This window comes from Zingiber officinale, chromosome 6A (genome assembly GCF_018446385.1).
Source record: "Zingiber officinale cultivar Zhangliang chromosome 6A, Zo_v1.1, whole genome shotgun sequence".
Lineage (NCBI taxonomy): Eukaryota > Viridiplantae > Streptophyta > Magnoliopsida > Zingiberales > Zingiberaceae > Zingiber > Zingiber officinale.
In genome coordinates, this window is record NC_055997.1 from 27076155 (window position 1) to 27148243 (window position 72089).

Consider the following 72089-nt stretch of genomic DNA (forward strand, 5'->3'; position numbering starts at 1 on the left):
AATGGGTGCAATCGGAGCTCCCTAGGTCCATCAGTGGATTTCGGTCAAAACCCACTGATGGACTTAGAGAGCTCCGATTGCACCCATTTCAGTTCCTATGGATTTCTAATGTTGCAAGGAGTTCAAATATGGTGTCCATTATTTATTTCAACTTTTAATAGATATAAATATATATTAATATATATCAGGCCCAACGTGGGCTTGATATGAAATCATAAACCAAGGCCTAGAAATGTCAGGCAAATAAGAAAAGCATCTCATGCAATATGCATGGTGATGACACTTTTATCATACAGATAGAAATATCATACAGGTACTAGACTCATAAAATGGTACTGATCATGTCAATCAAGCACACTGAAGGGTTCCTTTATTCATTAGCATAGACCTAAATTTGTCATTACCAAGCTTCGGTTGAGTTTAATATGATTGTGCATCATAATCTTCTCATAGAGTATTTGTAAGCTTAACCACATAGACTTTTGAGAAACCTATATTCATGCCAAATTAAATGTCTCGGTGGAACACATTATCTAGACTAGTAATTAAGCTTTCATAAATCAGAAATATCATAACAAGATTAATCAAAGATGTTTTTGTCATAAGTGTCATATACAAAATGCAGCTTTTATAACCAGACAAGATAGCTTACCAAGAAAATAATTAAGATGAATCAAAATGCATAGATGATAATCTGACTAAATGATTTAAAGAGAATATTAATGAACAAAAATCATTTTACATCACATATTGAGCCATCAAGCTCTCTGCTTGATGTGGAAATCAAACTTCTTGAGAAAGCAACTTCTTCTACAATGATCTGTGTTCTACTCAGCCAAATGCACCTGAACTGAGATTTCACTATCTAAAATGACAAGACTCAGCATTATGGTCTTTCATGAACTTCATATCATCTGGCATGGATCCGTATGCATAACCTAATGGTTTCTTTAATCATTGGATATGAATTTTAAAAAATACTTAAAATAAACATTTTTAGCCGACAGTTGACATTTGCTGCATTTCATCTGCATAATAGTAACCTTCTCTCTTATTTCATTCATACAACTGTTCTATTTAGTTTCAAGTACTCAAACCTATTAACCTCAAACAAGCTATTTAATTGTTTATGGATTCAGGTGCTGCTTTGGTTCAGTAGACAATGGTCTTCAAATTTAAGTTTTCATCCAAGATATCTTACAAGAAGTAGATCCTACAGTCATATACAAAAAATGATGTATGACAACCACAACATGTACCTTAAGACTTGAGTTTTATAATGAGAATGAGAGGATTGGGTGACACGGATATGTTGACAGATTTGTTTTAGCATAAGCAGGTTACAATGGAGTCATCACACAACAGTGACCCATAACAAGTAATTACCACAATCAATTCATTAATTTCATAGGAACTCAAAAAATATGCTCAATGGGGAAAAAAAGAAAAGGCAACAAGAAAGAGGATGTATCAGCAGCCACCTAGCACCTGAATATTATGAACTTGAATAGTCTCACCTCCCAAGCTAAAAAAAAAGGTACAATTCTAGCAAACAAATTGAACAAACAAGGCAGTTAACATGGGATTGAAGACAACTTATAATTTCATAGTTCAACATGAGAGGAAAGTTGTTGAGTGGACTCTGCAACCTGATGTTAGCTCACCAGGTGTGTGAGGGGCAATTAGACCATGCCAAGATCACAAGCTTCCAGAGCAATAAATCTATAGGAACTAAAATGATTTCGTATCATATCAGGCCTGATGTGATTTCATATCAGATCCAAGTTGGACCTGATATGATTTCATATTAGTCCATATCAAGCCCAACGTGGGCTTTTTTGCCGATTATTTGATTTTATATATTAGCATCTATGAAAAGTCGAAATAAATAATGGGCACCATATTTGAACTCCTTGCAACATCAGAAATTCATAGTAACTGAAATGGATGCAATCAGAGCTCTTTAGGTCCATCAGTGGGTTTTGGTCGAAACCCACTAATGGACCTAGAGAACTCCGATTGCATCCATTTCAATTCCTATGGATTTCTGATGTTGCAAGGAGTACAAATATGGTGTCCATTATTTATTTCTACTTTTCATAGATGCTAATATATAAAATCAAAGAATTGGCAAAAAAAGCCCACGTTGGGCCTGATATGGACTCATATCAGGCCCAACGTGGGCCTAATATGAAATCATATTAGGCCCAACTTGGGCATGATATGGAATGATATCAGGCCCACGTTGGGCCTGATATGAGTCCATATCAGGCCCAACGTGAGTTTTTTACCGATTCTTTGATTTTATATATTAACATCTATGAAAAGTTAAAATAAATAATGGACACCATATTTGAACTCCTTGCAACATCAGAAATCCATAGGAATTGAAATGGATGCAATCGGAGATCTCTAGGTCTATCAGTGGATTTCGGTCAAAACCCACTGATGAACCTAGGGAGCTCCGATTGCACCCATTTAAGTTCCTATGGATTTCTGATGTTGCAAGGAGCTCAAATATGGTGTCCATTATTTATTTCAGCTTTTCGTAGATGTTAATATATAAAATCAAAGAATCGGTAAAAAAAGATATGTTGGGCCTGATATGGACTCATATCAGGCCCAACGTGGGCCTGATATGATTCCATATCAGGCCCAACGTGGGCATTTTTGATGATTCTTTCATTTTACATGCTAACATCTATCAAAAGTCAAAATCAATAATGGATACCATATTTGAACTCCTTACACTTTCAGAAATTCATAGAAACTGAAATGGATGCAATCGGAGCTCTCTAGGTCCATAAGTGGGTTTTGACTAAAACTCACTGATCGACCTAGAGAACTCCGATTACACTCATTTTAGTTCCAGTGGATTTCTAAAATTGCAAGGAGTTCAAATATGTTATTCATTATTTATTTTTGCTTCTTCAAATGTATTAAAATATTATTCAAAAATTGACTAATGTTATTCATTTTTTTCTACATGCTGATAAAAAAAATAGAAGAGAGAGAAACATAATGGAGAAAAGAAAAACGGTATAAAAAGTCAAATTGTCAGAAGGGTAAAATAGGAAGTGTAGTTAAAAAGGTGCGTTCTTTGGTAAATATCAAAGTAAGGTACGCGTTTTGGTAAATTCAGATCTCTACATGCGCCCTTTGGTAAATTGCCAAAAATTTAAAGGTCCGTGGTTTCTTTTCATGTTTTTTTTTCAATTTTCTCATTCTCGTCAGCATGTAGGATAATTACTTTCTTACTCGACGTTAGTTGGTATTAGAGTTAGTAAGTTTTGATTGAAGAAGTCGAGCATAAGATCTAATAGAAGGTCATCGTGATTGTGATCGTGGTTGTTCTAGGAGGAAATCTCGCATTGTGATCGTAGCATTTAAGATGAGATTGAAGATTTACAGAGTAAATAACAATTTTAACCTAGGATCTAGTGGCGTGAATCTTGATGATTGTGAGGTACGTGGTTGAGAGAATCGATATGAAGATTTCGGATTTCGAGGTAATTTACTTGAATTTTCTGGTACGCCTAAGTAGAGAATTTTATTCATTGGATCAATAAGGTGTAGTGAATCTTTAACTATAAATAAGTTCGAGATCGGGTAATAGTGAAACTGATTGCCATTAGATTCAAGGGTCGAGTATCAGCGTGGTGGGAGCACTTGCGGTACTCATGAGATAGATAGGGTAAAACAAAGATCAAGGATTGAGAGAAGAAGAAAAAGATGAAGGATCACTTTCTTCTTTTTGGATACACTCGAACTTAGTTCCAAGGACGATTATGTTTTGCCATGGAGGATGATAATTTCAACGCTTAAAATGATCTTGATGGATTTAAAGATGATTTGGAGGAAAAAATTGACGAGGTACTTTCCGATGATGACCATAAGATTTTAATCGTTTATGAGAATTTGTTAATTTTCAAAGATTCACTGATAGAATTAGATAAATATATTAATGACAGAATATTAATTGTCCTATGAAAGACTTCGTTTCAAACTCGGACTTATCATGTGTTAAAGAATGAGGATGTTCATTGCAAAAATAAATTGTTTGACGGTGCATAACAACAAGGCAATCACCCATATCTTGATGAATCAAAATTTGTTTTGGAAGATAGTCAAGTTGAAGAGGAAGAACTTTATTCTTGGGTTCTGTTCAAGCCAAGGAGGCTGTTGAAGAAGCCATTGCTGCCTTCAAGCATGCAGTGAAGTAGGAGGTCGCCGGCGGCCGAGCACCAATGGATCCTTGGGTTCGGCGAAGGATAACCTCTCGGCCATCATGCCTGGGTGGTGCTTCGCGATCATCCCCATGTGGCCAGGAGAAGCTTGTTGTAAAACTGATTACGCAAATACAGTAATCTATTTGCACCAAAATAGCAAGCATGCAATAAACTTGTAAATGAAAAGAGTAAAGTTGAGAAATCGTGTATCTCTGGTTGAAGCGCCGGTGTGTCGACTGTCTTTAGAGAATTTATTGTTGGTTGCTACTCGGAAAACCTAGAGGTTCCACTGTACAAAAATTTTGTACAAAGGTCTGAACCTTTTCCTAGCTACCATGTGTTCTTTTAAATTAAATTTTGGATCGCCTGCGGAACTTAACACGTTTGATCCAAAACTTAATTTATTCGTTCTTTTAGGTTTTGACTTGAGTCTCCTGCGGAACTTAACACGTTCGACCCAAATCACCTTAAGTTATTAATTCCATTAAATATTAATTTCCATAATTGGTTCCCAGTACTGACGTGGCGAGGCACATGACCTTCTTGGATATGGGAGCAACCACCACCGACTAGACAAAACCTTTTATGGAAAGCTAATATTTAATTTCCTAAAATAACTTTAGGTTAACCGAAAAGAACAATCAAATCACAAGGGAAAGAAAAACAAAAGAACACTATATCGAAAACAAATTCGAAACTCTAGAATCGTATGCCTCTTGTATTTAGTATTATTTCCAAAAATAACTAGTATGATGCGGAAACAAAAATTACTAGTTATACCTTTTAGAAAGACCTCTTGATCTTCTACCGTATTCCTCTTCTAACCTCGGACGTTGTGTGGGCAACGATCTTCCGAGATGAGAACCACCAAGCACCTTCTTCTTCCTTACAAGTTTCGGCCATCAAAACTTCTCCTAGGATGAAGAGGTTCGGCCATCACCACCATGCTCCAAGGGATGCTAGAAAAGAGGCTTCTTTTCTCTCCTTCTTCTCCTTCTTAGATCCGACCACCAAAGCTATCTCCACCATGAGAAGGTTTCGGCCACACAAAGGAGAGGAGAGGAAAGAAAGGGCCGGCCACACCCAAGGAGAAAAGAGAGGAAAAATAGAATAGAGTCGTTAGCATTGAAGCCTCCTCTACCCCCTCTTTTATAATCCTTGATCTTGAAAAATAAGGAAAATTTAATAAAAACTTCTTTAATTCTTTTGCCATTTTAAAGGAAAATTTATTTAATTAAAATAATTTTCTCTTTTCAAATTAATGGCCGACCACTCTTCTCCCCAAAACAAGGAGAGTTTTAATTAAAACAAAAATTAAAACTTCCTAATTTGTTTCTAGAAATTTATAAAAATTTCTCCAATAATTTTAATCCCTTCATGATTGGTTAATAAAAAGAAATTTTATAAATTAAAATCTTTCTTTTAAACATGTGGATAATTTCCAAAAAGGAAAGTTATCTCTAAAAATTAAAATCTCCTTTCAATCTACAAATAAAGAAAGATATTAAATCTTTTCTTAATCTTTTGTAGAAACTAATAAAACAGAATTTTTTATTTTTAAACTTTCTTTTAAATCATGAATATAATTAAAAGGAAAGTTTTTACCAAAATTAAAATCAACCTTTTAATCTACAAATAAGGAAAGAGATTTTAACTCATCTCTTAATCTTTTCTAGAATCTTATAAAAGGAATGATTTAAATTTTTAAACTCTCTTTTAAATTATATTATCCACATAAGAAAAATTTTAAAATTAAAATTCCTTTTTATTTTAATAGGGCCGGCCACATGAATTCACCCATGAACATACCCATGGTCGGCCCTAGCTTGGTCTCCAAGCTAGCTTGGCCGGCCCCAATAGGATGGGTAAGAAGGTGGGTATAGGTGGGTATAGTACTCTATAATTAAGAGGCTATGATAGGGACCGAGAGGAGGAATTAGTTTTGGTCTCCCGATGAAATTAAGCATCCCGTGTTCGCCCCGAACACACAACTTAATTTCATCAATAATAATTCATTCCACTAAAGAACTATTATTGAACTACCGCACCAATCCCAAATTACATTTTGGGCTCCTTCTTATTATGAGTGTGTTAGTCTCCCTGTGTTTAAGATAACAAATGTCCACTAATTAAGTAAGTTACTGACAACTCACTTAATTAATATCTAGCTCCAAGAGTAGTACCACTCAACTTCATCGTCATGTTGGACTAAGTCCACCTGCAGGGTTTAACATGACAATCCTTATGAGCTCCTGTTGGGGACATTCTCAACCTAGATCACTAGGACACAGTTTCCTTCTATAATCAACAACACACACTATAAGTGATATCATTTCCCAACTTATCGGGCTTATTGATTCATCGAACTAAATCTCACCCATTGATAAATTAAAGAAATAAATATCAAATATATGTACTTGTTATTATATTAGGATTAAGAGCACACACTTCCATAATAACTGAGGTCTTTTTTTCTTTATAAAGTCAGTATAAAAGAAACGACCTCTAATGGTCCTACTCAATACACTCTAAGTGTACTAGTGTAATTATATAGTTAAGATAAACTAATACCTAATTACACTACGACCTTCCAATGGTTTGTTCCTTTCCATTATGGTCGTGAGCTACTGTTTATAATTTATAGGGTACTGATAACATGATCCTCTGTGTGTGACACCACACACCATGTTATCTACAATATAAATTAATTGAACAACTACATTTATCATAAATGTAGATATTTGACCAATGTGATTCTTATTTCTAGATAAATGTTTATACCAAAAGCTAGGCTTTTAGTATACACTCTAACAATCTCCCACTTATACTAAAAGACTAAGCTGCCATATCTGCTGCCATACATCTGATTCCCATGCCTTTCAAAAAGCTCTTGCCTTAAGGACCTTAGGTTATCATCTGAAGCAATCTAGGCGGCAACAACTTCTCCTCGTTATACAATTTCTCGTATTGGGTAGTACTTGCGCTCTATTGTGTTTACTTGCCTTATAGACTCATGGTTTCTTCGAGTTTGTTACTGCATCATTATTATTACAATAAATTGTAATAATCTTTGGACAAACTAGAAATCATATCTAAGTCTATCTTGAGGTAATTAAGTCATTCATCTTTTATGGCTACCTCTGAGACTTGCCATATACTTAGCTTCTATGGTGGAGTCCAGAAAAACACCTATGCTTATCACTCTTCCATAGTTATGACTTTTCCTCCTAAAGTAAACACAAAACCCCGAGGTCGACTTATTATTGTCCCTATCCGATTGAAAGTCAAAATCCGTGTAACTCACAGGGACCAAATTAACTGCCTTGTAAGCTAGCATATAATCTCTAGCGCCTCTAAGGTACTTTAATATATGCTTTACTGCAGTCCAATGTCCTTGTCTAGGGTTACTTTGATATCTGCTAACTATGCCCTTGGCAAAACAGATTTCTGATCTCGTGCATAGCATACATTAGGTTGTCTAACTGCCGAAGCATAAAGAACTGCCTACATGTCCTCAATCTCCTTTGATGTCATCGGAGACATCTCTTTAGATAAAGACACTCCATGCTCAAAAGGTAAGAAACCTTTCGAGGAGTTTTGCATGCTTAAAACGAGCAAGGATTTTCCGATGTATGAAGCTTGGGATAAGTAAAATATTCTTTTCTTGCGATCCCTTATTACTTTGATCTCAAAAATATATATACATTCTCCCAAGTCCTTTATATCGAATTATTTGGACAACCATACCCTTACTTCTGACAACATTTTGATATTGTTTCCAACTACCAAAAATGTTATCTACGTATAGTACAAGAAATACCACCACGTTTCCATCACATCTTTTGTATACACAAGACTTATCCGTTTACTCAATAAATCCATAGGTCTGGATTACTTTGATAAACTAGATGTTCCAAGACCTTGAAGCTTTGTATCAGTCCATAGACTGATTGAACTTGCACACAAGATGCTCTTAGCCCTTTGCAATGAACCCTTCTGGTTGCTTTATATGGATGCTTTCTTCAAGACTTCCATTAAGGAATGCTGTCTTGACATCCACTTACCAAATAGATAAAAGAATCCAGATAGACTTAAGCATGACTACCAGTGAAAAAGTTTCCTTTTTCATCTAGCCTTGCTTTGAAAGTTTCTACCTTCCTGTCTATCTCTCTTTTCCTATTATAGACCTTTTTACACCCAACGGCTTTTACACCATTTGGTGATTCTACAAGCTTCCATATTTTATTAGAATACATATATTCTAATTCTGTTATTCATTACTCTTTGCCAAGATGCTTGCATCTTTATCTTGGAGTACTTCATCATATGACCGGAGATCAGGTTCATGTCCTCCAGGGATCGAATCCAAAAACTCTCCCAAAACATGAACCTATTTAGGTTGCCTAACAATCCTCCTACTACGACAAGGCACTTTCTGCAATTGTGTATCATTTGTGATACGTGTTGCAGTTTTCTTGTGGTATCTCATCTTGTACAGTTGGTACTAGGTTAGACATGTCCTTTATTATTTCCTTAAGAACAAATTTACTTATGAGCACGTGGTTCATTATATAGTCCTTTTCTAAAAATCAGTCATTGATGCTAACAATGACCTTCTGATTTTAAAGACTATAAACCTACTTTTGTTTATCTAGGATAACTTACAAACAAGTGAACTCCTATTCAACTTATCATTGTCTCTCTTTAACATATGTGCTGGATTACCCGAATCCGAATATGCTTCAAAATAGGTTTTCACCTATTCAGTAATTCTATATGAGTAGAGAGTTCTAACTTGGAAGGTACTATGTTCACTTTCGTTTTCAGAGTTTATTCTTAAAACAAATTTGGTAATTTTCTGAATAACTCATCATCTATCTAATTATTCCATAAGAGTCTTTTACCTTCTTTCTACTACACCATTCTGTTGGGGTGTACCAGATGCAGTTAGTTGGGATTGAAATCCAACTTCTGATAAGTGACTCCTAAAATCTCTCAAGAGGTACTTGCCACTATGATCTTCCATAGTGACTTTTTACTTTAACATTTCTCCGCATCAACCTTGTACTCTTTGAACTAATCAAAGTACTTAGTCTTGCGGTACATTAAGTAAATTTATTTGTATCTCGAATAGTTGTCTATAAAATAGACAAAATATTCAATACTACCTCTTGTCTGGATAGTCATAGGATCACACAAATCAGAATGAACCGATTTCAACATATCTTTGACTCCATACCCCTTGGTCTTAAAAGCTTCTTGGTTATTTTCCTTCCAAGTAAGACTCACAGATTGGAAAGATTTCCACTACCAATGAACCCAAAAGTTCATCAGCTACCAATGAATCCTACTCAAGTATAACCTAGCTTTAGATGCCAAAGATATAATTGGTTCATTTCCGAAGGTTGCTTTCTCTTAAAATTAGAAGATGTGTTACTAATTTCCATTTGTTGCATCGTGGGAGTTATTGGATTATAAATTGTCAACCATCATACCAGAATAGATAACTTCCCTATTTTTATTGATAACAACTCTGTTATCAAAATAGACACAATATCTATAATAGTTTAGAAACTGAAATCAGGTTCTTTCTAAACTTGGTACGTAAAGACAATTACTTAAAATCCATATTTTATTCTTATCAAAGGATAAACATCTCCCACTGCAACACCACTTTTACAGTAGTGCCCATGTGGACGGTGATTTACCTTTCATTTAGTTGTCGGGTTTCCTGGAACCCTGCAATGAATTGCAGACATGATTAATGGCATCTTGTATCTACACTCCAGGTTCTGGTAGATAACACCACTAGACATGTTTCAACTAATGAATTAAATACACCTAAATTGTTCTTAGTTCTAAGAAGACAGTCTACCTTAATGTCCAAGTCCTATTTCCAATCATTATAATTGGGACTACTAAGTCTTTTTCTATAGTATGACTACTAGGGATTGACAAACATCCTAAGAATCACAAAAATATTTGGTCAAGATCAACTCCTTAAAATCTCCATGAATTTTGTGTATACAAAATCGAAGAGGAGATTTTATTCATTAATTTTATTATCTCGTCAACTTTACTTTATGACGAATAAAATTAATAGTTGATCTATCTTTGATCAAATATTTGGTCAAAACTCTTTGAATTTAAAATAACATTGATTCCTCAAACACCGTGAATTTTACATGCCACGTTAGTGTGGACGTATACAAATTCATCATTTGTAAGAGGAGGGTTTTACCCATTGACTATCTTGTCAATATAACTTTTTGACAAATAAAATTACCTCAAAAACCATGAATCTTGTATGCCACGTTAGTGTGGACGTATACAAATTCAAACATTTGTAAGAGGGGTTTATTAATTTTATTATATTGCCAATCTAGTTTTATGACAAATCAATAGTTGGTTTTCCTTTGGTCACACAAGTGATAGTAGTGACTCCGTTGTGGAGGATACTATTAAATGTGTCTAAGTGTATACCATTACTTGACACTAAGTCCATTAATAAGATTATGCCCCTTCCGTTGGGGAAGATCACACGCTCTTAATTAACTTCCTATAGTCATCCAAAAATGGAAGTCTGTTCTAGTGATCCACAAACAAGCTCATCCGTTATGGAGGAAGGCACTCAGAGCCAACGCGCAAGCTTGTTTGCATCACTTACAAACCAGTAATGGAGACCATGGGATTTACTTAAAAATCCCTCTCCCACTTAGTTATTTATAAATGAGGAATTTTAACTATGCTAGCTTACTAAATATGTAAACCAACATGCACACACAGCACAATATAAAAGGAATAAATAGAAAATCTAATTTTCAACTATTATGGCTTTTATCTCTAGTTGTCCTCCGTGTGTTGTCATCCCAAGCTGCTGCCATATTTGGCTACCGGGTCTAGCTGTCGTATCCATCTTGCTCCTAGTTCCACTGCGCCTCTGGTCCTTAGAAGGTTCCACGCTTTGCAAGATTCGATCCGCGACATAAATAAATTTTACATTTTGATCCTATATTCCATAAAAGGAATGTACATGTATCTAGACCAAAATAAAATCCTAATAAAACTAAATACAGCTCCTCTGTATTTTATAATACAATCATGCACACATAATAAAATACCCTTGACATGTCCAAGGGTCCAATCACACATAATAACTATAAGCCATAATAGTTGGATCCTGCATCCACAAAGTTAGCACATCCTACTATTAATCTGCCTAAATTATGTATGACATGTGCATAATTAAACTAATACCAAATACACAGAGGCAAAACCCTAGCTCTGATACCAATTGTTGGTTGCTACTCGGAAAACCTAGAGGTTCCACTGTACAAAAATTTCGTACAAAGGTTTGAACCTTTTCCTAGCTACCATGTGTTCTTTTAAATTAAATTTTTGATCGCCTGCGGAACTTAACACGTTTGATCCAAAACTTAATCTATTCGTTCTTTTAGGTTTTGACTTGGGTCTCCTGCGGAACTTAACACGTTCGACCCAAATCACCTTAAGTTATTAATTCCATTAAATATTAATTTCCATAATTGGTTCCCGATGGCGTGGCGAGGCACATGACCTTCTTGGATATGGGAGCAACCACCACCGACTAGACAAAACCTTTTATGGAAAGCTAATATTTAATTTCCTAAAATAACTTTAGGTTAACCGAAAAGAACAATCAAATCACAAGGGAAAGAAAAACAAAAGAACACTATATCGAAAACAAATTCGAAACTCTAGAATCGTATGCCTCTTGTATTTAGTATTATTTCCAAAAATAACTAGTATGATGCGGAAACAAAAATTACTAGTTATACCTTTTAGAAAGACCTCTTGATCTTCTACCGTATTCCTCTTCTAACCTCGGACGTTGTGTGGGCAACGATCTTCCGAGATGAGAACCACCAAGCACCTTCTTCTTCCTTACAAGTTTCGGCCATCAAAACTTCTCCTAGGATGAAGAGGTTCGGCCATCACCACCATGCTCCAAGAGATGCTAGAAAAGAGGCTTCTTTTCTCTCCTTCTTCTCCTTCTTAGATCCGACCACCAAAGCTATCTCCACCATGAGAAGGTTTCGGCCACACAAAGGAGAGGAGAGGAAAGAAAGGGCCGGCCACACCCAAGGAGAAAAGAGAGGAAAAATAGAATAGAGTCGTTAGCATTGAAGCCTCCTCTACCCCCTCTTTTATAATCCTTGATCTTGGCAAATAAGGAAAATTTAATAAAAACTTCCTTAATTCTTTTGCCATTTTAAAGGAAAATTTATTTAATTAAAATAATTTTCTCTTTTCAAATTAATGGCCGGCCACTCTTCTCCCCAAAACAAGGAGAGTTTTAATTAAAACAAAAATTAAAACTTCCTAATTTGTTTCTAGAAATTTATAAAAATTTCTCCAATAATTTTAATCCCTTCATGATTGGTTAATAAAAAGAAATTTTATAAATTAAAATCTTTCTTTTAAACATGTGGATAATTTCCAAAAAGGAAAGTTATCTCTAAAAATTAAAATCTCCTTTCAATCTATAAATAAGGAAAGATATTAAATCTTTTCTTAATCTTTTGTAGAAACTAATAAAAGAGAATTTTTTTATTTTTAAACTTTCTTTTAAATCATGAATATAATTAAAAGGAAAGTTTTTACCAAAATTAAAATCAACCTTTTAAGAGATTTTAACTCTTCTCTTAATCTTTTCTAGAATCTTATAAAAGGAATGATTTAAATTTTTAAACTCTCTTTTAAATTATATTATCCACATAAGAAAAATTTTAAAATTAAAATTCCTTTTTATTTTAATAGGGCCGGCCACATGAATTCACCCATGAACATACCCATGGTCGGCCCTAGCTTGGTCTCCAAGCTAGCTTGGCCGGCCCCTATAGGATGGGTAAGAAGGTGGGTATAGGTGGGTATAGTACTCTATAATTAAGAGGCTACGATAGGGACCGAGAGGAGGAATTAGTTTTGGTCTCCCGATGAAATTAAGCATCCCGTGTTCGCCCCGAACACACAACTTAATTTCATCAATAATAATTCATTCCACTAAAGAACTATTATTGAACTACCGCACCAATCCCAAATTATATTTTGGGCTCCTTCTTATTATGAGTGTGTTAGTCTCCCTGTGTTTAAGAAAACAAATGTCCACTAATTAAGTAAGTTACTGACAACTCACTTAATTAATATGTAGATCCAAGAGTAGTACCACTCAACTTCATCATCATGTCGGACTAAGTCCACCTGCAGGGTTTAACATGACAATCCTTATGAGCTCCTCTTGAGGACATTCTCAACCTAGATCACTAGGACACAGTTTCCTTCTATAATCAACAATACACTCTATAAGTGATATCATTTCCCAACTTATCGGGCTTATTGATTCATCGAACTAAATCTCACCCATTGATAAATTAAAGAAATAAATATCAAATATATGTACTTGTTATTATATTAGGATTAAGAGCACACACTTCCATAATAACTGAGGTCTTTTTTTCTTTATAAAGTCAGTATAAAAGAAACGACCTCTAATGGTCCTACTCAATACACTCTAAGTGTACTAGTGTAATTATATAGTTAAGATAAACTAATACCTAATTACACTACGACCTTCCAATGGTTTGTTCCTTTCCATTATGGTCGTGAGCTACTGTTTATAATTTATAGGGTACTGATAACATGATCCTCTGTGTGTGACACCACACACCATGTTATCTACAATATAAATTAATTGAACAACTACATTTATCATAAATGTAGATATTTGACCAATGTGATTCTTATTTCTAGATAAATGTTTATACCAAAAGCTAGGCTTTTAGTATACACTCTAACATTTATTACCGCCCACGGTGCAGAGGCTCTTCGGCAAAATTCTCCCAAGATCCGACAACCACTCGCGTCGTCCGTAGGTGCACTCCAAAATGAACGCCGCACTCCAAAACGAAAGAAAGAAAGCAGAATGCTCTGTTTTCTGGAGTGAGTTGAGAAGGAACAGAGGAAGTGTATTTATACACTCCGAAGCAGTGCACGCACCAAAGCGTACGTCGCTTCGCTTCCTCACGCGGACAGAACCACGTCTCTTTTTTACGAGGACAGAACCAAACCCAAGTGTGCGTGGGTCAGAACCTAGAACCAGACCAAACCGCCTGCAAGCGCGAGGCCCACGAGCTAGGGATTTGCACCCCCCTGCGCGTGATGATTGCGTGCGTCGCGCCCGATTTATGGATTTCCGGCTCGAAGCCCCTGAAGCCACCTGATTTGGGCTCGGCCCGCACATGCGTGTAGGCCCCCCTTTACTTTGCTAAGCAAGGATGGAAGGGCTCCATATATAAGGCCTTCTCACCTTCTTTTCTTAGCAATGTGGGACTAAATGCATACACACATGCATTGCCAAAACAACTAAACCAAAAAAAAAATAGTTTGAATTAAAATACCAAACTCAACAAAGCTCATTCCTCGAAAGTGGAAAAGGTATTGTTTCCAGAGAAGTCTGATTACCCAGACGTGATGGTATTTTAGTCCTCCACGGATGGCATGGTTCTTGTCTTGGATGGAGTCATTTACAGAGAGGGATGGGTGTTCTTTCCAAGAAATGATTACTCATCTTCCTCTTTACTTTATTCCAAACCCTAAAATGGTTCTAGTAGTTGGAGGAGGTGATAGTGGTGTTCTGCGAAAAGTATCACGTTATTCTTTAATGGAGCAAATCGATATATGTGAAATCGATAAAATGATTATTGATGTCCAAGGAGTTCTTTACCAAAATGGCTATTGGATATGAAGATCCTCGTGTGAATCTTTATGTTGGTGATGATGTTGAGTTTGCTTCTGAAGTTGTTTATAATGCAATCATTGTCGTTTCTTCTGACCAGATAGGTCCAACACAAGAGGTTTCTGAGAAATCTTTCTTTCGATTAGTTGCTAAATCTCTCTGTCGTGATGGGGTCGTGTGTCCTCGGGCCGAGAGATAGGGCTTCATATACACATCATCGAAGGAGAGCAGATCCTCTAGTCCGTAAATTGTGGACCAGAGGATGGTCCATTACATGAGGATTCTTGATTTGAATGGACCCCATCTTTAAATAGATAGGGCCCATCCAAATCAAGGGTCCATATCAATGGACCACCCCTGATCCGTAATTTACGGACTAAAGGATCCCTACTGTCATCGAAGATATTGTCTTAAATTGTCGCCAGATTTTTCAAGGGCTTTGTCAATTATGCTTGGACTTCAGTGCCTACATATCCAAGCAGAGTGATTGACTTCGTGATATGCTCAACCGAAGGGCCACTCGTTAATTTCCGACACCCTATATGATAAAAAGATGAGGAAGAATTTAAATCAGGGGCGGAGCCACATTGATGATTGGTGGGGCAACTGCCCCACCTCAATATTTTGTAAATGTGTCCATAGATATTATAAAATTACAATTTTGCCCCAGTAAAAAAGAAAAATAAAACTAGGGCTCGCAAATTGCAACCTGCAACCCTCGCTGCCCTCTCCCTGCGCGGCTGTGCGCCGCCTGCACAGACAATGACGACCCCTAATCCCTATCCATCTTCATCGATGGCGACTCTGAGATTTTCTCCGCCCTCCTTTTCTTCCTCCGCTCCGATTCTCTACTAATCTCTAGTCTCTACCCTTTGCCGCCTCTGTAGCTTCTCCAAGTAGAACCTCATCGACGACTCGATGAGGCTCTCTTTTACGGTGTCGACAGCCGGCTTCCCTCTGCCTTGTCCCCGCCGCCACTCGTTGGATTCGACGACGCTACTGTGCTTGCCGGTGGCGGTGGAGTCCACTGTCCACAGTCCACCCCGTGTTGGACGTCATTCCCTAATTTCCACAATTCCACTGCTTTGTCTGCCGGATTCAAGACTTCGAGGACAGCTGGTAAGCCTGGTATCTTCCCCAATTTCACTTATTACTGCTTGCAAGTTGGAATCCATTCCCTGATTTCTCTTATTATTTAGTAATTTTGGTTGATTAAATATTATTGGCCTTACATAAGTTACATTACTAATTTACTAGTTAACTCACAATGCAGTAAAATAACACATTTTTAAGACTAAGAAAGTGAACTTCTCGACTGATTAGATTCTCGATTATGCAAATTGAGAAAAAAAGTTAACATTTTAATCTTGTAGAGGAACTTCCTTATCATATAGACTTACGGTGTTGCATTTACTAGACAGTTGAGGACGTGAGCCGTGAGGTGAATAAATAAGCGGAAAAAATAAGTGGTGGACGATTAGTGTCAGCTGTTGTTGCAATTTTTCAGTTGCCATTAAGCTGTTATTGAAGCTTCTTTTGTTGTAGGGTTACATTTAAGTTAAGTAAATTATATTAAAATTTACAAATAATTGTTCATATGACATTTTCTTTTTCTTCTTAACATTAACAGGAGTGGATAAATTTCTTAAAAGAAAGTAAATGGTAAATGAAGAAACAACTCAAAGAGAAAAAAGTAATCTAGAGTTACAATATGTTCCCTTAAAAAAATCTTGAGTTGAAATCAATTTGGATGATCTTCAATCAGATCCTGAGTTACGGTTAAAGATTTCAAACTATGATCCTAATGATCGGGAAAAAGTGAGAAGAGCTTACCTGCAGCAGCCTCGCAATCATAATTTTCCACAAAGAAAAATCGGTAAAGCATTAAGAAGATTTTGTCCATCTTGGTTTAATGAATTTGGAAATTGGTTTGAATATATCATAAGTAAAGATGCTGCATTCTGTTTGTGTTGCTACTTAAACAGACCAAATTTTGGAAAACAAGTAGGTGGAGATTCATTTACTTCAGTTGGGTTTACTAATTGGAAAAAAAAGAGATTTTTGTTAAACATGTTGGAAGTTCAAATAGCGCACATAATCAATCTTGGCAGAAATGTGTAGATTTGATGAAAGAAAGTCAACACATTGAAGTTGCTCTTACCAGGCAAATAGAGCAAGCTCGCAATCTTTATAGAGTCAGGTTAACTGCTTCAGTTGATTGCATACGATTTTTGTTACACCAGGGGTTAGCTTTTCGGGGGCATAATGAATCTGAAAGTTCATTTAATCAAGGTAATTTTCTTGAACTTTTGAAATTCGTTGCAGATCATAATGAAGATATAAAGAATGCAGTTTTACAAAATGCTCCAGAAAATAATCAATTAACTTCTCCTGAAATTCAAAAAGATATTGTAAATGCTGCTTGTCTTGAGATTACAAATGCCATATTGAATGAACTTGGAGATGAAGTGTTTGCCATATTAGTTGATGAATCACGCAATATATCAGATAAAGAACAAATGACTATTGCTTTACGTTATGTAAATTTGAGAGGCATTGTTGTTGAACGTTTTATTGGGATTGTTCATGTTGGTGATACTTCTTCCCTGTCACTAAAAAAAGCTATAGAATCACTACTTTCATATTATGGATTGATTATAACTAGAATTAGAGGACAAGGATATGATGGTGTAAGTAATATGCGAGGAGAGTTTAACGGGCTCAAAAGTTTGATTTTGAAAGATAATCCTTTTGCATATTATGTTCATTGTTTTGCACATCAACTACAACTTACTATTGTTGTAGTAGCAAAAAATCATCTCCAAGTTGCTTCTCTCTTTAATTTGGTTGCTATTATAGTTAAAGTAGTTGGAGGTTCATGTAAAAGACAAGATATCTTTCGAGAGAAACGAATGGCTGAAGTTAAAAAAGCACTTAGAAATGGAGAAATTTTCAATGGTCGTGGCTTAAATCAAGAATCTGGGCTTAAAAAAGTTGGTGATACTCGTTGGGGTTCACATTATGGCACATTGATGAGTTTAATTGTGCATTTTTCCATTGTTCTTGATGTTTTAGAATATGTAGTGGAAGATGGTGCTCATTCAGAACAAAAGGCTGAAGCTGCTGGTCTTTTGGATTCTTTAGAAACATTTGATTTTGCTTTCACTTTGCATTTACTGAAGAGCATTTTGGGTGTTACAAATGAACTTTCCCAGATTTTGCAGAGAAAGAATCAAGATATTGTTAATGCCATGATACAAGTTAAAATCTCAAAAAAGAGATTGCAATTGATGAGAGATAATGGTTGGGATGATTTATTGAATGAAGTAATGATGTTTTGTAATTGCCATGATATTGTAATTCCAGACATGAATGAAGTTCGTGTTCTCAAGGGTAGATCAAGACGTAAAGCTCCAGTTGTTACCAATTTACACTACTACAAGGTTAGTTTATTTTATGAAGTCTTGGATATGCAACTTCAAGAGCTTAATGATCGATTTACAGAAGTAAATACTGAATTGCTTCTTTGTATGGAATGTCTTAGCCCAGAAAATTTTTTTTCTGATTTTGACAAGGAAAAGTTGCTTTAATTTGCTAAGTTTTATCCCGTAGATTTTTCATCAGTTGAGATTCTGGCATTAGGTAATCAGCTTGATAATTATTTTATGGATATGAACTCCAGTAAAGAGTTTGCAAATTTGAAAGGAATAGGAAGTCTTGCGAGAGAATTAATTGAAACAAGAAGAGATATTGTATATCCATTGGTGTATAAGCTTATTAAACTTGCACTTGTGTTACCGGTGGCTACAACAACTGTGGAAAAGGCATTTTCTGCTATGAAGATTGTGAAAAATCGACTTCGAAATCGAATGGAAGATCGGTGCCTAAATGATTGTTTGGTTACTTTTATTGAAAAAGAAGTTTTTTATACAATTGACAATGAATTAATATTACGTCGTTTTCAAAATATGTGTACTCGTAGGGAATTCTTGTAAAATATTTTGTTATGTAATTTTTGTATAATATATTGTGCTTTAAATATTTTGCTCCACTTGATATAAGGGGGCTAGCTTCGCAATTCTGGATAGAGAAAAATTCCGTGTATTGTGTATGTTAAGTCATCCAAATTTCAGATATGACTACAAGCTTATTGTAAGGCCTTTTAATCCTACAAAAACTTTTATATTGTGGTTGCTGTTAAATACAGGAACTTAACCCTTTACTTAATTTTCCAGCTGATTTTCTTTGATCTATGCAAGAAAACAACAATTGAGAGTTGTCATTTATACTAATTATGTTATATTGTTATTAAGGTGCTTCCTTCTTTTCTTTAACTTACCTTCTGTATCTAATAGAATCACATACAAAACTATTTATCTTCGGTTATATGCAAATTCTTGCAAAAGATGTTCAAGGTCAGAAATTTCCCAACTAGCTTATTTACTTAGTTTTTACCACTATATAACTAGCTTACTTTGTCCAATTCTTTCCCAATTGAATTTATTAGATTCATATCCATCACCAAATTAGTTAACAAATTCTATTTTGAGGTTCAGAATTGCTATTTTACATTGTGTGATACAAAGAACCAAATCTTCATGTGGGTTTAGTTGCTTAATCAATTAAGTTGCAGAATTGTACTATGACCTGGTGAATGATGCTTCATCTTTTTTGAGTAACTGTCTTTTATGATACTGTACAAATTTATCAAAATTTTCTATGCTCATTAGTGTAACTTCTGTTTATATTTGTATCAGATCATTGAGGATCAAAATCTCACCAACTTCATAATCAACAATGACATTCATTGCCCCCACCTGTTATAAGGGGCCTAGCTATGCCCCTGATTTAAATATGTGCTTTTCAACATACTAATGCAAAAATCCAGCACTTTCGATGAATGTTATCGATTTAGTACTAGATAATATTTCATTTGGCTATCATTTAAAATTATTTTAAATTCGAGGATAAATTTTTTTAATCCGGGATGATCGTATCATTTAAAATTATTTTAAATTCAAGGATAAATTTTTTTAATCCGGGATGATTGATATAGGAAAATTGAAAGATTATTATTATTATTATTATTATTATTATTTAATAATTTTTTTTTTGTATTTTAGATATTTTGCCATTTTATATATTTTTGATAGTTTCTATTTATCATATATATTTTTTGAATTTTAAGCACATTTAGAAATTTTAGTATTGTGAATTTATTAATAATTTTTTATTTCTTTATCAGATATAATTGTGATATATATATATATATATATATATCTTAAGATTTTTTTTATTTGAGTCTTAAAGTTTGAGTTTATATAAATATATAATTAATTATTTAAAAAATTATCTTTATTATTAAATCATATATATATATATATTTTAAACATAGAGGACTATTGCCATCCAATCCGACATAAATCACTCGGAGCTCTGCCGCATCGACCTACACTCCTATATCACTCGGCCTGTAATATCCATATATATATATATACATTTTTATATTTTTAAACGTAGAGGACTATTGCCATCCTATCCGACATAAATCACTCGGAGCTCTGCCGCATCGACCTACACTCCTATATCACTCGGCCTGTAATATATATATATATACATTTTTATATTTTTAAACATAGAGGACTATTGCCATCCTATCCGACATAAATCACTCCGAGCACTGCCGCATCGACCTAACTCCTATATCACTCGGCCGGTAATATCCAATACTCTTCAGATTCGACACTCAAGAATTTGAAGACGCAACAGAAGAAGTGGCAGAAGAAAAAAACAGAAGTGGCAGTGGAGGATTGTTCTATTGAATAGTTCTCTTCTTCAATATCGGTAAAGCTGCAGCAGAGTATGCCCTTATGCATCGATGGGTGAAGCCAACGTAAGTTAAGCTTAGTATGGACAGTTGTTCACACTGGGTGTATAATATCCTGATTTTGAGATTCTGATTAAGTATGACTTAAAAGGTTAAATGATACTATCCATATCATTAAAGTGCATCTGCTTTTTCGAAAGTCTAAACTTAAGAACTCCAAAGTTAAGCGTGCTTGACTTGGAGAAATCTGAGGATGGGTGACCTCCTGAGAAGTTTTCCATGGTGCGTGTGAGTAAGGACAAAGCATGCTGAACGGACCTCCAATGGTCTGTGGAGCTAGTCGTCAACCCGATGGACAATTCTGATGGTGTTCTCGGTTCGGTCCGGGTGGGGCCCGCCCAGGCCAGGACGTTACAGATGGTATCAGAGCGACTTTGCGACCGTGAGTGCGCCTGTGGCAGGAGCACCCAGGGCACCACCTAGCGAGTGAGATTCTGGGATTTATTTGTGGTGAGATTCATGGTAACACAACGAGTAAGTTGTGTCTTTAAGTGGGGGTGATTCTGGTGGCATTTTTCCAGGGTACGTGCGAGTAAGGACAAAGCACGCTGAAAGGACCTCCGGTGGTCTGTGGAGATAGTCGTCAACCCAATGGGCAATTCTGGTGGCGTTCCCGGTTCGGTCCGGGTGGGGCCCGCCCGGGCCGAGGCGTTACAGATGATATCAGAGCGACCTTACGACCGTGAGTGCGCCTGTGGCAGGAGCACCCAGGGCACCACCTAGTGAGGGAGATTCTGGGATTTGTTTGTGGTGTGATTCGTAGTTACACAACGAGGACGTTATGTCTTTAAGTGGGGGTGATTGTAATACCTCGGTTCTGAGATTCTGATTAAGTATGAATTAAAAGGTTAGATGGTACGATCCATATCACCAAGGTGCAACTTCCTTTTTGGAAGGCCAAACTTAAGAACTTCAAAGTTAAGCATGCTTGGCTTGGAGAAATCTGAGGATGGGTGACCTCTTGGGAAATTTTCTAGGGTGCGTGCGAGTGAGGACAAAGCACGCTGAAAGGACTTCCGGTGGTCTATGGAGCTAATCGTCAACCCGATGAACAATTCTAGTGACATTCCCGGTTCGATCCGAGTGAAGCTCACCCAGGCCGGGACATTACAGGATGACAAACTAGAAATAATAATTACATGAATTTTCTCCTATTGTCTAAATTATTCGTCTCCTTTACCTCTTTGTAGCAAAGGATGGTTTTTATAATAAACTTATGATACGTCAGAATAAAACTCATAACAAATTCATCACACATAACAAATTATAACATAACAAATTCACTACCCATCACAAATTACATTCAAACAATCTATATGAACTAAAATGCACAATAAATACATAATATTAAATCTAAACACATGTCCAAATATAATAAATAAAAATCCAGAGTAGAACATCCAATACAAGATAAAGTTTATGTTATCCTAATCAACATAAGAAACAAGATAAAATTATCATATACAATACGTGCTAATCAAAATCATGAACAAAATCATCTCTAGATCCTACATGAAATTTAATTGAGATTAGTTATGAATAAAAAATGCGATGTTAAAATACAAAAGATATAACTACTTATCTTAAACTAATAAATAAAAGTTAGTATACATTTTTTAAAAATACATACCTATACCTCTGGGTAAAAATATGCAAATTTTAAAAATAATCATGGAAATATATAATATAATCAGAGATGCATATAATTATTTAAAGAAATAGTATTATTTTTGATTGAAATTAAAAGTTAAGATAAATGATAACATACCTCAAAATGATCTACTTCGTAGGAGAATGGTCAGGATCCTACGTCTCTTAGGACTCTATGTAAAATACCGGAAAATAGGCGAATATTAATAAGGAAATTTTCCGGAATTTTTGGAAATTTTTCGGGAATTTTTCGGAGCTCGTATGGACGAGTTAACGGGGACAAAAACGGGGCTCGGAAAAGCCTGTTTCGGATACCCTGTTTTAATGAGGAAAAATTTTAATTTTCCTTTTCCTTTTCTTTTTCTTTTATTTTTCTTTTCCTCTGGTTTTTTTTTCCCCGACGCCGAACTCGTGCCATTTCCCTTTCCTCTCCCGCGCGTGCCGAAGCCCGACGCCGAGCCCTAACCGCCGGAGCTCTAACCGGCAACCCCGGCCCTTTTCTTCTTCTCCCTCGTGATCGCCTCACCCCGCGACACCGAAGTCACCACCGCCGGCTCCTCTTTTCCTGCGCGCCGACGCAGATCGCCGGCTACTGCCGATTCTAACGCCTTACCCCGACGCACGGAGCCAGTCGTGGTCGTGCCCTAGCAGAGACTTGCCGACGCCATTGCCGCCAGCGACGCCGAGCGCCTCTGCACAGCGCCGTCGCCGTCCGGAATTTGTTGCCGGCTTCTCCTCCACCACCTTCTGCTCTTCTCTGTGCCGAGGTCTTTACCTCTGCCTGTCGCCACTTTGCCCTAGATTCCTTCACACAGTAACCATAGTGCTCTGCTCACTTTGGTGCCCTAATTGTGATCTGGAAGGTAAGGTTTGGTTTCAGAAATTAGGTTGTTTAAATTCGGAATGCTTGGTTTTGTGATCTTCTCATCTTGGTCTGATCCAGGAAGGGAGGTTTTGGGATTGTGAAGATGCTCTTTGGTTCCAGTAGTGCAGATTCTTGATTGTGGATCGAAGGATAAGGACTGTGAGGTGAAATTTAGTGCTGTAGATCAACAAATGCGGTTGTGAGATTCTGTTCTGTTCTCTTCTGTGGTGTTCTTGATTTCAGCTCACTTTGTTCAAGCAACACTCCTTTCCGCCAGTTCCTCTTTGGCTGCTGATTAAGAACAGAAATCTGTGATTTGAGGTAAAGTGTATAATTTGTTCCGATCTTATGAGCCTACTTAGGAGAAATCAAGTTTATTTAGGTTTAGACCTAAAGCAAGTTGATTATGTGATGTTGATTAGGGTTTTGTCCTAATTTAGGGTTAGAGATTTCATTTAGCTATTTATGGGAAATTGTAGCTAAATAAAATATATTTACATTGGTACCACAGGTCTTTGACGCGAGACGGGTATCTCGATTATTGGATTGGAAAGCTATTTTGGAGGCGGGTACTTTTGACTTATTGTCTTTGATATGCTTAGTAATTAAATTAACAAAATGCATTAATTGTGTTTCTTACTTGTTTCGGTTAATCACTGCCCAATACATGCTACCTGTTGATTGATTGTTTGTTTACATCTTGTATGGATATGTACCTGATTCCACATGCTCATGGGTAGTGATATAACCATATTTTACCATGTCAGGACCTAGGTGTGATACCTTACATGATCAGATACCTTGATATGATTCATTCGCTTTGGTGCACATTATGATATGCCCAGAGATTGGTTTAGTATATTACCATGTTTAGTGACATGCACCATTCGCATGATTGCATGCTGAGTGATTGATTGCTCCTTTATTGTCGAGCACTTTGCCAGTTTCATCACTGTTCGGTGCTCCGTTGTGACGCTCATGGGTAGCATGACACAGCGTGGAAGCACGTCAGTTTGACTCTTCTGGTGCTCCGTTGATCCGCTCATGGGTAGTGTGACGCAGCGTGTAGCATGTTAGAGATTCCTCTCCGTCATAGTGTACCGGGAGATGAGAGCATTGCGCTCCCCCATTTATGATTTGGGGTAGGAGTACGTATGTACTCCGACAGCATCCCGTCCACTCGATCACTCATCAGGAGTAGTGTTGCTGAGTGCACGGTTGTCACAGCCCTACCCACTCGGTCCCACTGTTGTTGTGAGTCGGCTGACTGGCGTCAGGGGTGACCATGACATTGGCATCATATGCATGATGCATTTATTGTTTGTGTTTGTGTTTGTTGCACTTATATGCTGCACATTGCTTGAATACCTTGATTGACATGCATACAGGTCTTCTATACCTTTCGGACTGTTTGTCCTTTTACCGGGTCCTGGTTAGTACAGATTCTCTCCTGTCTTCTTCGGTTTGTAGTTACCTTTATCTTTATCAGGAGACTGTACGCATGATTAGTGCTAGGTGTTATTTCTTTACTTTGCATATCAACTGTACCTGCTGAGTGTTGGACTCACCCCGCCTCCATTGTTGATATTTTCAGGTTGATGCTGTCAGGAGGGAGTTCCAGTCGCTAGTCCTCACTGCACGTAGTGCTGGTCCTGCAGACCTCCAGGATATGTTTGGTTTTCTTTGGTTCTTTCTGTTCTAGACTGTTTGAACTCGTTATGTTCTAGATTTATTTGCTTATGGACATGATATAGATTTTATTATATTGATGGATTCGGATTTGGTTTTTTTTATTCTACTACATGCCTGTCTGGATGGCAGAAGAGGTGAGTTCGTCGGTTTTGAGCTTTACGAGTGTAGTTGAGTAGGGTGGTTTTTGAGTCAGAGTATTATTACTGCGTGGTTGTGTCAGCCAGAGGCTGAATATATATATAAACTGCGTGGTGATTGATTTTTTATTATTGTTATGATTCTAGCCGCATGTGGCTGAGTATTTAGTGCTTGTAGAAATTTTTGATTGTCCGCCGTACAGGGGAGATGCTGCCGAAATTTTCTCGGACAGGGTCTCCTCTGGGGGCGTGACAATTTAGTGGTATCAGAGCAAAGTTTTACGATCTTTTGTTTCGTATTTTTGGATTTTCGGAATTTATCTGATACCAATTTATTTGGTATCAGAGCGGGTTATGATACCTGCTTTTGGTGTTCTGGAGATTTATCGGATACCTGTTGTTGGTATTCTGGGTATTTGGTTAGCCAGGTTTGCGAGTCAAACTGGGCATTTATTTTGGAATTATCAGATTTTCGATATGGTTATGTTTCGGATTTCCGTTTCGAATTTATTTGGATTTTCGGCGATATGTACGTTCGGAATTTTGAGGTCAAATTGGGGACTGGACAGCGACGGAACATCTCCAGACAGCAAATAGGTATGTTGTTATTTTATGTTGGTTATATTGGTATTGATATCTGTAATTTAATTTAACAGATATGAGACGATCTACTCGTATTGCTGCGAGACGTGGTGCTGGACGACCACGTGCGAGGACCACGGGATCTCTGGATATGCCAGAGATACCCACTGTTAGTGAGCCTGTCAGTCAGGGACAGACTCAGGATGCAGCGGGAGCATCGGGCTCTCAAATCCCGATAGCTCCTGTAGAGATACCTACTTTGGCCACACCGACGGTATCCACTCCTACCGTATTTACGGTACCATCAGGGGTACCATTGGTGTACCCGACATCTGCTCCAGCGCAGTCTACGGCGTATTCAGTGCCACCACCACTTGGATCTACAGTGTATCCTATACCAGTGGCACCAGTGCCCCCAGTGCCTACAGTAGCAGCAGCTGCACCATATCCGGTACCATTACCTACCGTACCTCCAGCTGCCACCACTTTTGTTCCCCAGTCAGTACCACCGACGGCTTATGCTCCGGTATATACAGCAGCATCGGGAGTTCCTCCTCTGGTTTATTCCGCAGTACCACCTGTAGTATCAGCTCCAGTGTTTCCGCCAGTTCCTGCAGCCGTCCCGACACAGCTCACTGATATTGCCTTGAGTCGATGAAGACTCGTTTCACTCTTTTCCGCGGAGATCTCGATCCGAGTATGGCTCTGTCATGGATAGAGACTATGGAGTAGACTTTCTTCTATATGGCTTGCTCCGAGTGGGAGCTGGCTGCTTACCATTTACGGGATGAAGCTAATGCCGGTGGGTTACTCAGCGTTCTATTATTGGTGAGCGCACATGGACCGGGTTCGAGAGGCTTTTGAGAGCCGTTTCTTTCCACCGTCCCTATCGGATGGCTCATGAAGCGAGTTTTATGAGTCGAGGCGGAATAATCGCTCGACCGAGTATAATCAATTCCTCCGGTTGGCTCGTTTTGTCCGAGTTAGTTGCGGAGGCGAACTCGCATGATGCGCTTTATACAGGATTGGATGGTTATCTGCATATACGGCTGCCGGATTAGGGGTTACATCTTACTCGATGCATTGAATCGAGCTTTGATGATAGAGTTAGCTCGGCAGATAGCATATCCGGACAGGAAAAGAAAGCATCTGGGTCGAGACTTGAGGCAGTCCAGCGATGCGGCCTCGGGCGATCCTGAGCGGTCGGTCGGTACCAGGGCGTCTGTAGGCTTCAAATCGTAGGCGGTCTTCTTGGGGCGTTCCGGTTTTCTCAAGCAACCACCTTCGGTGATACTCGGTGTTTTCGATGTGGTTCGAGACCACATCACTTCACACTGGAGCAGTCGGTTTGCTTTTATTGCAACCGCACTGGCACTGAGCCGAGATTGTCGGTGAAGGCTCAGCACATGGCTTCCTGGAGGGTCGGGCGAGAGGGCAATCTAGTCGATCGGTGTCTCGACGAGGAGGGGAGATTCACACCTCACGGCGTCGGCGAGCAGACTCCCTCTGCGGCATTTGGCATGCATGGGCGGAGTACTCCGGCTTACAGAGCACCCCGCAGTTTTGTTCGGATCTTATTATCGACTCGGGCGACAGACTCGATCGGCCGGTACGATATCGAGTCACCATCCTCTCAGTCTTCTCTGGCTCATTATCCAGCACCGCCTCAGTGGCAGGTTTCTGCCCAGCCGCAGCAGCCGCTGGCAGCGTTACCTCCTCCTCCGCCAGAGACTGGACGTGTTCATGCGATTACCAGGGAGGATGCGCAGCGAGCCGACGGATCTGTTTTCCGCGGTATGATTTCCATTTATGCATTCTCCGCTGATATTTTGATTGATACTGGTAGTTCGCATTCTTTTATATCCCGTACTTTTATGCGGGAGATTGGTAGATTACCTACTGTTAGGTTGCGGCGATTGACTGTCTCGCTACCGTCTGGTGATACTTTAGACGTCACCCAAGAGATCAGAGGTTGCCCGTTAGACTTTGGCAACATGATACTTACGGTAGATCTTCTAGTATTGGAGATGGTCGAGTTTGATATCATTCTTGGTATGGATTGGCTATCAGTATATCATGCTACCGTTGATTGCCAGACGAGGGTGGTCACCTTCCAGCCTCCGAACCAACCCTCGTGGAGTTTCACTGGCATCAGAGACGACGGTATCTCAATTATTTCGGCGATTCAGGCGCAAAAGCTGCTGTCTCACGGCTGTCATGGTTTTCTGTTGTCGTTGATCAGTACTGAGGACAGTAGTAGTTCGCAGCTCTCCGACGTTCCTGTTGTCCGGGAATACCCAGATGTATTTCCAGAGGAGCTGCCAGGTTTGCCTCCCAGAAGACCAGTGGAGTTCGCTATTGAGTTGATTCCGGGAATCGCGCCGACATCGAAAGCTCCGTATCGTATGACACCGAAAGAGTTGAACGAGCTGAAGGTTCAACTCTAGGAGCTTTTAGACAAGGGATTTATTCGCCCTAGTGTTTCACCATGGGGTTCTCCAGTTCTGTTTGTTAAGAAAAAGGATGGTACGATGAGGTTGTGTATTGACTACAGGCAGCTGAATTCAGTGACCGTCAGAAATAAATATCCATTACCACGGATTGAGGATTTGTTTGATCAGCTCAGAGGTACATCAGTGTATTCTAAGATTGATCTGCGATCCGGATATCATCAGTTGAGAGTCAGAGATTCTGATATCCAGAAGACAGCTTTCCGTACCAGATACGGTCATTATGAGTTTTTGGTAATGCCATTTGGGCTTACCAATGCTCCAGCGGTGTTTATGGACTTGATGAACCGCATCTTTCTGGAGTATCTGGATCAGTTTGTTATCGTTTTCATTGATGACATATTGGTCTACTCTCGTTCCGAGGAGGAGCATGCACAGCATCTTCGCACAGTCTTGGAGATTCTTCGACGACATCAGCTGTACGCGAAGTTCAGCAAGTGTGCATTCTGGCTATCCTCAGTCGGTTTTCTGGGACACGTGGTTTCTAGCAGAGGTATTTCAGTTGATCCTCAGAAGATCGAGGCTGTCACCGGTTGGGAGCAGCCGAAGTCAGTTCAGGAGATCCGCAGTTTTCTGGGATTGGCCGGATATTACCGACGTTTTGTCGAGGGCTTCTCGCGTATTGCTATGCCACTGACACGCCTTACCAGGAAGGGTGTGAGGATTGCGAGACCAGCTTTCAGGAGCTGAAGCGGAGATTAGTGTCGGCTCCAGTTTTGGTTTTACCTTCTGGAGAGGATGGATTTGTACTTTACACCGACGCGTCTCTACAGGGTTTGGGTGCTGTTCTGATGCAGCACGGCAGAGTAGTCTCTTATGCTTCTCGACAGCTGAAGGAGCATGAGAAGAACTACCCAGTTCATGACTTGGAGTTAGCTGCCATCATCTTTGCTCTGAAGCTTTGGCGTCATCATTTATATGGTATCACATTTGAGATTCTCACTGATCATAAGAGTCTCAAATACATTTTTACTCAGAAGGAGCTTAATCTCCGACAGAGGAGATGGATGGAGTTCCTGAAGGACTACGATTGTACCATTAGCTACCACCCGGGGAAAGCTAATGTGGTTGCCGATGCGCTCAGCAGGAAGTCAAGAGGGACTTTGGCTTGCCACCGAGTTTCAGACACAGACTTGGTTCAGGGTTTTTCCGAGTTAGACCTTGAGGAGCAGGGATCTACAGAGCAGGGTATTCTGGTTACCATGGTTGCTCAGTCGTCGATCAGGACGAAGATCCGAGAGGCTCAGGCTGGTGATCAGCATTGTCAGTTCATTGGCAGTCAGATAGCTTCCGGGCAGCAGACCGAGTTTACACGAGACGAGGAGGGTATCATATACTTCCGAGGCAGATTATGCGTACCTCAGTCTCATCCGGTCTTACAGGAGCTACTTCAGGAGGCACACCATTCTCGATTTACGATCCATCCAGGCGGAACCCGTATGTATCGAGATTTGAGACGTTCCTATTGGTGGAACGGTATGAAGAAAGACATCGCGGATTTCGTAGCTAGATGTCTTGTCTGTCAGCAGGTGAAGGCTGAACACCAGAGACCTGCAGGATTACTTCAGCGGATTCCTATTCCTGAGTGGAAGTGGGATCACATTACCATGGACTTTGTGGTAGGGTTGCCGAGGACACGACGAGGCCATGACGCGATTTGGGTAATCGTTGATCGATTAACCAAATCAGCGCACTTCTTAGCAATTCGGAGGACTGATTCCCTGGATCGATTGGCAGATCTGTATTGCCGAGAGATTATCAGACTACATGGTGTTCCGTTGAGTATCATTTCGGATAGAGATCCACGGTTTATGTCTCGTTTCTGGCAGAGTCTGCAGCAGGCCTTGGGCACACAGCTCCGTTTCAGTACAGCCTTCCATCCACAGACAGATGGACAGTCAGAGCGGACTATTCAGACTTTAGAGGACATGCTGAGGTCATGTGTTATGGATTTCGGAGGCAGTTGGGAGGACCATCTGCCGTTGGTAGAGTTTGCCTACAACAACAGCTTCCATTCGGCTATCCAGATGGCACCGTTTGAGGCGTTGTATGGTAGACCTTGTCGGACACCCGTCCTTTGGGATGAGGTTGGAGAGGCTCAGTTGTTGGGACCTCATAGAGTTCAGCAGGATGCAGAGTTGGTCCGTACTATCAGACGGAGGATGTCAGAGGCGCAGGACCGCCAGAAGAGTTATGCTGATCGGAGATGCAGACCACTAGAGTTCTCTGTGGGTGACCATGTATTTCTGCGAGTTTCAAACGAAAGGGGTGAAGAGATTTGGCCTCAGGGGTAAGCTAGCTCCGCGGTATATTGGTCCTTTCGAGATATTGGAGAGGATCGGAGTAGTAGCTTACCGACTAGCACTACCACCGTCCCTGTCAGGCGTTCATGATGTATTCCACGTATCGATGCTGAGGAGATACGTACCTGATCCGACACATGTGCTGGCAGATATTCCAGTTCCAGTTCAGCCTGACATTTCATATGAGGAGGTTCCGGTACGGATTCTCGACCGGAAAGAGCGTCAATTGCGGAACAAGACTATCCGGCAGGTTAAAGTCGGATGGCAGCATCATTCAGACGAGGAGGCTACTTGGGAGCTCGAGGATACGATCCGAACTCGATATCCCCATCTTTTCACTTGAGGTATGTGATTTATTTACCGTTCAGCATTTATACTTTCTATATCTGTTGTAATACTTGCTGATGGTAGATAACGAAATTTGGGGGACCAAATTTTTATTAGTGGGGGAGAATGTAAAATAACGGAAAATAGGCGAATATTAATAAGGAAATTTTCCGGAATTTTTGGAAATTTTTCGGGAATTTTTCGGAGCTCGTATGGACGAGTTAACGGGGACAAAAACGGGGCTCGGAAAAGCCTGTTTCGGATACCCTGTTTTAATGAGGAAAAGTTTTAATTTTCCTTTTCCTTTTCTTTTTCTTTTATTTTTCTTTTCCTCTGGTTTTTTTTTCCCCGACGCCGAACTCGTGCCATTTCCCTTTCCTCTCCCGCGCGTGCCGAAGCCCGACGCCGAGCCCTAACCGCCGGCCCGGCGGTTCCTTCCTCTTCTCCGAAGCCGAAGCCTTAAACCCCTCGGCTCCTCCTTTTCTTCTTCTCCTCATCTTCTTTGCGCCGATCGCCTCACCCCGCGACACCGAAGTCACCACCGCCGGCTCCTCTTTTCCTGCGCGCCGACGCAGATCGCCGGCTACTGCCGACTCTAACGCCTTACCCCGACGCACGGAGCCAGTCGTGGTCGTGCCCTAGCAGAGACTTGCCGACGCCATTGCCGCCAGCGACGCCGAGCGCCTCTGCACAGCGCCGTCACCGTCCGGAATTTGTTGCCGGCTTCTCCTCTACCCCACCACCTCTGTGCCCTAGCTTGAAGACGACGACCACGGTTTAATCTCTCCGGCGACCATTTTTGGTTGCTGTCCTTGCTATTTCCTAGTGCCGGCAGCCGACCACTTTGCCCTAGATTCCTTCACACAGTAACCATAGTGCTCTGCTCACTTTGGTGCCCTAATTGTGATCTGGAAGGTAAGGTTTGGTTTCAGAAATTAGGTTGTTTAAATTCGGAATGCTTGGTTTTGTGATCTTCTCATCTTGGTCTGATCCAGGAAGGGAGGTTTTGGGATTGTGAAGATGCTCTTTGGTTCCAGTAGTGCAGATTCTTGATTGTGGATCGAAGGATAAGGACTGTGAGGTGAAATTTAGTGTTGTAGATCAACAAGTGCGGTTGTGAGATTCTGTTCTGTTCTCTTCTGTGGTGTTCTTGATTTCAGCTCACTTTGTTCAAGCAACACTCCTTTCCGCCAGTTCCTCTTTGGCTGCTGATTAAGAACAGAAATCTGTGATTTGAGGTAAAGTGTATAATTTGTTCCGATCTTATGAGCCTACTTAGGAGAAATCAAGTTTATTTAGGTTTAGACCTAAAGCAAGTTGATTATGTGATGTTGATTAGGGTTTTGTCCTAATTTAGGGTTAGAGATTTCATTTAGCTATTTATGGGAAATTGTAGCTAAATAAAATATATTTACATTGGTACCACAGGTCTTTGACGCGAGACGGGTATCTCGATTATTGGATTGGAAAGCTATTTTGGAGGCGGGTACTTTTGACTTATTGTCTTTGATATGCTTAGTAATTAAATTAACAAAATGCATTAATTGTGTTTCTTACTTGTTTCGGTTAATCACTGCCCAATACATGCTACCTGTTGATTGATTGTTTGTTTACATCTTGTATGGATATGTACCTAATTCCACATGCTCATGGGTAGTGATATAACCATATTTTACCATGTCAGGACCTAGGTGTGATACCTTACATGATCAGATACCTTGATATGATTCATTCGCTTTGGTGCACATTATGATATGCCCAGAGATTGGTTTAGTATATTACCATGTTTAGTGACATGCACCATTCGCATGATTGCATGCTGAGTGATTGATTGCTCCTTTATTGTCGAGCACTTTGCCGCCATCACCGCTCGGTGCTCCGCCAGACGCCACGGTAGCATGACACGGTGGAAGCACGCCACTTGACTCTTCCGTGCTCGTTGATCCGCTCATGGGTAGTGTGACGCTGTAGCACGTTAGAGATTCCTCTCCGTCATAGTGTACGGGAGATGAGAGCATTGCGCCCCCATTTATGATTTGGGGTAGAGTACGTATGTACTCCGACAAGATCCCGCCCACTCGATCACTCATCGGGAGTAGTGTTGTTGAGTGCACGGTTGTCACACCTACCCACTCGGTCCCACCGTTGTTGTGAGTCGGGCGTCGGGTGACCATGACATTGGCATCATATGCATGATGCATTTATTGTTTGTTTTGTGTTTGTTGCACTTATATGTTGCACATTGCTTGGATACCTTGATTGACATGCATACAGGTCTTCTATACCTTTCGGACTGTTTGTCCTTTTACCGGGTCCTGGTTAGTACAGATTCTCTCCTGTCTTCTTCGGTTTGTAGTTACCTTTATCTTTATCAGGAGACTGTACGCATGATTAGTGCTAGGTGTTATTTCTTTACTTTGCATATCAACTGTACCTGCTGAGTGTTGGACTCACCCCGCCTCCATTGTTGATATTTTCAGGTTGATGCTGTCAGGAGGGAGTTCCAGTCGCTAGTCCTCACTGCACGTAGTGCTGGTCCTGCAGACCTCCAGGATATGTTTGGTTTTCTTTGGTTCTTTCTGTTCTAGACTGTTTGAACTCGTTATGTTCTAGATTTATTTGCTTATGGACATGATATAGATTTTATTATATTGATGGATTCGGATTTGGTTTTTTTTATTCTACTACATGCCTGCCTGGATGGCAGAAGAGGTGAGTTCGTCGGTTTTGAGCTTTACGAGTGTAGTTGAGTAGGGTGGTTTTTGAGTCAGAGTATTATTACTGCGTGGTTGTGTCAGCCAGAGGCTGAATATATATATAAACTGCGTGGTGATTGATTTTTTATTATTGTTATGATTCCAGCCGCATGTGGCTGAGTATTTAGTGCTTGTAGAAATTTTTGATTGTCCGCCGTACAGGGGAGATGCTGCCGAAATTTTCTCGGACAGGGTCTCCTCTGGGGGCGTGACACTCTAAATGATGTAGGTAGTACATATGTGAATCTAGAGACAACGTCGCTATAAATGCTTGCATATGACAAACTATCTCCTCAGTTTTAGCATGTCGCTATCGCATCTCCTGTATCTTTGTGTCCCTCCTGACCATTGTATTCTCCAATGATGATAGTTGAGTCCGCAAGTTCTCATTTCCCTTATACAATTCTCATACCTCACTAGATGAGGAGGAGAAACTAGGACAACCCTTGATCCTTGGAGCTCTCATCCGCTCATATATAACTTTGGCTTGAGAGCCAAGCCCGTAGAGGGAGGTCTTCTTCCTTCCACCGACAATATCATAATAAATGTCATTAACTTCATCGATGGAAGGAGGCTGTAACCCCTCTCCCTCTGCCCCAGGCTGAAACGCCTTAGCAACTCTAGTGGACATTATTTACTGTGTCAAAATAATAATTTTATTAACCTCCACATAAATTCTACAAATATATTCAAAAAAATTTAATATTCTTACAATAATTATTGAAGAACTCTGATCAACAAATGACCCATTTTTTATTTATGATTTTTGTTAAATATCTGTAAACAAGTGGGAGGTTTTACAATTCAGCAGCCTGTATATAGAAAATGCAAGTATATTAAAACTAATAAAAATATATGTAAGAAATTTTTATATAACTTAATTTTAAACTTACCAAGTCAGAGACATGCTCCATAATCGAACGGGATTCAGCAGTATACTTTGTGAATCTGGTGCTTGGCCCAGTAGACTCTGAATTGCGATTGCTTCGAGCAATCGATGAATTGTCCTACTAATACTAGGCAATCCAAATGGCTCTCCAAGACTTCCAAACTACATCAAGGATGTTGGATGGCTTGTGCTCCTCTGCCTCTACTTGTACAACATGTCCTTGTATAGTTTAGAGCAGTAGACATTCCAATTTTTTTTTAAAACATTTCCTCTTGGCCCTCCTCTGAAACATATCTCTTTTACAACAATAAATTTTGATAATTAGTATCATGTTAACTACAAATACATTTTCTATTCAAAATACTTATAAAAAATTCACCATAATAAAAATTTTTCATGTCGTGGTCTACGAGCCGCCATATAGTACTAGCGGGGGATAATCATTCTCTAAACTTTTTTGATATTGATGTGGTGATAAGGGGCCCATCAAGTGAGGATCAAGGACAGAGGTAGTGGATGTCGTGGAGGTTAAAGTCAAGGCGGTCAACTCCAGGGAATCAATAGGCTCACCAAAGGTGGGTCGAGCGGATGTCTGTGACAATGGCCGATCGTGTTAGAACTTTCGAGCCGCAAAAACCGCCTTTTGCGTTGCGGAAAACCTCAAAGTTCTTGCCACGGATCCGTGCGAAGATAAAAATTTACATATACATAGTTTTCTCCTAGATCTACACTAGATCTATATGGTAGAGATTATACCTTTGTAGCGAAGCCCATCGCTTATACCGCTCATCCAAAAGTTATCGGGTCTCGTAGAGTGTCAAGTGAACACTCCTCTACAAGTATCCACACGGACAAAAGGTGGAGAAAAACCACTTAGAGTGTGCTAGCACTCACAAGGGGTTTCGGAAATGGAGGAGAGGGAGAGAAGAAGAAGAAGAAGAAGAAGAAAGGAAGAAGAAGATGCCTTGAATGAGCACACAAAATGCATTCACTCACCCACACAATGTGGCCGACCACTTTTAGAGGCTTTTAAATCTCCATGTAATACCAAGAGTCATGACTCTTGGTCTCCCTCATGAGGTGGCACACACTTGATGTAGCCTTGATGATGTGGACCATCATCATTGGCCGGCCCCATGCCAAGTCATAATGAGGTGACATTTGGTCAAGTCAAACTTGACCCTTCATCTTCCCTCTCAAGTCAAGTCAAACTTGACCTCTTATCTCCCATGGTTGATCAAATCCAACCTTTGATTCAAGTCAACTTAATTTAATGAATCTCTATTCATTGATTTAAATTGACTTAATGAATCATAATCTAAATTAGACTCATTGGACACATGAATCAAATTGAGTCCAACTCAATTAGTCTATTTTGGATTACTCTTAATCCAATTTGGTTCATCACATGAATCTAATCCTCTTAGTCCATTATATGAACTTCTTCTCCATCTAATTGCCCTTTGTGTGTGACCCTATAGGTTCTTGTAACGTTGACAATGCTCCTAAACCCATTTAGAAACATAAGTAATGAGCGGTATCTAACAACACATCATTACTACCCAAGTTAATTGAATGTTGAGATCTAACATCACCTTTGTGACTACTAATTGTGACTCTCACAATATGTGACAATGTCCTTCTATCCTTGACATCTAGACTGATCAAATGAGGCATAGACCGTGTCATCCTCTAATAAATATATATCTTAAACTCCAAGTAGATTCACTCTATTCAAATTAGCTCTATATCTCATATTGACTCATTTGGGCATGACAATGCACTTAGTGGTTTCACTCTATCAAGAATCATAATGTCACTCCCGTCATATAGGACGGATAGATCTCATCTACATCACTCACATCCCTCCGCATAATTTGTTACATACCCAGTAATCGCCTTTATAGTCCACCCAGTTACAGGTGACGTTTGACGAAACCAAAGTATGCAACTCCTTATGTAGGGAACCATGGTGACTTCAGGTCCAAGGACTGATAGTCATACTAATAGTCACATTAGAAAGTATATGACACTCATATAACGATCCATGATACTTTCTCATGGTGAGTCATTCAGTATATATTCTTCAATGCATACCCATGTGTCAACTTGATATCTCTATATCCATGACTTGTAAGATCAAGTTATTGAGTTGACCTACATGGTAGTCTCATCGCATTAACATTGTCCCTGAATGTTAATACTTGACTAGGAATGATTAAGAGTAGTGTTCTCTATATCATCTCACTATCAATTCAACTAATCGATTGATATAGATAAGAACCTTTTATTTAAGGATACTATTATACTTAGTTATTTGGCACCAATACAAGTAAGTATAATAACCATAAAGAAATGTCTTTATAAATATATAGGAATATGATACATTGAGTCCATACAATAATCATGCTATAATTGGCTCTAGAGCTCTAACCAATAATCTCCCACTAGCACTAGTGTCAATCAGTGTAGGCTCTAAGGCCCAATGACCTAGTGTGACCATCATGCTTTCTCTGTGCCAAAGCCTTGGTCAAGAGATCAGTGACGTTAGCCTCTGTGGGTACTCTGCAAATCTTCACATCTTCTTTATCGATAATCTCTCGAATGAGATGGAAGCGCCGTAGTATGTGTTAGGTCCGCTGGTGTGAGCGAGGTTTCTTAGCCTACTCAATTGCTCAATTGTTGTCACAATAGAGCTCTATAGGATCGGCTATGCTAGGAACCACCCTAAGCTCAGTAATGAACTTACGGATCCAAACTGCCTCCTTTGCTGCTTCTGATGCAGCAATATAGTCGGCCTCTGTTGTAGAATCAGCAACTGTGTCCTGCTTCGAACTCTTCCATCTCACAACACCACCATTCAAGCAAAACACGAACCCAGACTGCGATCTATAATCATCATGGTCAGTTTGGAAGCTGGCATCACTGTAACCCTTTACAGCTAGCTCGTCATCGCTTCCAAATATCAAGAAATAGTCTTTAGTCCTTCTCAGGTACTTAAGAATATTCTTAACCGCTATCCAGTGACACTCACCTGGATCTGACTGGTATCTGCTCATCATGCTCAAAGCATACGAAACATCAGGACGAGTACATAGCATGGCGTACATGATAGATCCTATGGCTGAAGCATAAGGGATCTTATCCATGCGGTCTCTCTCCTCTCTAGAAGAAGGACTTTGAGTCTTCGAAAGGCTCACACCATGTGACATCGGCAGAAATCCTTTCTTGAAATTCTGCATGGCAAACCGTAGTAATACCATGTCAATATATGTACTTTGACTTAGGCCAAGCAATCTCTTAGATTTATCTCTATAGATCTTTATTCCTAGAATATAGGCTACTTCACCTAAGTCCTTCATTGAGAAACAATTCCCTATCCAAGTCTTTACAGACTACAGCAAAGGGATGTCATTTCCAATGAGTAGTATGTCATCCACATACAATACAAGGAAGATAACTGTGTTCCCAACAACCTTCTTGTAGACACAGGGTTCATCTTCATTCTTGATGAAACCAAACTGTTTGATCGCATCATCAAATTGAAGATTCCAACTCCGAGAAGGTTGCTTTAGTCCATAAATGGACTTATGCAGCTTGCATACTCTGCCAGTATGCAATGGATCTACAAAACCCTTAGGTTGTGTCATGTACACATCCTTGAGCAAGTTTTCATTCAGAAATGCGGTTTTGACATCCATCTACCAGATCTCATAATCGTGGTATGCTGCAATAGCAAGCATGATCCGAATGGACTTAAACATCGCTATTGGAGAAAAAGTTTCATCATAGTAAATACCATGAATTTGCTTGAAACCTTTAGCTACCAAATAACTCTTATAGGTAATAAGTCCATCCATGTCAGTCTTTCTCTTAAAGACTCACTTACACCCAATGGGTTTGACGCCTTCAGGTGGATCAACCAAAGTCCATACTTGGTTGGTGTACATGGATTTCATCTCAGATCTCATGGCCTCTAGCCATGACTTAGAATCTGGGCTCATCGCAGCTTCCTGATAGGAGGTAGGCTCATTCTCAATGAGCATAACGTCATCATGGTCAGACAAGAGAAATGAGTATCTCTTAGGCTGACGACGTACCCTATCAGACCTGCGAAGAGGTAGGTCTACTTGAACTGATTGTTGTTCCTCAACTCCTTGTGGAACAATCTCATCATTCACAACATTTTGTGGTTCCAGTTCAACTTCCATCAAGGCTTCAGTGCTATGGTCCATATCTTGAACTTCTTCAAGATCGAACATACTCCCACTAGTTTTTCTAGAAACAAAGTCCTTTTCTAGAAATATCTCAGTCTTAGCCACAAACACTTTGTGCTGTCTGGGAATGTAGAAGTAATATCCCTTCGTTTCCTTGGGATATCCAATAAAATAACACTTATCGGATATGGGTCCCAGTTTGTTCGAGACTTGACGTCGAACGTAAGCCTCACAACCCCAAATCCTCATAAAAGACATCTGGACATCTTTCCCAGTCCATATCTTATATGGTGTCTTTATCACAGCTTTGGATGGAACACGGTTAAGTCTGAAGGATACTTTGTCTAGAGCATATCCCCAAAAAGATATAGGAAGATCTGTGTGACTCATCATAGACCGTACCATATCTAATAGGGTACGATTCCTCCTTTCAGATACACCATTCCATTGTGGTGCTCCAAGGAGAGTGAGTTGGGATAGAATCCCACACTCAACTAGATAGTCACGAAACTTATGGCTAAGGTATTCACCACCTCGATTTGATCGAAGTATCTTAATACTCTTGCCTAGCTAGTTTTGTACTTCATTCTTGAATTCTTTGAACTTTTCAATGGATTGTGACTTATGTGGCATCAAATACACATAACCATATCTACTGAAGTCATCAGTAAATGTAATGAAGTACCTATAACCACCTCTGGCAGTGACATTGAAAGGGCCACATACATCACTATGTGTAAGTCCTAACAACTCAGTTGCTCTTTCGCTGTGTCCATTAAAGGGAGTCTTGGTCATCTTGCCTAGTAGGCATGACTCGCATGTCTCATATGATTCAAAATCAAATGAGTCCAGCAAACCATCTTTATGGAGTTGGGATAAGCGATTCTGATTTATATGACCTAAGCAACAATGATAGAGATAGGTTCGGTTCATATCATTTGACTTGAACCTTTTGGTACTTATGTTATAGATGGGGTTCTCTAAGTTTAGAATGTAGAGTCCATTCATCATAGGTGCACTACAATAGAACATATCGTTTAAATAAATGGAACAATATTTGTTCTTTATTATAAACGAAAAGCCTTTCTTGTCTAAACAAGAAACTGAAATGATGTTCTTTGTAAGAGCAGGCACATAACAACATTCATCTAATTCTAGTATAAGCCCAGAGGGCAGAGATAGAAAGTAAGTTCCTACAGCAACAGCAGTATCCCGTGCTCCATTGCCTACTTGTAGGTCCACCTCGCCCTTCGTCAATGTCCTGCTATTTCTCAGCGCCTGCACATTAGTACAAATGTGAGAAGCACATCCGGTATCCAATACCCACGATGCAGAAATAGATAGATTGACTTCTATAACATATATACCTGAAGTAGAAGTTTCACTTCTCTTCTTCTTAAGATCTTCTAGGTATCCTTTGCAGTTCCTCTTCCAGTACCCAGTCTGACCGCAGTGGAAGCAGGTAGCATCCTTGGAAACCCCTCCTTTTGGTTTCATTATCTTGCCTTTTCCCTTGTCTTGGGACTTTCCCTTACCTTTAGGCTTGCCCTTGCCTTTATGCTTTTGCACCATCAAAATGGAGTTGGGCTTTACCTTCTTAAGGTTGAGCTCAACAGCTCTCAACATGCTTAGTAGCTCAGGTAGTGGCTTGTCAATTTTATTCATGTTGTAATTCATGATAAATTAACTGTAGCTCTCTGGCAAGGATTGCAAGATCAAGTCAGTGGCCAGTTCTTGGTCAAGTGGGAATCCCAACCTCTGTAGGTTCTCTATGTACCCAATCATCTTGAGTACATATGGACCTACGGGAGTCCCATCTTGCATCTTGCACTGAAACAGTGCCTTGGAAATCTCGAATCTCTCGTGCCTCGCTTGTCCTTGATATAGTTGACGAAGATGTTCAACTATATCATAAGCAGACATCAACTCGTGTTGCTTCAAAAGTTTAGAGTTCATGGTCGCGAGCATGAGGCATGACACATCTAATGCATCATCTTGATGCTTCTTATAAGCATCTCGGTCGGCTCGCGTGGCAGTGGCAGGAGGTGCCTCCGGAATGGGTTGCTCCAGGACGTACAGTTTTCTTTCTTGTGTGAAAACAATTCTCAGATTCCTGTACCAGTCCAGGAAATTAGCTCCATTGAGCTTGTCCTTGTCAAGGACAAAACGCAAGGAGAAGGTGTTCGTGTTTGTTGACATGACAATCTACAACAGAAATAATGCAGAAAGTAAATATCATATTCCATTTATCATTTAATTAGACCTTTAACTAAATGATGCTCCCACTGAATTATAGGACTTTTTTAGAATCAAGTCATGGATGTGGTCAAACCACACTACTAGATTCATACCAATTAGCTATAATTCTTGTGGGACAAGATCCACATCATACTATGCCTTGAGTTAGCTTTGGCTAAATCACCCAAGACTTAGTATGATCGGTAGATAACGAATTATCAATTACATCTCTATGCAACTCTTGTTTATAAGATCAAGATCCTTATTTATACTAAAACTTGAGTTAGCTTTGGCTAAATCGCCTAAGATTTAGTATAAATGTGATTTGTATCCTATCTTCCAACCATTGGAAAATGCCTATAGTTATACCCGATCAAATAGAGTTAACTAGTTATACTCAATCTAATTGAGTTTGTACTCACCCAAGCTTTGATAGGTGGGACCAAGATTGTCCCTCTGCACCCTACCAAGATAATATGCGTTGCTCTGCTTTGGCATATTTAACAACAACAAGTGATCGAGGTAGTGATGGGTATCAAAACATGGTAGGCATTTCGAGTTGATTTGATTAAGATCTAATCTAATCGTTAATGTGTATCATATACGCATCAAGGCACTAATTACCCTACAATAGCATGCATCACATACACATAAAGAACATATCAATATTCAAAGATAATGTGACATGGTTATGGCCCTACTACGATCCTCTCTAGCCAAAGAGAAGATCGAATGGTCAACCTAGGGATAACACCTTCTCTAAGGTCTTTATTTGACCACCTTGTGTTATCGACTTCCTTCTTGTAACTCCATCTTCAATTGTATATTACAAAAGTGAAACTCGAGTTACATTCGAGTCTAAAACTATTTTACAACAAGAATATTAAAAGAAGGAGGGCAAGACACACAGGTCGTGTAACAAAATACAACACTCACAACCAAATGACGGCTCACAGGACGTATAAGAATTACAACACATAATTTCCAATCATATTGGGTCTTTTGTGTCATAACCATGAACACATCACACATATATTCAAAATATATATTTTTCATAAATTTTCATAAATTTACTACTATTCTAACAACCGTTTATGAGCCGCAACGTCGCGGCAGTCTAGTTTATTAATTTTTCGGCCGAGGTCAAGTAACAACTCCCCTTGCGGGGTTAGGGGCAGCACCCCTACTCACAAAATTAATTTTGTGAGTGTTACATAGACCTTACAGTACCTAAAATCATTTAGATCACCGATTTGGCCAAAACCAACTCGTTTGCGGAAATTTTCTCTTAGTGGCCGAAACCTCCAAGTGACTATACACTTGTTGTTTTGCCCCCAAGAGAAATATACTCATAAAGATGTAAAAATTTAGTAAATTTACAGAAATTTACAGGTTTGCAAATTTTATATAATGATGCAAATAAAACTAGTATATGCCTCGCACGTGGCTCGGATACCACTGTTAGAACTTTCAAGCCGCAAAAACCGCCTTTTGCGTTGCAGAAAATCTCGAAGTTCTTGCCATGGATCCATGCGAAGATAAAAATGTACATATACATAGTTTTCGCCTAGATCTACACTAGATCTACATGGTAGAGAATATACCTTTGTAGCGAAGCCCTTCGCTTATCCCGCTCGTCCAAAAGTTGTCGGGTCTCGTAGAGTGTCAAGTGAACACTCCTCTACAAGTATCCACACGGACAAAAGGTGGAGAAAAACCACTTAGAGTGTGCTAGCACTCACAAGGGGTTTCGGCAATGGAGGAGAGGGAGAGAAGAAGAAGAAGAAAGGAAGAAGATAATGCCTTGAATGAGCACACAAAATGCATTCACTCACCCATACAATGTGGCCGCCACTTTTAGAGGCTTTTAAACCTCCATGTAATACCAAGAGTCATGACTCTTGGTCTCCCTCATGAGGTGGCACCCACTTGATGCAGCCTTGATGATGTGGACCATCATCATTGGCCGACCCCATGCCAAGTCACAATGAGGTGGCATTTGGTCAAGTTAAACTTGACCCTTCATCCTCCCTCTCAAGTCAAGTCAAACTTGACCTCTTATCTCCCATGGTTGATCAAATCCAACCTTTGATTCAAGTCAACTTAATTTAATGAATCTCTATTCATTGATTTAAATTGACTCAATGAATCATAATCTAAATTAGACTCATTGGACACATGAATCAAATTGAGTCCAACTCAATTAGTCTAATTTGGATTACTCTTAATCCAATTTGATTCATCACATGAACCTAATCCTCTTAGTCCATCATATGAATTTATTCTCTATTTAATTTCCCTTTGTGTGTGACCCTATAGGTTATTGTAACGTTGGTAATGCTCCTAAACTCATTTAGAAACATAAGTAATGAGCGGTATCTAGCAACACATCATTACTACCCAAGTTAATTGAATGTTGAGATCTAACATCACCTTTGTGACTACTAATTGTGACTCTCACAATATGTGACAATGCCTTTCTATCCTTGACATCTAGATTGATCAATTGAGGCATAGACTGTGTCATCCTCTAATAAATCTATATCTTAAACTCCAAGTAGACTCACTCTATTCAAATGAGCTCAATATCTCATATTGACTCATTTGGGCATGACAATGCACTTAGTGGTTTCACTCTATCAAGAATCATGATGTCACTCCCGTCATATAGGAGGGATAGATCTCATCTACATCACTCACATCCATCCGCATAATTTATTACATACCCAGTAATCACCTTTATAGTCCACCCAGTTACGGGTGACGTTTGACGAAGCCAAAGTATGCAACTCCTTATGTAGGGAACCATGGTGACTTCAGGTCCAAGGACTGATAGTCATACTAATAGTCACATTAGAAAGTATATGACACTCATATAACAATCCATGATACTTTCTCATGGTGGGTCATTCAGTATACATTCTCCAATGCATACTCATTTGTCAACTTGATATCTCTATATCCATGACTTGTGAGATCAAGTCATCGAGTTGACCTACATGCTAGTCTCATCGCATTAACATTGTCCCTGAATGTTAATACTTGACTAGAAATGATTAAGAGTAGTGTTCTCTATATCTTCTCACTATCAATTCGACCAATCGATTGATATATATAAGAACCTTCTACTCAAGGACGTTATTATACTTAGTTATTTGACACCAATACAAGTATAATAACCATAAAGAAATGCCTTTATAAGTATATAGAAATATGATACATCGAGTCCATACAACAATTATGCTATGATTGACTCTAGGGCTCTAACTAACAGATCGAGCATGAAGTGTCTGATCCACAAGCAGCTTGTTTGAGCAGAATGTCCATATAGCCAAGAGCACTACGGCAAGAACATCAAATGCTCATCTCAAAGCGGGGGAAAATTAAGGTGACTAGAGCACTTGCCCGGTCGAGCAGAAATAACCTACTGAACTAAGTCATTGCAGGGAAGCAGCAGAGGTCCACCGAGCGGGGATCCCCTATCGAGCAGTGGGACCCTCTCATATCCATTGATATCCCTTTGGGAGATAATGCCATTGACAACTAGGCATGACCAACAATAGGATTATACGATGGAAGCTTCCACTATCTTGTTAAGGATTGCCCTGTTAAGGTATGGTGTTAGAGCCACTTTTCTAACATGTCCTTTCATAGGACAATTTGGAGGACATGCCCACACCTTGAGAAGCATGCACGACACTTGCCGGGGTACTATCTAAAGGGGGGTCCATGCACTGGCAAAGGTATGCGTTATTCAGTATTCACACCTATGCTTATTGTTGCTTTGCTTCCTTCTATTTTTCTGGTGATTGACTTGAGCGTCGGAGGGCCAATATTGGGGACCCCTTCCTTAGTTCAGCACTAATGTTTCCTATATTGCAGAGCGGAGCAAGGTCTACAAGTAGTCCACTCATAAGCCACATTCCCAGCAAGCCATTTTCATGATTTTCTGATAGGATCATATTAGCGCCGTTTGTAGGAAGGTAGCCTGCATCCAATACATGAAGATGGAGGATGTTGGATGACTCACTACGGTGACTTTAACAAAGGAGGAGTTGGATATACTGATACAAGCCTGAGCAGTAAAAATGGCGGAGCAACAATAACAGTAGGTGTTGGCCGAGAGCCAGGTACATGAGTCCGTAGCATTAGCAGCGGGTCAGTAGGTTGGATACAAGGACCAAGCGGAGCATGTGTCCATCGGGGGCAAAATAAGAAGCCGACTGGCACATACGGGGATGCACCCAATGCGTCGATCTCCTTTCATTCTGCGCTATTCTAGATGTTGGAGATCTTGTGGCCAGCTAGAAGGGGGGTTGAATAGCTTCGACACCCCCCAAGTCGATTACTTCTCTACAAGAAGGTTAGTGAGTAGTGGAATATACTAAACAAAATAATGAGATCAAAAAAGAAAGAACACAAATGCTAACATGATTCCTTTACGTGGTTCAGAGATTGTTTGCTCCTACTCCATGGCTTGTCCTTGAGGTGGGCGAACCCTTAATCCTTCGGTGGATTAGTCCCTGACAATCTCCAGCTAGATCTTACTCCTTCTCGGTGAAGTACAACCTCTCAATAGGCTCTCTTCCTCTTACAAGATGGAACTTAGGTTTAGGAGGAAGAGAAAGACTTGGAAGCTTTGGACAGAGACTTAGGAGGTATTCAATGAGCATGAGTAACCTCCTTCATATCCCAAAGCTCCTCTTAAATAAGAGGAGAAAGTTGATCACAGTATCAACTCATCTCGGCATCAGTCGACTGGTATTTCCATCAATCGACTGGTGCTACTGTTGGGTGTGGCCATCGACTACATCGTAGAATGCCAACGATCACAAACAACCACTTACTAGTCGACTGGTAAAAGTACTAGTCGACTGGTCACTGTTGGCTGAGAGAACAGAATGTTTCTATTCGCTCCCAATCGACTGAGTAGTCGACTGGACTAGTCGACTGTAACTTCTCTCCGAAGTCGCCCTTGAAGCCCTCTTCCTCAACCTTCATCCCTCAGATGCACTCGAGCCCGCAGCTCCTCTCCGTGACGTCCTTCACATTGCCTTGAAGTTCGCTTCTCTTGGCTCAACTCCATTGCTCCTCGTCCGGCGATCCCTCGGATGTCTTCCACATCATCCTTCACCGTCTCAAGGACCCGAGCCCTAGGATGAGCTTCCCAAGCTTAGCCACACCAAGCTCCTCATGTGTGTTTCACCAAGTCCTGCATGACTCAAACACACATATCAAACTAATATGAAAGCCTAACTTAAACTCTTTGACACACACATCAAAATCATGATTGTACCGATCAAACTTAGATCAATTGCACCAACACTAGACTCCCTTAGAGGAACAATACTAAGAGGAGAGAGAACCTGGTTTCTCTTCTGAAGATGCACTCATTTGAGATGCACGGAAAGGGAAAGTACCCAGAAGTGATGATTCACTCGAGTGGATCAACAGAAAGTTCTCCTAGGAATTCCTGGACCACCCCTACCCCGACATTACACCCCTCTGATGATCAAGGAATACAATGGAACGACTGATTCGGATGACCACCTGGCTAAGTTTGATAATGTGGCCACACTTTATCAGTACACAAATGGAGTGAAGTGTAGAGTCTTCCTTACCACCCTTTCCAGATCAGCGTAATGTTGGTTCAGACAACTACCGATCGGATCAATTCACAGTTTTAAAGATTTTTGAGTAAGATTATTGCACCACTTTGCTAGCAGTAGTCATTACCAGAAGACAAGTGTTAATCTGTTCATGTTGAAGCAAGGGACCAAGGAGGCACTAAGGGTCTACATTAAGTGGTTCAACCAGGTGACCATGGATATTCTATCGGTCGCCTAGGAGATATTGGTAAATGCCTTCGCCCAAGTGCTTATCGAAGGGGAATTCTTCCGCTTTCTCATCCGAAGGCCGCCAAAAGACTTTGACCACCTACTCAGGAGGGCCACTAAATATATAAATATGGATGAAGCCCAGGCAGCATGGAGGAAGGAAGCACTTGCCGAGCATATTGCTCCTGCAGAACGGCGACTGACCACCAATCATCAATCGCTGAAAGGCCCCCGATCGGGAGCAGCACAACCACATCAGAGCCAAGAACACATGCTGTATAGCATGTAGCAGCAAGTCACCCGAAAGCTGTAAAAGGAAAGTCATGGACACCATTATTTTGCTCCTTCCATCAGTCGACGACGCACAACATGCGCAACTACTACGACTTGACATTAATTTCAAGCAAACCGGATCCGTAAGGATATCGTCGTCGGTCATCATCTCTCGATCGGCATCATAGGCGCGGATCAACCGAGCGAAAGGATGAGGAGAGAATAGTGGCCGAACAATGCCATCATCAGCTTCAATAGAAAAATAACACAATTCCCACCCGAGCTTCTGCTGAGCAGAACAGTCCCTCAGTTCGAGAGGAGGAAAACCGAAGCAATGCCGCTTGGGATGAAATTGGAATGATCGTCGGTGGGCTGATCGGTGGTGATTCCAACCGAGAGAGAAAGTCGCACACTCGGCGGCTGGAGATACATGCTGTTGGATGCAGTAAGGAGAAGGTCAAGAGACCTGAGATCAACTTCGGCCCCCCGAGACTTAGAGGGAGTGGAGATCCCTCATGATGATGCCTTGATCATCCGGGTAGTAATCACTAAATATACAATTCACCGAACTTTTGTTGATACAGATAGCTCGATGAATAAAATCTTTAAGAAGGCATTCGATCAGCTACAAATCGACCGGAGCGAACTATAGCCCATGACGACTCCACTCTATGGATTTACAGGTAATGAAGTATTACCAATCGGCTAGGCTCGGTTGGCCATATTGCTCGGAGAGGAACCTCTCAAGAGGACAAGAACTAAAAGCTCCATTATGGTGGACGCGCTATCCACCTACAATGTCATATTGGGCTAACCAACCCTTAATAAGTTCCTAGCTGTGGTGTCCATCTTTTTCCAGAAGATCAAGTTTTTGGTGGACAATAAGGTGAGCGAAGTTAAAGGCGACCAGTTGGTTACTTGGCGATGCTACGTCGAGATAGTCAAATCTGAAGCAAGGGTCATGCAGAAGATCTCACTCTAGGAAGTGAACATCATCATGGAAGACCCTCCCACGTTGGTCTATAAGGAAATGGAGGAGGTTCAGATCCATCCCAACCGGTCGAAAGCCACTACATTTGTTGTCGCTGACCTGACAGAGGATAAGAAGGTAGAGCTGGTCACCTGCCTTAGACGAAACCATGATGTATTTTCCTAGTCGACACATGAGCTCTCGGGCATCTCGCCAAGTATGGATCAACACGAGCTTCATGTCTGACCAGATGCTTGGCCGGTGAAACAAAAGAAGAGGGACTTTAGAACGGAGTAGAATCAAATTATCCAAGCGGAGATTGAAAAGTTGCTGGAAGCAGACCACATCCGCGAGATACAATTCCCGAGTTAGTTGACCAACATCGTGCTAGTCTCCAAGCCAAGTAACAAGTGGCGAGTCTGCATCGACTTCCGCAATCTGAATAAGGTCTGCCCAAAAGATTTCTATCCCCTATCTCAGATAGACCAAATGGTGGATTCTACGGTCGGTTGCGAGCTGATCTGCATGCTCGACGCATATCAAGATTACCACCAAGTACCACTTGCTCGAGAAGATCAAGAGAAGGTCAACTTCATCACAGTCGATGTGACTTACTGCTACAATGTCATGTTGTTTGGACTAAAGAATGCTGGCGCCACTTATCCACAACTGATGAATAAGGTGTTCTGATGGCAGATCGGTCGTAATATGGGGGTATATGTCGATGATATCTTGATAAAGTCTCTCCGAGCCACTAACCTCTACACAGATATCGAAGAAACCTGCTAGACTTTGAGGGCATATGAAATCAAGATGAATCCAAACAAGTGTATGTTCGGAGTAAGGAGTGGTCATTTCCTAGGTTATTTCGTCACCGAGTGGGGGGCTGAGGTGAATCTGAGCAAGGTGAAGGCGTTGCAGGACATGCCTCTGCCCCGCAACTTGAAGGAGACCCAATGTTAACTAGATGAATCACCGCATTATCAAAGTTCATCTCCAAATCGTCCAACTAGAGTCACCCATTCTTTAAGGTGTTGTGCCCAGCGACGAAGTTCCAGTGGGACACGGAGTGTGACAAGGCGCTAGAGGAGCTCAAGAAGTACCTTACCTCCTTACCTATATTGGCAAGGCCTAACGTCGGCGAACCGCTCTAGATTTACTTGTCCTCAACAAAGTATGTGGTTGGCTCATGTTGGTGAGGTAGAACGACCCTGAGCAACAATATATATATTTTCTAAGTCATATATTAAAAGATGTAGAATCCTGCTATACCAGTCTCAAAAAATTAGCATACGTGCTAGTACTCATTGCTCGGAGACTTTGACCGTATTTTTTATCACATCCAATCGTGGTGATGACCAACAACGCATTGGGAAGAGTCTGTTAGGATCTTTCGTACGGCTAGAGAGGGGGGTGTGAATAGCCGCCCCAAATTCTCGCGTTTCTTCCTACGATTAGGGTTAGCGCAGCGGAAAATACAATGTAGAAACGACAAAGAAAGAGATCAAACCTCAACGCATCGATGTAACGAGGTTCGGAGATGAAACTCCTACTCCTCGGCGTGTCCGTAAGGTGGACGAGCCCTATCAATCCGTCGGTGGATGAGTCCCCGGAAAACCGGCTAAATCAAACACTCCTTCTGGGTGGAGAAACCTCGCCACAAAGTCTCTTGCAACAGCAAGATAAGTGTACAAGAAATACAACAAGAAGCAAGAACAATAAGAATGTAAAAACACACACTATCTTGCCTTCGACTGGTTTCCGTTGACGAAGCAGCAACTTCACGGAACGATAGCAGCAGCTGACCAGCCGGGGAAGCTCACACGAAGCTTCACGAAGTAGAGAGCTCAGCAAAGCTCAAGCACAGCAAGAAGCAGGGGCAAAGAGAAGAAGAAGAAGAAGCTCAACAGTAGCTTCTCAACCTCTTTTATAACCTGCGAAGAAGACAGAAGAAACTAGCCGTTGCGTTTAGAACTCTGATCGGCGTGGACCGATCGGAAGAGGCCTTTGCTCGATTGGTCCACGCATCGATCGGGAACTTCTGATCGGCCGGGACCGATCGTGAAGAAGCTTTGCTTCGTCCCCGATCGGTCCATGGACCGATCAGAACCTCTGATCGGTCCATAGACCGATCAGGAACTCTGATCGGTCCGGGACCGATCAGGGCTTTGATCGGTCCCCGACCGATCAGCCCTCGCGCCGCCTCGCTCGCTTCGATCGACTCCGATCGGTCACCGACCTATCGGTTATCACACGATGCTATCGATAGCATCGATCGGTCACCGCATCGATCGAATATTCATGATCACCGGATCGATCACCGGATCGATCCACTCATGGTTTTCGCCCAAACCAAGTTCAAACCAACATCCGGTCAATCTTGACTGTTGGTACATCATGCTTAGCATCCGGTCAGTCCCTTGACCTGCTAAGACTCTCCACCAAGTGTCCGGTCAACCTTTGACCCACTTGGACTTTCCTCTTCGTGCCAAGTATCCGATCTCCCTTGATCTACTTGGACTTCCCAACACCGATGTCCGATCACCCTTGATCCATCTGGATTTTCCTTGCCCGGCTTCACTCACCGTGACTTTCACCTAGCTTCACTCACTAGGGTTTTCACCGCTTCACTCACCAGATTTCCAATCCGCCTGGCTTCACTCACCAGACTTCCAACCCCTGGCTTCACTCACCAGGACTTTCCCGAATGCCCGGCTTCACTCACCAGACTTCCACTTTCACCTAGCTTCACTCACTAGGATTTTCACCGCTTCACTCACCAGATTTCCCTCGGCTTCACTCACCGTGACTTCTCCGACCGCCTTCACTCACTGTGACTTTCCACCGCCTGCTTCACTCACTGACTTCTCCACCGCCTGCTTCACTCACCGGACTTTCCACACCGCCTAACATCCCGCTAGGACTTTCCCACCGCCTGGCTTCACTCACTGTGACTTCCCGACCGCCTGGCTTCACTCACTGTGACTTTCCACACCGCCTAACATCCCAGTTAGGACTTTCCCACCGCCTGGCTTCACCAGGACTTTCCCTCGTGCCAAGCTCCCGCTGATTCTCCGTGCCAAGTCTCCATACTTGGACTTTTCCCAAGTCTCCATACTTGGACTTTTCCGTGCCAAGTCTCCATACTTGGACTTTTCGAGATGCCAAGCCCCTGCTTGACCTTTCCATGCCAAGTCTCCATACTTGGACTTTTCAGTCAACCAGTCAACCTTGACCTAGGGTTGCACCAATAATCTCCCAACCATCTATTCTTGTCTCACATCAAGAATACAACTCTTCCACGAGTGTCAAACATCAACATGCAACTCAACTAGGTCAATCTTGACCTAAGGTTGCATCAACAATCTTCCCAAGTCAAACATCAAAATACAACTCGAGTCAAGTCAACTCGAGTCGGGTCAACCAGTCAACCTTGACCTAAGGTTGCACCAACAATCTCCCCCTTTTTGATGTTTGACAAAACTATAATCAAGTTAGGTTAACCCGATAACCTAACTTAGGTTTTCCAACCATCTTCCAATGTCCAATGTTCTTTCCTTGAACATTCTCCGGACATTCTCCCCTTAGGTTAACCCGATAACCTAACTTGGGTTCTCCAATAATTCTCCCCCTTTTTGACACACATCAAAAAGAATTCCAATGTTCTTCCTCGAACATTCCTTGACATTCTTCCCTTAGGTTAAACCGATAACCTAACTTGGGTTCTCCAATAACTCTCCAATGAGCACTCTCCCCTTTTTGACACACATCAAAAAGAAAAAGGAGAGTATCAAGGTCAAGAGTTTCTTCCTAATGAAAGTCCCATACCTTTCATTGAAACTCTTAATTTCCCCCTTGATACTAAACTCAACAATCAACTTAGTGATAATCCCATATCACTAATCCTTAAAAATCTTAAGGAGTAAAAACTCCCCCTAAAAGCCAACTCCCCCTTGACCATTGCACCAACAATGTCTTTGGGAGTTCCAAACCTTTAGAAATCTACAAAAACCCAACTTCCAGCTGAAATTTCAGACCAACAGCTGAAATCAGAAACTGGCACGCTCTGATCGGTCCCCAGACCGATCAGAAACCCCATGGATCGGTCCCCAGACCGATCAGGCCTTCACCAGATCGCACCCGTGCTACTGGAACCTACTGGATCGGTCTGCAGACCGATCCATGCTTCACTGGATCGGTCCGCAGACCGATCAGGACTTACCTGGATCGGTCCCCAGACCGATCCAGACTCTGATAGGCAGATTTCTGAAATTTCCTTCCCGAAATTCAGAAACTCCTAGAAAATTCCAGAAAATTCGAAAAAATGTGAAATTCTGAGGATACATTCCTCATAACATATACTACCATGGAAAAATAGTTTTCTATGAAAGTAGTTTCCATTTTTCAATCTTGATACAAAGTTCAAAAACTTTGAAAAAGTTCAAGTTTAACTCAACTTTGTATCACAATGTTCAATGATGAATGCTATCACTAGGAAAGCTTCATCAAGGTTTTTCAAATCAATTTTAAAATGCTTTTAAAACCATTTGAATTTAGGACCATAATCTTAGGGCTATATGCACATAACTTGTACACAAGCTTTCCCTATGATCCTCCATATCTTGAATTAGGCTCATCTAGGTACAAGAACTATGCACCTTGATCCTAATTCATGATCCTAATATCTCACACACATCTAAAGTGTATCAAGCACATCCATGTCAATTTTGATGTGAGATATGGGTTTAGGTATCTTAGGCTAAGGTCTCATGCATTTTCTAAACACAAATTTGATCTCAATATCAAAATATGTTTTCATCCTTAAATCAATTCAATTGATTATTAATGCAAGAGATGATGACATGGCATAAAATGGTATCATAAATGAGAACATGTGCCAATGTCATGATGTCATGGCATAAAGTTTGAAACTAAACTAACACATGACATATAAACTAGCCTAAGTATTATCATGACATTTCAAATGATAATAAAATAAATATGATGTCATGGCATGGCATATGGCAACCAATCATGGCAAGTTAGCTCAAATAAAATACCTAAATCCGTATCTAAGTATCCTTAGCCTTAGCTAACTTAAAATCTAACCCTAGATTGCCCATATATCCCTAAGAGAAACCAAAATCCCAATTATGGTATTTCTCTAGGTTTTCCTCAAATTGTGCCAATTAAAATCATTCTTTTCCATAATGGCACATTTTACTCTTTAAGGAGTAAATAATAATTCTTTTTCATTTCCAAAGGTTATCAAGACCTTGAAAATGCTCCTTGAGTGTCAATTTCCTCAAAGTTGGGTTAACTACCCTTCTAATTGGAGTTGACACTCTCTAACCCATCTATGGGGTAGAGAAGATGCTCCTAGGAACCCAATACCTATTAGAGCTCATTGGGTTCACTAAATATTCACTAGGGATGACTTCCCTAGCAACTCTCCTAATGACCCTCTTAGGCTTTAAAGCCTTGGTCATTTGGGTCTCATCAAGGTCAACTATAGGGATGACTCCCCTTGTGACCTTGGTAATGGTCTTTCTAGCCCTAGGTTTTGTTCCATAATTGAATGGAACATTATGATAAGTGGGCTTGACCACTTGGGACTTAGGTTTGTGACCCAAACCCTTTTGTCCTTGGACATTGGTTTTGACCCTTAAACCCTAGAGATGACTTCTCCAAGTTCTTAAGAGCCTTTTCCAAAGTATCAAGTCTTGACCTCAAGACTTGATTCTCCTTCTCTAATACCTCAATTTTTGATTTGTCATTTTTCTTTGAGGCATTCCTAGGCATGTGTCTAGTTGATTTGGGATTCCTACCTAGGTTCTCCTTAACCTTAGATGAGGTAATTCTAGGGTTGGCTTTCCTAGGGTTATCCTTATCTAGGCTCACATGTTTGGCACCTAAGCATGTGTATTGATTTCTAATGTTATCATGCTTATCATTATTGACTAGTGCAATAAAATTTCTAGCATGCATCTTACTAGTATTGCACGAATGAGACTTAAATGATACCTTAGGGTTTGCCTTAGCTCCCCCTATAGAAGTGCTCGGTCTCTTGCCCTTGTGAGGTTGCCTCCCCCTCGGACAATGACTCCGATAATGTCCCCTTCGCTTGCATTGGAAGCACACCACGTGCTCCTTGCCCTTGCGTTTCGGGACTCCGGCTTCCTTGACCTTTGGCGCCGGTGGAGTCTTTCTTACCCTCTTTGGACACTTACTCTTGTAGTGCCCAAATTCCCTACACTCAAAGCATATTATATGTAACTTATTTGAAATTGAAATGCTTGAGTTACCTAGGTTTGGGGATGGGTGTGAGCTCTCTTCCTCATCCCTTCCGGAGGTAGATGTCTCTTCTTCTTGCTCCGAACTTGAACAAGAGGAACTCTCCTCCTCTTCTTCCTTGGATGTTGAGTAGCCCTCAACTCCCAATTCGCTCCCTCCATGATGTGAGCTACTTGGCTCACTAGGCTCCTCTTCATGGCTTGAAGTGGAACTCTCCTCATGGTACTTGGCCAAGTTATCCCACAACTCCTTGGCATTGTTGTATTCACCTATCTTACGCAAAATATTAGTAGGTAATGAAAATTCAATTGTTTTAGTTACCTCATTGTTGATCGTGGATTGATGGACTTGTTCCTTTGTCCACTTGTTCTTCTCTAGAGGCTCTCCTTCTTTATCCATTGGAGGAGTAAACCCTTCTTGTACACAAAACCAGTTCCACATATTAGTCCTAAGAAAATACATCATCCTTACCTTCCAATATGCGAAGTTGTCATTGTAGAAGGGTGGAATGGTGATGTCTTCTCCGAATTGATCCATCTCTAGCTTTGCTCCCACGGGTGTTAATCCGATGAAGAGCGACCTCGCTCTGATACCACTTGTTAGGATCTTTCGTACGGCTAGAGAGGGGGGTGTGAATAGCCGCCCCAAATTCTCGCGTTTCTTCCTACGATTAGGGTTAGCGCAGCGGAAAATACAATGTAGAAACGACAAAGAAAGAGATCAAACCTCAACGCATCGATGTAACGAGGTTCGGAGATGAAACTCCTACTCCTCGGCGTGTCCGTAAGGTGGACGAGCCCTATCAATCCGTCGGTGGATGAGTCCCCGGAAAACCGGCTAAATCAAACACTCCTTCTGGGTGGAGAAACCTCGCCACAAAGTCTCTTGCAACAGCAAGATAAGTGTACAAGAAATACAACAAGAAGCAAGAACAATAAGAATGTAAAAACACACACTATCTTGCCTTCGACTGGTTTCCGTTGACGAAGCAGCAACTTCACGGAACGATAGCAGCAGCTGACCAGCCGGGGAAGCTCACACGAAGCTTCACGAAGTAGAGAGCTCAGCAAAGCTCAAGCACAGCAAGAAGCAGGGGCAAAGAGAAGAAGAAGAAGAAGCTCAACAGTAGCTTCTCAACCTCTTTATAACCTGTGAAGAAGACAGAAGAAACTAGCTTGCGTCGCGTTAGAACCTCGATCGATGCGTGGACCGATCGTGAAGAGGGCTTTGGGACAGTATGGATAGTTTCGGGGGTCGATCGAAGAAGCTTTTGTTCCTCCGATCGGTCCATGGACCGATCAGAACCCCCTGATCGGTCCATAGACCGATCAGAACTCTGATCGGTCCGGGACCGATCGGGCTTTGATCGGTCCCCGACCGATCAGCCCCTCGCGCCTCGCTCTGTTCGATCGACTCACGATCGGTCACGGACCTATCGGTTATCACACGATGCTATCGATCGGTCACCGCATCGATCGAATATTCATGATCACCGGATCGATCACGGATCGATCCACTCATGGTTTTCGCCCAAACCAAGTTCAAACCAACATCCGGTCAATCTTGACTGTTGGTACATCATGCTTAGCATCCGGTCAGTCCCTTGACCGCTAAGACTCTCCACCAAGTGTCCGGTCAACCTTTGACCCACTTGGACTTTCCTCTTCGTGCCAAGTATCCGATCACCCCTTGATCTACTTGGACTTCCCAACACCGATGTCCGATCACCCTTGATCCATCTGGATTTTCCTCTGCTCGGCTTCACTCACCGGGACTTTCACCTAGCTTCACTCACTAGGGTTTTCACCGGCTTCACTCACCAGATTTCCAATCTGGCTTCACTCACGGGACTTTCCAACCGCTCGGCTTCACTCACCGGACTTTCCCAATGCCCGGCTTCACTCACCGTGACTTCCACTTTCACCTAGCTTCACTCACTAGGATTTTCACCGCTTCACTCACCAGATTTCCCTTCTGCCTCACTCACAGACTTCTCCGACCGCCTGCTTCACTCACCAGACTTTCCCCGTGTCACTCACCGTGACTTCCATTGCCTGGCTTCACTCACCGGACTTTCCACACCGCCTAACATCCAGCTTAGGACTTTCCCACCGCTCGCTTCACTCACGTGGACTTCTCCGACCGCTGGCTTCACTCACCGGACTTTCCACACCGCCTAACATCCAGTTAGGACTTTCCCACCGGCTCGCTCAGGACTTTCCCTCGTGCCAAGCTCCCTGCTTGGACTTCTCCGTGCCAAGTCTCCATACTTGGACTTTTCCAGTGCCAAGTCTCCATACTTGGACTTTTCCCGTGCCAAGTCTCCATACTTGGACTTTTCGCATGCCAAGCTCCCTGCTTGGACCTTTCCAGTGCCAAGTCTCCATACTTGGACTTTTCAGGTCAACCAGGTCAACCTTGACCTAGGGTTGCACCAATAATCTCCCAACCATCTATTCTTGTCTCACATCAAGAATACAACTCTTCCACGAGTGTCAAACATCAACATGCAACTCAACTAGGTCAATCTTGACCTAAGGTTGCATCAACAATCTTCCCAAGTCAAACATCAAAATACAACTCGAGTCAAGTCAACTCGAGTCGGGTCAACCAGGTCAACCTTGACCTAAGGTTGCACCAACAGAGTCCTCCTTAATTCAGAAGTATCCAGATGGTTGATCAAATGGGCCACCGAGCTGAGCGTGTTTGATATACAATATCAATTACGGACGACGATCAAGGCCCAGGCCTTAACTTATTTTATCACCGAGGTCCAGAACGCCGAGCCAGACGTGACTTGGAAAATATATATAGATGGTTCATCCACTTAGCAAGGCAGCAGAATCGAATTCTCTTGATTTCGCCTCGGGAGGACAAGATGCAGTTGTCCATGTGGCTGTATTATCAGGCTACAAATAACAAATTTGAGAATGAGGCCTTAATAGTCGGTTTACAAGTAGCTCGGCATGTAGGGGCCACGAGAGTCCTCATCCACTCATATTCTCAACTGACAGCTAAGTAGCTATTGGGCACATTCGAGATAAGCAACGCTCGACTCAAGTTATATGCAAAATGTTTCAAGAAGTTGAAGGCAAACTTCCAAGAAGTGGTTATACAGAAGATCCCCCGATCGGACAACCAAGCCGTGAATGAGCTGGCAAAGTTAGCCAGTTCATTATTGTCGATCATGATAAATCAACCGGTCGAACAGGTTTTGTCGGTGGCACACATCGATAGAATGGACGGAATAAACTTTTCGAGCGATTGGAGGACATCACTTATAGAGTTCCTCCGAGTAGGTATCACACTAGCCGATGAGGAGGAAGCTCACTTGTTGAAAAAGAGGGCCGGGCGGTTCACCTTGATCGGGGATCAACTATATAAAAGAGCTTTCTCAAGGCTGCTGCTTAAGTGTGTCAGATCGGAGGACATTGAATACATCTTGCAAGAAGTACATCAGGGCTCCTGCGAAAGTCACTCGGGTGGCAGATCACTGATCCGAAAGATCCTGTTGGAGAGATATTTTTGGCCCACATTGCAAGATGATGTCGCTCGAACGGTGGTCACTTGCTTATCATATTAAAAGTATCATAACATCTCGCACCGACCCACTAAGGCGATGAAAGCGTCCATGGTGTCTTGTCCTTTTGACTAGTGGGGCATGGAGATTGTTAGGCCATTTCCAATAGCAATCAGTCAGCGAAGATCTCTACTCATCGCAGTAGGTTATTTCTCAAAATGAGTGGAGACCACGCCGCTAACCAAGATAACCGAGCATATGGTTATCAAATTTATATGATAAAATATCTTATGTCGGTTCGGCATCCCTTGCTAGCTCATCTCAGAAAACGGAAGACAGTTTGTAGGATGGAGGCTCAAGGAGTAGTGTGAAGGCTATGACATTACGCAGGCTTTCACCTCCGTGGCCTACCCCCAGAGTAGCGGCTAGGCGGAAGTCACCAACAGGGAAATTCTCAGAGGGTTACAAGCTCGGCTGGACCATGCTGGAGGCAGCTGGGTCGATGAACTCCCCAGCGTATTGTGAGCCCATCACACCACACCAAGAGAGGCGATCGGTATCACTTTGTTCCATCTGGTACACGAAGGTGAAACGGTAGTTCCAGTGGAAGTCAGAGTGAAGTCGGACTATGTGTAGCTCTATGATGAAGGAAACATCGAGTGGAGACTTATGGAGTTTAACTTGGTAGATGAATTACAGCATAAGGCCGTCATCTGGCTCATGGTGTATAGAGCGAATGAAGCAGAACTACAACCGAAGGGTAATTCCAAGGTCATTCCAGGTCAATGACTTAATGTGGAAGAGAGTGAAGCTGGTCAGCGACATCACCAAGTTAGAAGCCCGATGGGGAGGACCCTACAGAGTTATTCAGAAGCTTCACTCAGGTGCATCTGCAAGATGAAGATGGGAGAAAGTTAGAGCGGCCTTGGAACGCAAACCATCTCTAGCCCTATAGGGCCGGGTGAGAGGTGTGTAGTTAAATTCAGATAAAATTATATAAACATATGTCTTATAAATGCAGGTGAACAATGAATAAAATTCATAACTATCTCAGACTCTTGCACTGATCGACCAAGTTATAAGTCAAGCGGCGACTATAAACTCTTGTCTACACAATCAACAGTCGAGCGATGACTATTAACCTTAGTCTACGTCAATAGTCGAGTGACAACTATAAATCCTTGTCTTCGCCTTCAAAAGTCGAGCGACAACTATAAACTCTTGTCTATGCCTTCAAAAGTCAAGCGACGACTATAAACCTTTGTCTACACATTAAAACTCGAGTGACAACTATAAATTCTTGTCTATGTCAATAGTCGAACGACGACTATAAATTCTTGTCTATGTCAACAGTCGAATGACGACTATAAACCCTTGTCTATGAATCAACAGTCGAGTGGTGACTATAAACCCTTGTTTACATTGACAGTTGAGCGGTGACTATAAACTTTTGTCAACGAATCAACAGTTGAGTGACAACTATAAACCCTCGAGTCTATGACAACAGTCAAGCAGTGGCTATAGACTCAAGATGAAATTCAGGGATAAGTTATGTGACAACTATAAACATAGACTGTGCGACCGACTTGCAAGCAAGGTCTGCGCTCACAAAAACAAAGAGACCGATTGGCGTACGGGCGGATGGCTCGTCAGATAGTTACATTGATGAGTGAAGTGAGATCTACAAGCGGTCAACACAGTAGCCACATCTCCAGTAAGTCTTCTTCACAATTTTTAGACAAGATCATATTGGTGTTGTTTGTGGGAATGCATACTTAGAAAATTTTCACAAAATGCTAAAAGGTAGTGGAGATGTTAGACAACCCATTAGGCCAAGCGGCAATGCATGGAGGAACACTTACAAATTTTAACAAGAGGAGGGAATGCCGAATAAGCGTTCATTCATTGACACTTAGAAAGTTTTTTACAAAGCACCTGGAGAGGGTACGGAAGATAGCTTACAAAAAAAAAAGGAGGGGGGGGGGGGGTTACTCGAGATAATTGAGCATGTCGTCCGACAGTAACTCGGTGAGCTTCTCTCTGTTTATGATTTTGTTGGTCAGCATGAGAGAGAGATAACCGTCATCCTTTAGCTATTGGAGAATTCCATTGATACTAAAATTGAAGAGGTGGAGCACCCGATCTATGAGCCGATCGTTGAAGGGTCCAAGCGGAAATAATCATGCTTGAAGGCTTCAAACCGAATGGGATCTACATCTTGGTAAATCTTGAAGGCCGCTCAAGACATCTCCAACTTAGCCTTCATTGAAGCCAGCTCGGCATCCTTGGCGTCTAACTGAAGCTTAACAGTCACCTGCTCCTCTGATCAGCTCTCCCGCTCAATGACCAGAGCAGTCTCAGTCTCCTTCAGATTTTGCACCAAGATCCTAGACTCTTTATTTTTAATCTTTAAGTCCTTTATGGTGCGAAGCTTTCGGGTATTGGTTGAGTTGATTTTGGACTCAAAGCTGCTAGCCTACTTATTGAGTCTCTTAATTTGTGAGGCTTGCTTGGCACTCTTGTCCTGCTCAGTTTGAAGTTATTCGAAGCTTCTCTCCAAATCGGCCTTCAATTGGGCCACCTTGCTTGTTAACTGCTCCAAACATGCCCAAGAGGCCTCTGATTAGCCGCTCAGAGTGTGCAGCTATTGAACTTCGTGCTCCAAAAAGGCTAATCTCTGGTACATGGCCAGGCTCTCAACTCAAAAATGCAACAAAAATAAGTTAGTAAATGCTGATCAGGACATAAATAGATGAGCAGAAGGTTAATATACGTACCCCAGTAACCTTCTGGGTATGGCTGTCCGCAAGCTCTCCTGGGGAGATGGTCACCTCGCGGGCCCTATCATCGACCCATACTTGTGCCAGCAGCCCTTAGATTGGAATCTGGTGTTTGGGGGAACGAGGCTCGACGTCATCGCGATGGCGCCACTTATCAGTAGGCAAGTGGACAATGATCGTTATGTGCCTCTGGTCGCTTGGACCAGAGGGCTGTGAAGTCATTTTGCCCGTAGACTTGGGCATCGATGATGGCTAGATAGAAGACACCTGTGCGGTCAGAAAAGAGTGAGGAGGCATATACGTGAAAAGCAGCATGCATTAGTCCCTGATGGTAACCCAGACAGAGAGGGTGTCCGGTCAGACGACATAGATGTAAGAATTGGGACAGCTGCCAGCTCAAGGAAAGCCGGTGATGAAGTTTCACCCCTATCGGAGGAGAGATGCGAAGCAGTACATATGGGGGTTTGCAAGGCAAAAGTGGCCGATCGGAAAGAAGCTTCCCCTCGGCGCCTCTTGCATCGTACTAGAGGTTCGCCTGAGGTGGCTAACTTTGAGGGCACCGCGAGCGGTAGCATTGAAGGTTGATTAGGAAGGAGGTCAGCTGTAGCAGTCGCAACATCGTTAGCCACTAGCTGACTTGCTCCAGCCTTACTGGTCAGCACGTGGGTCCCTCCAAATTTAATGGTTTGGTCGTCGGATTGCTCGACAAGCTGCAAGTCGTGACTCTGCAGCTCAACAACGCCCCTGACGTTAATCTTTGCACCCGCAAGCTTGTTCTTGTCGGTCAGACATACCCTCAACATGATTTGAGATGCAAAAAGAGGAGGAAAATCAGTTACATTCAAAGATGAGGATAAGACAAAGCGTACCTAGGGGCAGGGGCAGTCGTGTGCTGATCGGGCTCAACCCGAACACGTAAAGGGCACTCTCTATCAATAGCCGATGGATGTGATACTTTTGACCGGCCAAGGTGGAAGCTGCTTGGAGATAGTTTGATCGGCTTCAATATCTCCTGAGCAACGGAGGCAGCATCACTTCCATCTACCAGCTGGTCGGGAAATTTGGTTGAATGGGAAAGCGAACAAAAAAATATTGCTCCTTTCAGTACTTATTATAGGTTGTCATTTTATCAAAAAAGACAAAGCTCACTCGGGCTTGGAATAGAAAGGTCTCGGGCTCGGACAACTTAGGATAATAAAAATAATGGAATACCCAAGGCGTTAAAGGAATGCCGTGCAGACGGAACAACACGACCACCCTACATAGTAACCTAAAGGAGTTCGACACTAGTTGATGCAGGGATATATGAAAGTATTTACATATGGCAGAGAAGAAAGAGTGAACGGGGAATCGGAGACCAGCATAAAATTAGTCCTTAAAGAAGGGCAGGAAGCCGATAGGAGGTTCATGAGGCTGGTCATAGGCCAAAGGTATAGCAATTTGATAGTCGGTAGAGAAACGGTAGGTAAATCTCATCTGATCAATCTCATTCCCGTTAAACTTAAACCCAGTGGAAGTGTACCAGAGCCCGGGAACGGACGGAGGAGGTTGAGGGGAGACAGTCATAAGAAATCAAGAAAGGAACAAAGAGTGAATTCAATGAAGGAAAGAACAGAGAAGCTTACTGAGAAAGGTCGCCGACGAAGATGTGGAGGAGGAGAAGCTTTATAGAATGTGCTCGAGATAGAAAACGTGAGGAAGAATGAAGACGACGACAAGTAAATAACGGCTTATAAAGCCCAGCGAGTGATCGCTCTGAGCCGTCCGATCAAGGGTTACAAAAACAAGGATGAGATCTAACCATGAAATTTGAAAAGACACCTATCACATCACTAGCAGATATCCACTATCACGTTAAGCGTGCGGCGATAGAGCGTGGGATCCATGGTAGACAATAATGGGAAGTATTAATAGGGCTTAATTAAAAGGCATGGGTGGTGTGTTCATCCATAATGATCATAGATTTATACAGTCTCCCAAGAAATTGAGATGGTGTTAGCAATCATCAAAGGGCGCTCATCTTAAAAAGTGCCAGGGAAGGGGAAATTTTCCTAAGTGTTGTCGTCAGCCATCCCGATCGGCACAGATCTTTTTCTCTATGATAGTCGAGCGACCACTCAAAACTCAGGTTTATAAAGTAGGATCCGAGCGCAAGTACACACCCAAGTTAGTTCGATGAAGGAGAACCACAAAGATTATATAATCCGGATAAGGACACTACTTGTCTAGTCAGTCGGACTTACAGCCTCCTTCGACTAGACTTGAGGGGAAGACTTGTGATGCGGTGATAAGGAGCTCACCAAGTGGGGTCAAGGATAGAGGTAGTAGATGGCGTGGAAGTCAAAATCATGGCGGTCAACGCCAAGAAATCAACAGGCTCACCAAAGGTGGGTCGAGCGGATGTCTACGGCAATGGCCGATCAAGCATGAAGTGTCCAATCGACAGGCGGCTTATTTGAGTAGAATGTCCATATAGACAAGAGCACTACGGTAAGAACATCGGATGTTTATCACAAAGTGGGGGAACGTTAAGGTGACCGGAGCTCTTGCCCGATCGGGCGGAAATAACCTACCGAACCAAGTCATTGTAGGGAAGTAGCAAAGGTCCACCGATCTAGGATCTCCAACCGAGCAGGTCCTTCGCTCGACCAAGCAGTGAGAGCTCTCTCATATCCATTGATATCCCTTCGAGGGATAATACCACTGACAATGAGGTATGGTCAATAGTAGGATAGTACGATAGAAGCTTCCATTATTTTGTCAGGGATTCGCGTGTCCTGTTAAGGTATGACGTCAAAGATACTTTTTTGACATATTCTTTTATAGGATAATTTGAAGAACGTGCTCACACCTTGAGGAACGTGCACGTCGCCCACTGGGGCACTATATAAAGGGAGGCCATGCATTGGTGGAGGTACGTGTTATTCATTATTCGCGCCTGTGCTTACTGTTGCTCTGCTTCCTTCATGTTTCCGGTGACTGACTTGAGCGTCGAAGGGCTAACTCCGGGGACCCCTTCCCTAGCTCAGTACTGACATTTCCTGTGCTGCAAAGTGGAGCGAGGTCTACAAGCAGTTCACATAGAAGTCACATCCTCAGCAAGCCTTCTTCATGATTTTCGATCAAGATCAGATATGTAGGATGCTATCTCATGACCATTTGGGACAAAGCTGCATAGAAAAATATCATGGATGAGATATTTACGATAAATAAAAAGAAGATAAATTACTTGAATAATTACTAAATACATAATTACTTACCAGTCACCAACAACTCTCAAAACAGTCTGGTCACCATGTGCTCTATGCACTAGCTGCATAACTATATATGGAAAATCATAGTATAATATATACACATTTGAAATAATTTTGTCTTCTAACTAGGGAGATGAAAGAATTAAAAAGAAAATCAATACATTATGCTATGACATTGTTAATAATTTTTAATTACCTGATGTCAATGAATCAACTAAATTAACATTTTGTAAGTTCTCATCACTAAACTCCATTGGTGCATTATCTTCCTCATTGCTAGAGATCTCTCTTTCATCTATTTCCTCAAAAGTGGTATTAATATTTACAAGTAATTATGATGTGGATTGTATTTCTGAATCAACTGGCTGTATCTCAATTTATTCATTTTGATATTCATCATGGTTTTGGGCAGTTATGGTGTTCAACATTTCTATGGTTTACCGAGATTTTATCTGACACACTACTAACCATTCACTAGGTCTTCTTCTCTTTGTTGGGTACTTAAGATAGAATACTTGACCAACTTGTACCGTAAAAATGAAAGGCTCAAACTTGTTGAATCTTTTGATTGCGTTAACCTCAATTAATTTGTAGAAATGATGTTCTTGTACCTATTCTTGGAGTTGGATCATACAATGATCACATGAATAATACACACCTTTTTAAAGGTAAAGTTGGATACTCAACCTCGATGATTTCTTTATGTATAACATAATAATTAAATTGAGTATCATTATTGTTTGTTGATCCTTTTACACAAACACTAGAATTATACATAAACCTTTGTGAATCACGTTGGGCCATTTGCAATCTGAATCCATTAACATAATAACTTGAGTAGATTGTTGTACTACAAAGAGGTTCCGATGCAAGATTTTTTAGTCTTCTATTGTCTACATTTGATATTCTACAATTGTTTGTCTATAATAGTAATTATTATATAAATTAGATGCATATATAATACAGTTGCATTGTGATAAATAATTTAATTGCTAACTTACATAAGTTTGAAACCAATATGCAAATTCATCCTCTAGTTCTTACAAGCTGTCAAATAAAGTAATTTGAAACATATTAGAAAACATGTCAAATATTCTTTAATACTGTATGTATATATACTTGAACTATTACCTCAGGTATGATTTGACCTCTTCATAGTTCAAGAGTATATATGTCCTGACAGTAAGATATTCTTGTTCATTTAATCATCTAGAAATAGTTGCACCCATTGCCTTACTAGAAAACTTGAAAATAGAAAGCATTCTGTGTATGTTGGTTAAGTATTAGCAGAATTTTGAGGATACTTATGATGTCTGGTTTTCACATTATCAACAAAATAATAAGAGCAAAAGGAAGTTGCTTCTTCAACCAAATATGCATTACATATTGATCCCTCAACTTTTGTTGTGAACATTATTCTTTAATTTCCTTAGAAATCTTTCAAATGGTTTCATCCCTCTGTATTGCATAAGACCACCTAGTTGTACATCATAAGGTCAATGAAGAGGTAGATGTTCCATTAAATAAAAAAAACTAGGTGGAAATATTCGTTTAAGCTTATAGAGTATCATAGGAATGCCTATCTGAAGACAAAACATATCTGATGTCATAATACCCCTTGAAGTCAAATCTCTGAAAAAGAGACTCAAATCTATAAGTGCTTGCTAAACATTGTTAGGAATTAGTTCATGGAAAGCTATTGGAATTAGTCTTTGCATGAACACGTGATAATCATGACTCTTCATTTCAAACATTTTTAATCTATTTGTATAAACACAACAAGACATATTTGAGGCATAGCCATCAAGAAATTTGATTACATTCAACCAAGTACATAATACTTGCTTACCTTCTTTGTCTAATGTATAACATGCTTTTGGATATTTACCAGTTGTTTTATTTTGATGCAACTCAGGTATGTTTACTAATTGTCTTAGTTCCTCACATAATTTTGTTATATCTTTAGTTTTCCCATAAACATTCATCACAGTATTGAAGATGTTATCGAAGAAAATTTTCTCAACATGTATCATTTCTAAATTATGCTAAATGAGTAAATACTTCTAATATGACAACTCCCAAAATATGCTTCTTTTTCTCCAACTGCACTTGTTTACTTTAACAATGTACTTATTTATATCATAAGAACTATCTTGATATACTGATAGAAATCCATAACTGTCAATTTTATCGAGAACTTCTTCACCTGACTTTGATACTGGAGGAAGTTTCCTAACCATTTCATTCCTTTTAAAAATATTCTTATTTTATTTGAATGAATGATCAACTAGTAAACATTTTTGATGATTATCGAACTAGGATATCTTTCCACTATAAGGCAATGAAAATGCATCAGATTCACTCATGCAATGAGGACATACTAACTTGCCAGCTGTACTCTATCCTAATAACATTGAATATGTTGGAAAATCACTAATTGTCCATAACAAAGCAACATGCATCATAAAATTTGATTTCCATGCAATGTCATAAGTCTCATACCCTATATTCCATAAATGGTCTAGCTTAGCAATCGAAGGTAATAAAGAAAATGTCTATTTGCCCTTTTAGATTATAAGGACCTGAAATAAGTATAGTAAGAAATATGAATTCGTCTTTGATACACATCAATAGAGGTCAGTTATATGGTGTTAATGTAACTGACCAAGATGAATATTGTTGTACATAACTTCCAAATGGTTGAAATCTATCTGTGGAAAGTTTATCTTACATTACGCGGTTCTATTGCAAAGGAGAAAAGTGTTGTATCAAGATGTTTCTACGTAGGTAAGTCACAAGGATGACACATTATATCTCTTTCGTGTACATGGTTTTGATGCCACCTCATGTGGCTTGTTGTTACGGCAAATGTATATAAGCGTTGGAGCCTAGCAGTTAATAGGAAGTAATATATGATTTTCATGGGAATATTTTTCTTCTTCTTCCCAAGCATGCGACTACTTTGCTTATAATGTGGGTGATTACACATTCTGCATTCGATCAGTTCAGTATCTTCATTCCAAAAGATCATGCAATTATTGATACAATAATGAATATTTTCTATTGGTAAACTCAAATATCTAATAAATTTCTTTACATTGTAAAAACTATCAGTCATGCAGTTATTAGTGAGGAACAACTAGGACATCAATTTATATATTTCATCGTAGCATCATTTAGAGAAATGATGTTTTGTGTTCATGTTCAGTAATCTTGCAATAGCTAATAGTTGAGAATGACTAGAAGGAATATCTTCCCACAATTCTCTTTCACTAGCCTTCAAGATATCATACATTTTCTAAACTTTGAACGTAGGTGTTTCCTCTATATTTGATTGATCATATGCATTCATTATATCATAAACCATTAATTTTATTGCATTCACATGCTTTGATGATTCCTCTGGAGCAATTGGGTAGGATGACGATGCAATAGAAGATCCAATTTTGTCAAATACATAAGACTTTCCATGATAATTACCAAGTATAATAATTTGAAATAAACTCATACCTACATATAAGGGTTTTCACTGTATCCTCATCATGGAAAGTTGTATTTCTATATCTGGGCTGATTACATGAACATTTTAACTTAGCACTATTCAAACATTCTGGATGAGACTTAACAAAGTTTACAAACTCTTCAACCCCTGTAAAAAATTCTTGACAGATAAATTCATTGTCTAATCTATTGTACATTCAAGCCTTGTTCATACACATTGTATCCTAATGGGAATAAAATTTCTAACATGATTAATCATGTCAAACTAAGAATGATTATATTTAAATAATTTAGATCTTAGAAACTATGCAAGTTATCTATCAAGTTATCAAACTATGCAAGCTATCTATCAAGTTATTGAACTAACAAATGAATCACTGGAGGCAGTGCCGGCCATGACTAATTAGTGTTGGCCGAGGCCTTGCTCTGTCGACCGTGGCCAAGTAGTGCTGGTCGAGAGTGTTGGCCATGGTTTAACAGTGCCAGCCGCGGTCGAGCAGTGCCGACATCGATCTTGCTCTGCCAGCCGTGGCTGAGATGTATCGACTGCCACCCTACTCTACCGGCCACGGTCGACACTACTCAGTCATGACCCTACTCTACCGACCGTGGTCGACACTGTCGAGCAATGCTGGTCGCGACCTACTATGAATGCGGCCTCCTCTAGCCGAGCAGTGCCGGAGGAGGAGAAGCCGAAGGAGGGAGGAGAGATCACCGGAGTAGCCGAATCACCGAAGCAACTAATCGCGCATGGAGAAGAGATCTAGCATAGTGGAGATTGCTAGAGTATATACTGAAAGCCTAGCTTTTGTAAACATTTATTTTGAAATAAAGAATCACATTGGTCAAAAATGTCTACATTTATATGCTAAGTGTAGTTGTTCAATTAATTTATATTGTAGATAATATAGTGTGTGGTGTCACACATAGAAGATCATGTTATCGGATCTTTATAAATTATAAATAGTGGCTCATGACTAAGATGTATAGGAACAAACCATTGAAATAGTAATAGTATAATTTGGTATTAGTTTATCTTAACTATAAAATTACACTAGTACACTCTGAGTGTATTGAGTAGGACCATTTAAGGTAAATTTTTTTATACTGACTTAATAAAAGAACAAGACCTTAGTTATTATAGAAATGTGTGCTCTTAATCCTAATATAATAACAAGCACATATATTTAGTATTTATTTCTTTGACTTATCAAAGGGTGAGATTTAGCTCGATAAATCAATATGCCCGAGAAGTTGGGAAATGATATTACTTATAGTGTGTGTTGTTGATTATAGAAGAAAACTGTGTCCTAGTAATCTAGGTTGATAATGTCCTCAAGGGGAGCTCATAAGGATTGTCATATAAACCCTGTAGGTGAGCTTAGTTCGGCATGACGATAAGGTTGAGTGGTACTACTCTTGGAATTAAGAAATTAATTAAAGTGAGTTTTCAGTAACTCATTTAATTAGTGGACATTCTACATCTTAAACACAGGGAGATTAACACACGCATAATAAGAAGGAGCCCAAAATATAATTTGGGATTGGTGTGGTAGTTCAATAATAATTCTTTAGTGGTATGAATTATTATTGATGAAATTAAGTTGGGTGTTCGGGACGAACATGAGAAGCTTAATTTCATCGGGAGACCAAAACGAATTCCTACTCTCGGTCCCTATCGTAGCCTCTTAATTATAAAGTGTTATACCCACTCATACCCACCTTCTTACCCATCCTAGGTGGCCGGCCAAGCCATGCTTGGAGCCCAAGCAAGGGCCGGCCACATAGAGGCTTGGATGGGATGAAGTGTGGTCGGCCCTAGCTTGAACTCAAGCTAGGTGGGCCGGCCACAAGAAATTTAAAAGGATTTTATTTTTAAAATCTTTTCTTATGTGGATACCATGGTTTTAAAAGAGAGTTTAAAATTTAAATCTTTCCTTTTATAGTTTCTACAAAAGGATTAAGTGAAAGATTTGATAGCTTTCCTTATTTGTAGTTAAAAGGAAGATTTTAATTTTTTGATAAAACTTTCCTTTTTATAACCATGTTCATGATTTAAAAGAGAGTTTTAAAATTAAATCTTTCCTATTATAGTTTCTACAAAAGATTAAGAAAAGATTTGATGTCTTTCCTTATTTGTAGATTGAAAGGAAGATTTTAATTTTAAAGAAAACTTTCATTTTTGGAAATCATCCACATGTTTTAATAGAGAGATTTTAATTTATAAAATTTCCTTTTATAACCAATCATGAAGGGAAAAATAATAGAAAATTTTTATTTTAAAATTTCTGGAAACAAATTAGAAAGTTTTAATTTTGTGTTTAAAACTTGCCTTATTTGGAGCTTGTGATGTGGCCGGCCATGATAAGGGTTAAAAGGAAAGTTTAATTAAATTTTCCTTATTAACCAATGACAAGGAGAATAAGGGAATTTTAATTATAATTAAATTTCCTTATTTGCCAAGACCAAGGAATATAAAAGGGGGGGTAGAGGTGCCTCACCTCACAACCTATCTTCTATAGTTTCTCCCTTTTGCCTTGGTGGTGGCCGACCCTTTCTCCTTTGCTTCTCCTCTTCTCTTCTTCTTTGGTGGCCGGTGGTATCATCCCTTGGAGCTTGGTGGTGGTGGCCGGATCTTGCTTAGAGGAGAAGGAGAGAAAGGAGGCTTTATTTCTAGCATCCCTTGGAGCTTGATGGTGGTGGCCGAAACTCATCATCTCAAGGAGAGGTGCTTGGCCAAAACTTGCAAGAAGGAAGAAGAAGGGCTTGGGTGGTTCTCATCTTGGTAGACCGTTGCCCACACAACGTTCGAGATAAGAAGAGGAATACGGTAGAAGATCAAAAGGTTGTTGCTTACAAAGAAAGGTATAACTAGTAATTGTTTTCCGCATCATACTAGTTTTTTCTTTGTATGAATTCCAAACACAAGAGGCATATAATTCTAAGTTTCAAATTTGTGATTCGAGTTTATGTTTTTTTTGTTTTTCAAATTTGTGATTCGATTGTTCCTTTTGGTTAAACCTAAGGTTATATAAGGAAATTAAATATTAGATTTCATTGAAAGGCTTTGTCTAGGAAGTGGTGGATGCTCCCATACCCAAGAAGGCCTAGTGCCTCACCATGTTTATCTTGAAAGCCGATTTCTGAAATTAATATTTAATTAAATTTGTAACATGGGTGGATTTGGATCAATAATGTTAAGCATCGTTTATGATCCAAGTCTAAACCACTAAGAACAGATAAGTTAAATTTGGAATCAATAATGTTAAGTTCCGTTTGCGATTCCGAATTTAATTTCTAAAGAACACAATAGGTTGTTAGGAAAGGTTGACACTTGTATAAAATTTTTGTACAGTGGAACCGGTACGATATTCCTAGGATCAACCAACAATTGATATCAGAGCTAGGGTTTGCCTCTGTGTATTTGGTTTTCAGTTTAATTATACACATGTCATACATAATTTAGGTAGGATAATAGTAGGATATGCTAACTCTGTGGTTGCAGACTCCAACTATTATGACTTATGGTTATTGTGTGTGATTGGACCTTGGACATGTCAAGGGCATTTTATTGTGTGTGCATGATTGTATTTAACTAATACAACAGGAGCTGTATTAGCCCTAGGATTTTACATTTATGTTCGATCTAAACTTGATGTACATTCCCTTGTGGAATATAGGATCAATGTATGTAAAATTTTATTTTTTTCCGTCGCGGATCGTATCCTTGCAAGGCATGGTGCTATTGGAGGACCAGAGGCGTAGCAGAAAAGGAAGCTCGATGGACCCGACAGCATGAACCCTAGGGCTAGCAGCACGTGAAGGACAATGATGGAAAAGGTCATAATAGTTGGAAAATTAATTTCCATATTTATTGCTTTTATTTACTGTGATGTGTGTGATGTGTGCTTGCTAGATTAAAATTCCTCACCTTAAATAACTAAAGGGATTTTTAAATAAATTCCACGGTCTCCATTACTGGTTTGTAAGTGATGCAAATAAACTTGCGCGTTGGCTCTGAGTGCCTTCCTCCATATCGGATGAGTTTGTTTGCGGATCACTAGATCAAACTTCCATTTTGGATGGTTATAGGAAATTAATTAGGAGCGTGTGATCTTCCCCATTGGAAGGGGCACAATCTTATTTAGCGGACTAAGTATCAAGTAATGATATACACTTAGGCACATTTAATAGTATCCTCCCCATCGGAGTTACTACTATTATTTGTGTGACCAAAGAAAAACCAACTATTAATTTTATTTGTCATAAAGTTAGGATGACAAGAATAAAATTAATGGGTAAAGCCTTCTCTTACAAATGTTTGGTTTTATATACGCCCACACTATCGTGGCATGCAAAATTCACGATGATTTGAGGTGTTGGTAAATTTAAATAATATTATTTGAGGAATCAATGTTATTCTAAATTTAGAGTCTTGACCAAAGTTTGTTTTGTGATTCTTAGGATGACTTTCAACCCACTGGTCATTATACTGAAAGAGAACAAACTTACTGGTCCAAACTATATAGATTGGAAAAGAAACCTAGACATTGTCCTAACTGCAGAAGGCTATAAGTTTGTACTGTCAGAGGCTTACCCTAATG

General features: G+C 40.5%; 2 pseudogenes; both read left to right on the forward strand.

The window, feature by feature from the left end:
• Nucleotides 1-3455: 3455 nt before the first annotated feature.
• LOC121994699 lies at nt 3456-15549 on the forward strand (annotated as a pseudogene).
• A 372-nt stretch (nt 15550-15921) lies between these two features.
• On the forward strand, nt 15922-18998 carry LOC121994700 (annotated as a pseudogene).
• Nucleotides 18999-72089: the final 53091 nt, after the last annotated feature.